The sequence below is a fragment of the Diceros bicornis genome, chromosome 15 (assembly GCF_020826845.1).
Source record: "Diceros bicornis minor isolate mBicDic1 chromosome 15, mDicBic1.mat.cur, whole genome shotgun sequence".
NCBI classification, from domain to species: Eukaryota; Metazoa; Chordata; class Mammalia; order Perissodactyla; family Rhinocerotidae; genus Diceros; species Diceros bicornis.
Window position 1 is genome coordinate 61,180,859 of NC_080754.1, and position 72,089 is coordinate 61,252,947.

The 72,089-nt window shown below is 41.8% G+C and overlaps 1 pseudogene; it reads right to left on the reverse strand.

The window, feature by feature from the left end:
- Window positions 1-30,033: 30,033 nt before the first annotated feature.
- On the reverse strand, window positions 30,034-31,668 carry LOC131414625 (peroxynitrite isomerase THAP4-like; annotated as a pseudogene).
- Between the last annotated feature and the right edge of the window lie 40,421 nt (window positions 31,669-72,089).

Below are 72,089 nucleotides of genomic sequence, written 5' to 3' on the forward strand. Positions count from 1 at the left end.
TTGTGCAGATCGCTCACTTGACTCAAGCTCACACAAGTCACAGACAAATCCAGGGGATCCAGCCCACGGCTGGTTTTGTGATTGGCTTCCATAAACCAGCTGCTTCAAGTCAATGCCCAAACTTGATACCTGACACAGAAAGTGAGAAACAGAAGAGCAGATGAGAATAGACACCAGGAGGTTACTGTGGCACCTTGAGTTCCCACTATGAAGACAAGCAAGTGGGACTGATCACTACACACAGGGCCAAAAAGATGAACCCTGCAATAAAAGAATTGAATTCCTACTGTTAGTACTTTTATTAAAAATGCTACAGCAATTTGACAATTAAATCATTACAATCTGTAACTCCTTAACAAGTGAGCAGCATCTGAGCAATCAGCCATTTAACATATGAACAAATAAAATTCGTGTTGTGTATCTAAAGCTATATCTTGCAAAACTCACTCTCAGAAAGGCAAAGCCTATACAATATAATTATGGTACTTTCTGTTGCACAGGAATACACAGAAGGGACAATTAGGATATAGCAAACCAGGATTCAGATGGACCGATCAGGAACTCTAGATGAAGAAAAGGGTCAAGAGAATTCTGAGATGAGTCTGCAATATAGTGATGATAACAGCTATGCTTTATTGAGGGTATGTATATTATTTGCCACACGTTGTTCTAAGTATTTTATATGGATCATCTTTTTACAAATTACAAGTCTAGGAGAGAGGAACTATTATTACCACACCATTTTACAGATGGAGAGGCTGAGGCTCAGAGAAATTAACTTATTCAAGGTTACACAACTATCAGGTCTTAGGGACAGAATTTGAACCCGAGCAGTTTGAGCTCATGGTCTGAACTACTACAGTAAACTGCCTAAGGTATTTACAGATAGGAAGTAATGCTTCTCTAAAAGGCAGGACCAGAATGACTGGAACACTCCATTCTAGAGAGCATGGTATAGTGGGAAGAGCATAAGTTTTAGAGTTAGGCAGAACTGGGTTCAAATCCTGACTCTGACAATACCTGTGTGACCTTAGAGAAGTCACTTAATCTTTCTGATCCTCAGTTTCTCTATTGAAAAACTGAGATGGTTATGCCTACCTTACAGGGTTGAAAAATGAGATCCCATGGAAAGCACTGGGCACTCTGTAGATGCTTTCATGGGAGCTATTACTTATTGTGATTAATCAGAACAGAGCATCTCTGAGAACCCTGGCAGAGTCACTGTCTGGGAGAACAAGAGAAGAGCAAGAAGCCACTTCATGAAGCTGACAAACTGATGAAGTGGCAGAGCTAATGGAGCATATAATATTAAGAGTTTGCAGTTTCATCCTGCAATCAATGGAAAGTTATTGAAGGATTTTAAACATTATAGTAATATAATATTTGTACTTTTGAATGATAAAAGCACTACATGCATGTTTTAAAACTTGCAAACAATACAGAGTTGCTTCAAATAAAGTCCTCCCCTCACCCTCCCATGTGCACTTAGAAACATCGCCTTAGCAGCGATACGGCAGTTGGATTAAGCAGACAACAGTCATTCAGGTACTTCACTAGTTCAGGCAGAAGACTGTGGAGGACTGAATTCAGATCATGGAAGTGGGGATGGACAGGAGGGGACACAGGAGGATGTGGGGGAGCTGGGAGAGAGAAGTCTGGAAGGAAGCCGAAAGGGAGTAAACCAGATGCTAGGAAAGGAGGCCGGGTGTAGAGTCACGTGCCAACGAGAGGACGCCTTTGGATTCAAAGGGCAGCACAAGTGACTAGGAAGAGAGGATAGTGACAGAACTGCTCATGTTGAACGGGCTACAGAGAGGAAGTGACACAAATGGCCAACCCAAGTCCAGAGCTCCAGGGCCTGGGTAACCCAGGGAACTGTTTATTGCCACCTTCCAATTTAAGGAACATAAGCACACCCCCACAGTCAGAAATACTTAAAAGATTACTCACACATGCAGCGTGTTACCGACTTTTAACTGAAAATTTAGAAACAAGCCACCAGAAAAAAGATAAAATATCATTTGACGTTGAACACTGTACTTTGATAGGGAAAGAAGGAAGGAGTAGAAAGACAAGAAGGAAAAAGAAGGAGGCCTGGGGAGTCAGGGACTCAGCAGCATGTGCTACACTGGGATTCAGACCTTTAGCCCACTCCTTCAGGCTCAGGCCCTTTGCTGCATGACATGACTGTGTCCTCCACCAGGGACATTCAAATTAAACATCTAATGCACTCATGATACAGCTAGAGGTACCTTGTCACCACCAAGGAGCCGTGATGACCACTGCCTGGTTCTTGTTCTAAGCAGCTATCCTTCACTACCACTATGTGCCAGGAGATACCCGCAGGGGGAAAGTGCTGATCCCCAGTTTTCAAGCACTTTCTTCTTTTTCCTACCCGCAGGCAGGTCCCGGGGCTGCTTTCTTTTCTTAAAGTTGCTCACATGTTGGGATTCTTCTTCCCATCCAATGAACTATTATTCTTAATTTACTCCATTCTCCCTATTCAAGACAAGCACGTGGGCCCTTAGCATGTTAAGGGTTCTGCTTTGAATCACTGTAGGGAAATAGACAGAAGACAACACAAAGAATAAATATGGGGAAATTGCAGAGGTTACGGAATTTTAAGGATATAAAGAGACAGTTCAAGGAGATGGAAATACAATTGGCTCTTGAACATGTTAAAAGGTGTTTCTATCGAAGAGAAATTTAAAACCCCACACTGCGATTAACACCCTAATCTCTCACCTATTAGACTGGCAAAGCAAAAGCCTGACCACATTCTATTGTGTGTGCATGTAAGGAAACAGGGACCCACTTCTATTCCTGGTGGGAGTGTAAACTGCTATCACCTCCATGGACAGCAGTTTAGCAATATCTATCAAACTGCAAATGTAAAAACCTTCCATTCCAGAAATCTGACTTCTAGGCATTCACCCTACAGATATACTCACCTGTGCAAAATGACATATAAACAAGGTTATTCACTGCAGCACTGTTTCTCATAGAAAGGGACTGGAAACAACTTAAGTGTCTCTCAATAAGATATTGGTTAAATAATGTGCCTATGAGATACTTACATTAAGCAGCTATAAAAAGAATGAGGTTCAACATAGTACTGGAGGTTTTGGCCAGAGCAATTAGGCAAGAAAAAGGAATAAAAGGAATCCAAATAGGTAACGAAGAAGTGAGACTCTCACTATTTGCAGATGACATGATTTTATATATAGAAAACCCAAAAGAATCTGTTGGAAAACTATTAGAAATAATCAACAACTATAGCAAAGTGGCAGGGTACAAAATCAATCTACAAAAATCAGTTGCATTTCTGTATGCTACTAACGAACTAACACAAAGAGAGCTCAAAAAGATAATACCATTTACAATTGCATCAAAAAGAATAAAATACCCAGGAATAAATCTTACCAAGGAGGTGAAAGACATATACAATGAGACCTACAAGACATTATTGAAAGAAATCCATGATGACACAAAGAAATGGAAAGATATCCCATGCACGTGGATTGGAAGAATAAACATAGTTAAAATGTCTATATTACCTAAAGCAATCTACAGATTCAATGCAATCCCAATCAGAATCCCAATGACATTCTTCACGGAAATAGAAAAGAGAATACTAAAATTCATGTGGGGCAACAAAAGACCCCGAATAGCTAAAGCAATCCTAAGAAAAAAGAACAAAACAGGAGGCATCACAATCCCTGACTTCAAAACATACTACAAAGCAATAGTAATCACAACAACATGGTACTGATACAAAAACAGACACACAGATCAATGGAACAGAATTGAAAGCCCAAAAATAAAACCACACATATACGGACAGCTAATTTTCGACAAAGGAGCTAAGAACATACAATGGAGAAAGGAAAGTCTCTTCAATAAATGGTGTTGGGAAAACTGGACAGCCACTTGCAAAAGAATGAAAGTGGACCATCTGCTATCGCCATTCACAAAAATCAACTCAAAATGGATCAAAGACCTGAAGGTGAGACCTGAAACTATAAAACTCATAGAAGAAAACATAGGCAACACACTATTTGACACTGGTCATAAAGGAATCTTTTCGGATGACATGCCTACCCAGACTAGGGAAACTAAAGAAAAAATAAACAAGTGGGACTTTATCAGATTAAAGAGCTTCTACAAGACAAACGAAACCAGAATCAAGATGAACAGACAACCCACCAGCTGGGAGAGAATATTTGCAAAACATACATCTGACAAGGGGTTGATTTCCCTAATATATAAAGAACTCACACAACTGAACAACAAAACAACAAACAACCTGATCAAAAAATGGGCAGAGGAAATGAACAGACACTTCTCCAAAGAAGATATACAGATGGCCAATAAGCACATGAAAAGATGTTCAACATCATTAATCATCAGGGAAATGCAAATCAAAACAACCCTAAGATATCACCTCACGCTCGTTACAATGGCTATAATCACCAAGACAAAAAACAACAAATGTTGGAGAGGATGTGGAGAAACAGGAACCCTCATACAGAGCTAGTGGGAATGCAAACTGGTGCAGCCTCTATGAAAAACAGTATGGAGATTCCTCACAGAATTAAAAATAGAGATGCCCTATGATCTAGCTATCCCACTACTGGGAATCTATCCAACGAACCTGATATCAACAATCCAAAGAGGTTTATGCACCCCTATGTTCATTGCAGCATTATTCACTATAGCCAAGAAGTGGAAGCAACCTAAGTGTCCCTCGACTGACGACTGGATCAAGAAAATGTGGTATATATATACAATGGAATACTACTCAGCCATAAAAAAGACAAAACTGTCCCATTTGTAACAACATGGATGGGCCTGGAGGCTATTCTGTTAAGCGAAATAAGCCAGAAAGAGAAATAAAAACACTGTATGATCACACTCATATGTGGAATATAAACCAACACATGGACAGAGAAAATAGTATTGTGGTTACCAAGGGCAATGGGAGGTGGGGGACAAGGGGTGAAGGGAGACATATATATATATATATATATATATATATATATGTATATATATATAGTGATGGACAAACAAAAACGTACAACCCAAAATTTCACAATGTTAAAAACTAATAAAACATCAATAAAAAAAAAAAGAATGAGGAACATCTTTATATACTGATATGGAATGAGCTCCAATACATATTGTTAAGTTATAACAGCAAGATTCAAGACAAATTACGATACCATTTGCGCAAAAAGCGGGGATTAAAATATGTGCACACATTTGCTTGAATAAGCATAAATTATCTCTTCAAGGATATTGTTAACAACTGTTGCCGCTGGGAAGAGGGACTGGGTGGTTAGAGGGTAGGGGCGGAAGGGAAAGTTTTTACTATACATCTTTTCTCGATGCCTTTTGAATTTTGAATCAGGTGAATGTATTACAGATTTTAAAAATATTTTTAAAATATTAAAATAACAAAAAATTCTCCCCACTTCAGAATTCTGAACGCTACTACAAAATGGAGAGGTGTGATGGAAACCACTTCCAGGAATAAAAGCCCTATATTTCAACTACAATACTTTCAGATACCCACTAGCCTCAAATGGATAATTTACGTAACTAAAGACCTCAAGCAGGGCTGGGGTCAGGGTGGGGTGAATAAGGTACTCGCCTCATGTGCCAAACTGATGGGGTTCAAAAGACTCCATAATCAAGATAAATTAATATTTCAATGCAATATTTTAAACATAAAAATTAACGCAAAAAATCCACGATGAACAAAATAACAAAATTTTAAAGACAGGATCAACAACAGTGCCATACAGAGCCATAAGGGAGCCGGAGGCAAAAAGAAAAATGTGAGCCTCCAATACACATTTTTATGTATTCTTGAATGGTTAATTTTTTCCAGAACATGAAAGCAGTTGATAAAATGATGAATAATTGAAAACTAAATATATTAAAACTCATAGCATTAAATTTAAATATTTTATTTACATCAAAACCAGAATTTATTAAATTTTACTTTCCTGGCTTTAATGGAAGCAAATTCATCAATAACACTCACATTAAAACCAGAAGCTTGTCGGGCCGGCCCGGTGGCTTAGCGCTTAAGTACGCACGCTCCGCTACCGGAGGCCCGGGTTGGGATCCCAGGCGCGCACCAACGCACCACTTCTCCGGCCATGCTGAGGCTGCGTCCCACATACAGCAACTAGAAAGATGTGCAACTATGATATACAACTATCTACTGTGGCTTTGGGGAAAAAAAAAGGGAGGATTGGCAATAGCTGTTAGCTCAGAGCTGGTCTTCCTCAGCAAAAAGAGCAGGATTAGCACGGATGTTAGCTCAGGGCTGATCTTCCTCACAAATAAAAAAAAAAAAAACAGAAGCTTGTCATAAGACTATGTAGACTTTGGAGGAAGTGCTAGTAATCTGGTGCAACTTCAACGCAAGGTAGATACTGGAGAATCTCTGGAGATGAGAGTCACAAGGTAGACATGGACTATCGAGTGATGCTGTGCTAGGGAGTCTGGATTTTATTTTGAAGGTCATGGGGACGCTCTAAAGAATTTGAAGTTATGTCCTTTAGGAAGACTGCACTCATGCCAGTGCTGAGGACTGAAAAGGACAAAACGCAAGTAGAGATCTGACTGATGTGTAACGCAGAATGTAATTCCAAGGTAGACAAGGCTAGCGTTTGATGACTAAAGAAGAGAAGAGGAAAACATGAGGACGACCAACCACCCAAGATTCACCCTTTTAGAACCTGTTCTGTGTCCGAATTATCTTATGCGATTGTTTCTGAAACGTATGAAAGGAAATAAATTATGATCTCCTTTCTAAGAAACATGCCAAGCAGCTTTTACTTTTCTAGCAGAGCTCACCAAAAGACTTGAGAATCATTAATCCGGTCAATTTCCTCTTACTAAAAATGACCCATTCATAGTATATATATAAGCACATATGTGAGATGTATCCTTCTCCTCACCCTCACTAGAGTCCTTTGCAAGAAACTGGCAAGAAATCTGGTATCCTGCCAAATGTGCCAAGATTAGGATAAAAAATAAAATAAAAGACGCAGCAGAGCTCAGGTAATGGAAGGCTGACAGTTCTGTTTTCTTTTTTAGCCAAGCCAAAAGAATTTAAAGATGAAGAAATAGGGCAGGAAAAAAATCCACCTCCATTCTTCTATGAAAGAAACAAGGATGGCCTTCCAGTAAGAAAATAATGTGTAAGCCAACATTGTCTGACACCTAAGATTATTTTCCTTTTAAAAATAATCTTTGAGGGGCCAGCCCGGTGGCATAGCAGTTAAGTTCATGCCCTCTGCTTCGGCAGCCTGGGATTCCCCCATGTTTGCATCTCAGGCGTGGACCAACGCACTGCTTGTCAAGCCATGCTGTGGCAGCGTCCCATATAAAGTAGAGGAAGGTGGGCATGGATCTTAGCTCAGGGCCAATCTTCCTCAGCAAAAAAACAAGAGGAGGATTGGCATTGGATGTCCGCTCTGGGCTGATCTTCCTCACACATAAAATAATAATAATAATATTCTTTGAGGGCCATTTCCAGTAATATGGCGGCCAAAATCACCTGAAAGTCCTCCCACAGTGCACGTTACTTAGAAATAAGGAATAACATATGACAGCCTTTTAAACGGACAGCTGAGTTCCCGAGGAAGGGAAAGAAATCACTAGGGGTCCAAACACAAAGCGGAAACTGACAACCAGAGCATTTAGCGGGAGGGGAATTTTAGCTGCTCTGAGAGTGGGATGCAGGTGGCTTGGTTATGTCACTGAGTGAAGGGCTTAGGTTTTGATGGCCATGTAGAGGCAGGAGACAGAGCCTTGGACCTAAGTAAGGCAGGGGGTTGGAATTGAGACACCCGTAGAAAGCTGGAACCTGCAAAGGACTACACCTTCAATAAGGGTGACCTGGACAAAAAGCCATTCACTAGCAAAGGGAGACAACTTGGGATCGGGGAAGGCAGAAAGAAAGGTCTCCCTATGAGGACTGGTAACCTCAAGCCTGCTTTCACATGGGTTTGGGATGCAAAATGTTTATCTCCGGCAAGGTCCAGGAATCTTCCAGGTCAAAACATTAGCATGAAGTGGTTCCTAGCTGTCGGTATCGCTCGAACTACCTGGCAGAAGCAACATAAAACAGCTCTAGAGGGACAAAGCCTCCACAGGACGCCCTCAGGTAAAGCCGCACTGAACACGACTAACAACGAAAAATCACAAAACACACAAAGAGACAACCACCATAGCCACTGTCAGAACACAACAGCAGGATTAAACCCCAAATCTTCAGATAACAGAATCATCTAATACATAGTCTAAAATACCTATGTTTAAAATGATTAAAGGCATAATTGGAAACAGGAGAAAAGAACAAGACACTATTTTTTAAATAAAAAAGACCAAGTAGTTTTGAAAGAGTATTCTAGAAATGAAAAAAAGAGAGTTTTAAAATTAAAAACTCAATGGACAGATTAAATCACAGATTGAGCACAGCTAAAGAGAAAAGTGGTACAATGGAATCTAGATATACAGAATACAGCACAGAGAGATAAGGAAATAAAAATGTGAAAGAGAGGTAGACATAGAGAACTAATGGGGAAAAAAGTAACACTCAAAGAAGTAATGGCTGAGAATGTTCCAGAGTGATGAATTAAAGGTGAGAATTCTCAGATTCAGAAATATGAGTCCTGGGCAGGATAAATACGACGACATTCACACTTAGACCATTTAGGTGAATCATCAGAACATCAAAACACATGATCATAATGATCATACTTCGCATTTTCTATGACCCAGGACTGATCTAAACACTTTACTCAAAAGACAATCATTTTAATATATGGGCCTAATTTCTTCCAGTCTTGTATCTATGCATGTTTATGTACATATATGAAAATTTCAAGGAAAAATCAGAATACAATACAGATAATTTTGTATTCTACTTCTTTTACTCACCTTTTTGCATAAGCATTGTCCCATGTCATTAAGCAGCAGCAGAAGTGCATAAATAACAGCTTACAATTGGGTACTGTGGTTATGAACATGGGATTTGAAGTCAAACATTCTGTGTTTGAAGCCCAGCTCACCACTTAAGATCGTGTGACCTTGGGTAAATGACTTGTCCTCTCTCTGCTCCCATTTTCTCATCTGTAAAAAGCTACGTCCTAGAGTAATTGTGAGTTGCTATTTACTAAGCTATCTGCCAGGCACTGTGCTCAAGACATGAATAATCTCATTTAATTCTCACAAAACCCCTATGGATTATGTCTGTTATTGCCCTTATTTTAGAGATGAGAGAGGTGGGGCTTAGAAAGACTGTAAAGTGATTTGCCCCAAATCACATAGCCAATGGTGGTGTTTCCACTTGAATTCAGATCTGTCTCCAAAATGAATGCTCTTGATGCTACACTCTTCTTCGATACATTTGAATGGCTTCAGAGTGTGTACAGATCATATAGCTGACCACAATAGTCCCCAGATGTTGCACATTTCCTCTTATTTCCTATTACACATAACCCAGCGAAGAACATCTTTGCCCATCAGACATTGTGTGTACTTCAGGTAATCCCTTCAGGGTAATTACACTGAAATGGACTTACTAAGTCAACAAGTATAAACAACTTAAGGCTGTTAATCTATGTTGGCAAACTGCTTTCCAGAATCATTAAAAGCATTTGCAAACATGCTGGCAGTTTATGAGAGTAAGGTTGATTTTTCTTTCCATGTATTAACCACCTATTTATATGCTTTGCCCATGTTTCTTTAGATATGTTCATTTTTCTAATTTGTTTCTATGTTATATAGCTATATATTATGTTGTTATACATATTATATATGTGCATATATGTTATATATAATATATATATTAACATAGTAATCTACTATATATAATATACAATACAATATATGTTATCTATTGTTTTATATATATAGTTATATAGTATAGATATTAGCCAGTTTTATCATGTATATTAATAAACTTTTAATTTTAGAATAGCTTTGGAGTTACAGAAAAGTTGTGAAGACAGTACAGAGAGCATTCATATACCCCACACCCAGTTTCCCCTACTGTTAACACCTTACATTAGGATGGTACATTTGCCAGTATTAATGAACCACTTTTTTTTTTTCTTTTTGCAGGGAAAGGTTCACCCTGAGCTAACATCTGTTGTCAATCTTCCTCTTTATTTTCCTCCCCCGAAGCCTAGTACACACTTGCATATTCTAGTTCTAAGTCATTCTAGTTCTTCTATGTGAGCCACTGCCAAAGCACGGCAACTGACAAATGGGTGGTGTGGTTCCACGACTGGGAGGCGACCCTGGGCTGCTGAAGCTGGGAGCGCCCAACTTGAACCACTAGGCCATGAGGGCTGGCGCATTAATGAATCAATATTGATAGGCTATGGTTAGCTAAAGTCCACGCTTTCTTCAGATTTCCTTATTTTTTTACCTAGTGTCCTTTATCTGTTCCAGGGTCCCATCCGGGATTCCACAGCACATTTAGTCGCCACGTCTCCTTGGGCTCCTTTGGCTGCGGCTGTTTTTGCCTATCGTATATTTTCGCAAGTCTTTTCCTCCAATTTATAATTTCCATTTCTCATTTATGTGTTGTTTTCTGATGTATATAAAACTTAAATTCTATATTTAAATATATCAGTATTTTCCTCAGTGATATCTTCTGCTGTATTTATACTTAGTTCTTCCCTACATCACAATGACTAAAATGTTTACCTATGTAACTTCTTACTGTTTCATGTTTTCACTTTTCATATTTATACCTAATTCACCAACCCATATGAAATTTATTTTGGACTATGGCATAAGGTGGGGGTCTCATTTACTCTTTTCTGAATAGTTGCCATTTCTCTGACACCATCTCTTACAAAATCATTCCTTTTCCCCTTGATTGGTGATTCTCTATTACCCATGAAGGTTTGTTTCTGGGCCACCTATTCTTTTCCGCTGCTGGGACAACCAGTCATCCCAGTTTGCTCAGGACTGTCTCAGTTTTAGCACTGAAAGCCCCGTGTCCTGGGCACCCTCAATCCCGGGTAAACTGGGACAGTTGGTCAGCCACCCATGGCCTGGCCTTGCGCCACTGCCATGCTGTCCTACTTACTGTTGCCCTACAGACATCTTAACACCGAGTAGAGCAAGTACCCCTCACTGCGCTCCCCCAAAATGCGCTGTTTCTTTTCCATGAAATTCAGAATATTTTACCAAATTCCAACATGAAAATCCTATTGGAATTGCAATACAATTACAAATAATCTGAGAACAGACATTTTTGCAATATTGAGCCTGCCCCTTGCAATATGGAACACCTCTTTCAAGTCTTCTTTTATGTTTCTCATTAAAGATTCAAAGTTCTCTTCATACATCCATTTAACTCCTAGGCAATCTAAAATTTTACACTGCCATATTAAATGGGATCTTTCCCCCACTGTATTTGCTAAATAATTTTAAAAATATTTTCATGTATATTCACACAATTTTATCTAAATGCATCAATGTGAATATATACGTGCTTTATTTATTAACCACAGCCTTTTTTTCCTTGGTCTTTTTTCTTGGCTACCCCAACCCTTCTCCAATCATACCCCCGTCACACCTATTAACAACCTAATATGTTTCTTTTTATTTTCTCCCTAGTTAGATAAGCCTAGATAGATAGATAGATAGAGATAGATAAGTAAACATGTTCTTTTTTTATAATTGATTGTTTTGAAAAATGGGATGATACTATATACATCTTTAACATTTTCAATAGATATTGCCGGATTGCATACCACGGCTATAATACTAAACATTTCTACCATCAATGTGGAAGAATACCTGTATGGGAAAACACACTCTTCCTCCTGTGTTTCTCCTTTCCTCTCACACTACTACCACACAGTACTTCTGACACCAGGTGTGTGGGTTTTCCACACATCCAGCAATTCTCCGACACCAGCTGGGTGTCCTACAATTCAACTCAGTTCTAACCTCACTACCGGAGTTAGAATCAGATATCACAAGCTAAGGGCTCAGTCCCACATGCCCGCCCCCACTTCAGACATCAGTTGACAGTCCCACTTCTGACTGACCAGCTATACATCAGGGTACCCATGCCCTGCTCCTTGGGCTTGACAATTTGCTAGAATGGCTCACAGAACTCAGGGAACACTTTATATGTACTGGTTTATTATAAAGGACATAATAAAGGATATGAACGAACAGCCAGATGAAGAGATATACAAGGTGAGGTCAGGAAGGGTCCTGAGCACAGGAGCTTGTGCCCCGTGGAGCTGGGCTGCACCACCCCCCGATATGTGAATGTGTTCACCAACCCAGAAGCTCTCTCCAAACCCTGTACTACTGGGAATTTTTTTTTTTCCCTGAGGAAGATTCGCCCTGAGCTAACATCTCTTGCCAATCTTCTTCTATTTTATAGGTGGGTCACTGCCACAGCATGGCTGATGAGTGGTGTAGGTCTGCACTGGGATCTGAACCCACAAACCCAGGCTGCTGAAGCGGAGTATGTAGAACTTAACTACTACGCCACGAGGCCAACTCCCTGTTGGGATTTTTACGGAGGCTTCATCACGTAGGCATGATGGATTATTAATTCCACTTCCAGCCCCTTTCCCCTTCCTGGAGGTTGGGGGCAGGGCTGAAAGTTCCAAACTTCTAATCACGGCTTGGTATTTCTGGAGATGAGCTCCTACCCTGAAGTTATTCAGGAGCCCATTAAGAGTCACCTTGTTAGAACAAATGATACTCCTATCATCCAGCAATTTACAAGGGATTTAGGAGCTCTGTGTCAGGAACCAGGGTCAAAGGCCAAATACTAGAACAAAGATGCTACTGGTACTTTTATCGTTTATGAAACTACAAGGGTTTTAGGAGCTCTGTGCCACGAACTGGCAGCAGAGACCAAAATATATATTTTCTATCATTTTTCATTACTTTTTTCACACACACCCACCAGCAATAAACTTTTGCCAGTCTTTAACTACCCAAATGTCCATCATAGGAGATTCCCTGGATAAAATATGGTACATTGGAACAATGGAATACCATGCAGCTGTCAAAAGAACTGAGAAAGGTTTCTATATATTGCTGTGGAGTGATCGCCAGTATACACCACTACATGAAAAGACAAGGTACAGAACGGTATTATAGTATGTCCTTTTTTAAAGAAAAGGGGAAATAAGGCCAGATATAACCTTTTGTTTAGGTATTCAAAAATAAACAATGGAAGTAGAAAATAAGAGCTAATAAAAATGGCTACCTCTAAGAAGAAGGAACAGGCTGCTGGGGGTCAGGATGGAAAGCTAGACTTCTCCGAAGGTGTCTTTTATCATTTTCACTTGGGAATCACGTACCTTTTTTTCATAATTATAAAAATTACACCCAAAAGTCCCTAAAACTTGAAAACAAAATAAATGCAACAAATGACTCAAATATATAGCAGTTTTTGGCAGAGCGACACAGAGAACTATTCTTTAAAGCACAGTAATTTCACTAAACGGGCAGGATATACCCCAAAGACAAGAAGAAACACAAAGAAATTTTAAATTACATTCAATAATCATATTTGTTAGTAATAATACTGGAATTGTTATTTTAAAACTATAAGATATTCATGGTAGAATAAAGTAAATAATTATGTTAACGTTATTAGCAACTGAGATTTCAGCAAAAGTCAAAAGAGACAAACACAAAACTAAAGTTGAGTACAAATTCTATAATCTTAATGTTGAATTGGAAATATCAGAATAAACTGATTTCTTCTTCTCTATCCAAAAATATACTTTTAATGTTTATATAGTTGAGTAAGTCTCTCTCTTCCTTTATAGAGCTTCTGGGTATGCAGTCTTTATTAGAAAGATTTCCTCTACCCCTGCACTGTACCCACCGTCCACCAGACTTTCCATGTTTACCCTTTTATTTTTATTTTAGTGTTAAGCCAGCTGGAATTTAGTTTTCAAAATTGTGTAAGAATCCATTTTTATTTTCTTCCAAATGGATAGTCCATTGTGCCAGGATCAATGATTAAATAGTGTACCCTCTTCCCACTGAACTGAACTACTGCCTTGGTCATACATGAACTTTTCACACATCCTAGGATCTCAGTCTGGATTTGCTACTCCGTTACACTGATCTAGCTGTCTAAACTTAGATTACTATTATGTCAATTTGATCATACTGGCTCAATAGCATTTCCTCATACCTAGGCAAGGCAATGTATTCATCAGTGTTCTTATTTTTCAGACTTTTCTTGGCTACTCATTTTATCCAATTCCCCCTAAAAAATCTCACTGGGATTCTAACGGGAATTGCATTACATTTATATATTAATTCTGGGAGAACTGATATTTTTATGATATTAAGTCTCCCCATTCTAGAACACTGCAGGTTCCTTTTCTTGAGCTCATGAAGTTGTTACTTACAAAATATTTATAATGAGGTTTTATAGTTTTCTTCATATAGGTCTTGTGTCTTTCTGGTTAGATTTATTCAAAGTATTCTATAAATTATTTTTAAAAAAATGTTGTTGTTCCAGCTTTACTGAGGTATACTTGACAAAAAATATTGTGTGTATATATATACACACAATATACACGTGTACAATGTGATGTTTTGATATACATACACATTGTGAAGTTATTACCACAATGAAGCTAATTAACATATCCATCACCTCACATAGTTATGATTTTTTTGTGGTGAGAACACTTAAGATTAACTCTCTTAGCAAATTTCAAGTACACAATTCAGTATTACAAACTGTGTCACCATGCTGGGCATTAGATCTCCAGAACGAGTTCATCCTACATCAATGAACCTTTGTACCCTTTGACCAACATCTCTGCATTTCCCTCCCACCCCCCCTAGACCCAGGGAACCACCATTCTACTCTGCTTTAATGAGTTTGACTTTTTCTGATTCCACAAACAAACGAAATCATGCAGTATGTATATTTCCTTGTCTGGTTTATGAGTTCTCTTTTCTGCTATTGCAAATATAAAGTTTATCTCATTTCCCTTTCTAGGTGTATACAGCTATAATAAATAAAATTATTTATTGTTGTGTATTTATCTTGAATCCAAATTCTCTTATTAATTATAGTTGTTACTAAAGTCTCTTGGGTCTTCTACATAGATAAACATACATTAGCAAAAAGAGATAGATCATTTAATCTCATCTTTCATACTGTATATACAGACTTTCTTCTCTTACTTCATTTCCTAGAACAGCATTGCCCCACAGAATTTTCTGTGATGATGGAAATGTGCTAATTTCCACCACAGTAGCTAAGGCTACTGTGCTAATACAGTAGCCACTAGACACACACGGCTATTGAGCACTTTAAATGTGCCTAGTGAAGACAGTAATTACACTTTTCAAAAAAAAGGTAAGAAGATAAGATGGAAGGAGGGGAAACCAGATGAAAGGTACATAAACCTAGAGTTCCTTCTCTAGACCTAGGCTAGGACAGTCTTGTAAAAATGGTTAGAATGACCAAGTTCATTACAATTTCCACACGCCACAGACATTTTTTTCTAGTGTTTCAATAGGAATAAAAATTGCCAATTAGTTTAATTCTACTGGGTAACTCCTAGGAACAAAGTAAGAAGCAGCAAAGGGCATGTAGGACCTATAAATGAAACTAAAGAAAAATTATGGCAGAAGTAACAATTTAAGCAATGGTAGCTGGTGGACTTTATATATGGGCAAATATTTATTGAAATATATAGTATCTTCCAAATACTCTAAAAACTAAAATTTCTCCTAAAGAAAGAGGTAAGGGAAATAAAAGATCACCCTCGGTAGAAGTAAAATACAATCAGCCAGAACTAATTTGGGAGTATCAGAACTAAAAATAAGAGTGAGAAAGACAGAATAAAAATTATGACGATACTGGGCCGACCCCGTGGCTTGGTGGTTAAGTGCGCGCGCTGTGATGCTGACGGCCCGGGTTCGGATCCCGGGTGCGCATCGAGGCACCGCTTCTCCATCCATCCTGAGGCCGCGTCCCACATACAGCAACTAGAAGGGTGTGCAGCTATGACATACAACTATCTACTGGGGCTTTGGGGGGGAAAAATAAATAAATAAAATCTTTAAAAAAAAAAAATTATGACGATACTAACAGGAGTCCCAGGTAAGGCATCTTTATTCTGCATACCTGGCTCACACACTCAGTGCACCCAGGGGTTGCGAAGACAAAGGCACAGGCTCCAAAACTGGCAGCTTCTCCACTTCCTGCTGCAAAGAGATGCAAACTCCATGGTTAAGTGAGGGATGTGACTATAGACAAAACTTGGTGTGTCTGTACTACTCTTCACATAGAGTACACTTCTGAAAGCTAAGTCCAGCCCATGTGACGAAACAGAGCTCTTCCATATACACTTGTGCTATATAAACTCTGAACCTCTACCTAACTCCAGTTTTAGTGCTACCTGTTTTCCTGAAGGAATAAATCTCACAGCAGCCATAAAACAGGATAGTTCTTACTGATGCCCTGGTAGTTTTTACCACTATTCCAGTGAGCCAAGAGTGAGGTTGTTTTTTCAGATTGATAGTTTCTAATATGTTATGATCCACTAATCAAAGCAGAAAAGCCCAAAGGTACAGGCCCTATAAAAACATTTCATAGGGAAACCCAAAGACAAAAGAAGAGACAAAAAATAAGGACATTAGAGAAATTTGAAGCCCCTGGCATCTACAGCTACAGCTACAGTAGAGGTTAGACACAGTCAAAATGCTAGGTGGCCAGGTTAACACGATACCTCAAGCTAAAGGCATATTTACGTCAGCTTCTACTATCTGATACATCATGTCCACCTTTAAAAAAAGTTACAAGGCATGCACAAAGGCAAGAAAGAACACAGTCTGAAGAGACAGAGCAAGCATGAGAACCCTGCTCAGATATGGCAGAGATTTTGGAATTATCAGTCTTAGAGTTTAAAGTTACTGTGATTAATATGCTAAGGAGTATAACGGAAAAAATGGACAACGTGCAAGAACCGATGAGCAATGTAAGAAGAGAGGTAACAGTAAGAAAGAATCGAAAGTAAACCCCACAAATCAGAAACACTGTAAGGAGGGCCGGCCCAGTGGCTTAGCGGTTAAGTGCGCACGCTCTGCTCCTGGCGGCCCGGGTTCTGATCCTGGGCGCGCACCGACACACTGCTTCTCCGGCCATGCTGAGGCCGCGTCCCATCTACAGCAACAAGAAGGATGTGCAACTATGACACACAACTATCTACTGGGGCTTTGCGGGGCGGGGAAGAAACTGTAAGAGAAATGAAGAATGCTTTTGATGGACAAGGCTGAGGAAAGAAGCAGTGAATTTGAAGATACAACAGTAGAAACTTCCCAAACTGAAATGCAGAAACAAAGAATGGGTTGGGGGGAGAACAGAGTATCAGAGAATTGTTGGCAATTACAAAACTGATACATATGCATAATGGAAATAACAGATGGAAAAGAAAGAGAGAAAGGAGAAGAAAAGATATGTGAAGTAATAATAGCTGACATTTTTCCAAATTAAGGATAGATGCCAAATCACAGATCCAGGAAGCTCAGAGAACACCAAATACAATCAATACAAAAAAATCTGCATTTAGGCATATCGTACTCAAACTGCAGAAAACCAAAGACAAAGAAAATCTTGAAAGAACCCAGAGGAAAAGAAGCCTTACCTTCAGCATAAGAAGGAAAATTACAGTGCCCTTCTCATTAGAAGACATGCAAGAAAAGAGGAGAATTCCATCTCCAGTGCAACTATCCTTCAAAGGTAAAGAACAAATGAAGACTTTTTCATACATAACCTGAGAGAATTCATTGCCAGTAGACATTCTCTATGTGAAATACTAGAAGTTCTTCAGAGAGAAGAAAAATGATATAGGTCAGAAACCCGAAGTGAGATAAAGAAGAGCATCACAAAAGCAATAATTGAAGGTAAATAAAATATTTTCTTTTTCTTATTCTTAATTGACCTAACAGATAAATATTTGTTCAAATTTACAACAATAATGATGAGATCACAGCATATGTATAAGTGAAATGAATGACAGCAATTTTATAAGGAAGGCAGGGGAGGAATTGGGAATACTCTCTTATATAGGACTTGCACTATCTGTGAAGCAGTGTAGTGTTATTTGAAAGTGGACTTAGATTAGTTGTGACGGTATAGTGCAAACTCGAGGAGAGCCACTAAAAAGTTTTAGAAAGAACTATAAATGATATTCTAAGAAAGGAGACAAAGTGAAATAAAATTAAACACTCAGTTTAAATCAGAGAAGGAGAAAAGAAGAGGAACCAAAAAAGCAAATAGAAAGCAGTTACAACCATGATAGATATTAATTCAACTGTAGCAATAATCAGTTTAAACATGAATCCTCTAAGTACACCAATTAAAAGATGGAGACTATCAGAGTACGGAAAAGAAAACTATATGTGGTCTATAAGAAAGCCACGTGCAATATAAAGACACAAATTAAAAGTAAAGGGATAGAGAAAGATATATCCTGCTAACACAAATTGAAAGAAACCTGGAATAGCTATATTATTTCAGACAAAGCAGACATTAGGACAAGAAAAATCATCAGGGATAAAGAGGGGTATTACATACTACCAAAGGTGTCAATTATCCAGGACATAATAATCCTTAATATCTATGTACCTACCAACAGAGCACCAAAATACATGAGATAAAAACTGATAGAACTGCAAGGAGGAATAGCCAAATCCACTATCATAGCTGGAGACTTCAGCATCACTCTATTAGTAATGAACAGATCTAGCAGGCAGAAAACCAGTAAGGGCATCGTTGAACTCAGCACCATCAATCAACTGATATAACTTATATCTATAGACTACTCTGATGGTCAATATTCTGCGTCAACTTGACTGGGCTACGAGGATGCCCAGATTCCTGGAAAAACATCATTTCTGGGTGTGTCTGTGAGGGTGTTTCCAGAAGAGATCAGCATTGGAATTGCTGAACTGAGTAAAGCAGATGCCCTCCCCTAAGTGGGTGGGCATTGAAGGACTGAATGGAACAAAAAGATGAAGGAAGGGCAAATTTGCTCTCCGTTTGAGTTGGAACATCTGTCTTCTGTTCTGGCACATCAATGTTCCTGGTCCTTGGGCCTTCAGATACAGACGGGAACTTACACCATCGCCCCTATCCCCTGACCCCACCACCCCCTGCCAAGTCTCAGGCCTTTGGACAGTGACTGAATTACTCCACCAGCTTTCCTCATTCTCCAGCTTGCAATCCATAATTCTGGGGGGCCATATCTATAATAGTATCCTCTTATATATGTATATGTATACATCCTATTGGTTCTGTTTCTCTGAAGAAGCTCGACTAACAACTACTTCATCCAACAACAGCAGAACACACATTCTTCTCAAGCTCACATGGAACATTCACCAAGATAGATCACATGCTGAGCCATAAAACATATCTTAACAAATTTAACAAAATAGAGACCGTACAAAATATGCTCTTAGAACACAATGGAATTAAACTAGAAATCAGTAACAGCAAGACAACTGGAAAATCCTCAAATACTTGTAGATTAAAGACACGTCTAAATATCAAGTGGGAAGAGGAGGAAGCATCAAGAGAAATAAAGAAAATATTTGAAGTAAATGGAAATGAAAAATACAACTCGTCAAAACTTGTGGGATGCAGGAAAGGCAAGGTTTAGAGGGAAATTTACAGCACTGAATGCATATACCAGAAAAGAAGAAATATCTAAAATTAAAATTCTAAGTTTTCACCTTAGGAAAGTAGAAAAAGAAGAGTGATTAAGTTGAAGGCAAGCAGAAGAAAAGAAAAAAAAAGCAGTGCAGAAACCAATGAAATTGAAAATAGGAAAACAATAAAGAAAATCAACAAAACCAAACGTTGCTTTTTTGGAAAAGTTCAATAACACTGATAAATCCTAGCCAGTTAACTAAGAAAAAATAAAGAGACAAGACACAAATTACCAATACCATATGTAAAAAAGAGTCGTCACTACTAATCCCATCAGCATTAAAATGTTAATAAAGGGATACTATGAAGAACTCTATTCCCACAAATCGGATAACTTAGGTGAAATGGACAAATTCATTAAAAGACACAGACTATCAAAATTCACACAAGAAGAAACAGATAATATGAATAGGCTTATATCTATTAAAGAAATTGAATCAATAATTAATAACCTTCCAAAACAGAAAGTACCATGACTAGGTGTGTTTATTGGTGAATTCTACCAAACATTTAAGGAAGAGAGTTTACCTATTCTCTACAGTCTCTTCTACAAGGTAGAAGCAGGGGGAATACTTCCTAATTAATGCTATGAGGCCATCATTACCCTAAGACCAAAGCCAGACAAAGACATTACAAGAAAGGAAGACTACAGACAAATATCTCTCATGAACATAGATGCAAAAATCCTCAACAAGCATTAGCAAATTGAATCCAACAATGTAAAAAAAGAATTATATACCATGACCAAGTGGGTTTATCACAGGTATGCAAGGCTGATTCAGTACTCTAAAATCAATTAATGTAATCCATCGCACCAACAGACTAAAGAAGAAACATCACATGATCATATCAATAGATGCAGAAAACATATTTGACAAAATCTAACACCCATTCATGATAACAACTTTCAAAAACTAGGAATAAAGGGGAACATCCTCAACTTGATAAAGAACATCTATTTAAAAAACCCTACAGCTAACATCATACTTAATGGTGAGAAACTCAAAGTTTTCCTCCTGAGAGCAGGAACTAGGATGCAAGGATGCCCCTCTCACCACTCATATCAAACACTGTACTGGAAGTCCTAGTTGATGCAAGAAGAGGAAAAAAAGGGAAAAAATTATAAGATTGAAAGAGGAAGAAAAACTGTCTTGGTTTGCAGATGATGTGACTTTCTATGCAGAAAATCCCAGAGAATCCACAAACAACCTCATGGAATTAATAAGCAATTACAGCAAAGTTGCAGGATACAAGGTTAACATACAAATATCAATTGTTTTCCTATATACCAGAAATAAACAATTGGAATTTGAAATTAAAGACACAATAACATTCAAACTTGCACCAAAAAAAGAGAGAAATATTTAAATAATATTTATTTACTGTAAAATATTAAATATATTAATAACTATAACAAAATATATAAACGATTTTGATGAAAAAAACGATAAAACTCTGATGAAAGAAATAAAAGGTCTAAATAAATGGATGGAAATACTCCATGTTCATGGACTGTAAGACTTAATATTGTTAAGATGTCAATTCTTCCCAACTTGATCTATAGGTTCAACACAATACCAACCACAATCACAGTAAGTCATTTTGCGCATGTCCACAAACTGATTCTAAAGTTTGTATGGAGAGGAAAAAGACCCAGAACAGTCACCATAATATTCATGGAAAAGAACAAAGATGGAGAACCCACAGTATCCTAGTTAGACTTACTAAAAAGCTACAATAATCAATACAGCTTGGTATTGACAAAAGAATAAATACATAGATCAATGGAAAACAACAGAGAGTCCAGAAATAGACCCACACAAATAAGGAAACTAATTTTTGACAAAGGAGCAAAGGCAATACAATAGAGAAAGAATAGTCCATTCAACAAACGGTGCTGGAACAACTGGATGACTATACAACAACAACAACAAAAAGGAATCTAGACACAGACCTTACATCTTTCACAAAAACTGACTCAAAATCAACCACAGACCTAATATAAAGTGCAGAAGTACAAAACACCTTAGAAAAACATAGGGTAAAATCTCTATGACCCTGGATTTGGCAATGAGATTTTAGATACAACACCAAAAGTCAATCCATGTAGGAAACAATTGGTAAGTTGGACTTAATTAAACTTTAAAATTTCTGTTCTGCTAAAGACACTCTTAAGAGAATAAAAAGACAGGCCAGGAAGAAAGACTCAGAGAAAATTTTTACAAAAAAAAAAAAGGCTGTACCCGTCATCCTCCCCAGCTCCTCCTTGGGCCCAGCAGGCAACACATCTTCTTTGGTCCCTAGTTTTGGAAAAATCCATGTTGCTGACCCCTGTTTAATTTTTTCCTACCATTTCTATTTCATACATTATCATACATTTAACAGGTAAAATGGACTGTGATGTTATTATAGGTAGTGAATTAATGCAAGAAAGGACTTATACCCAAAAAACACAAAGAACTCATAACACTCAACAAGAAAATCAACAACCCAATTAAAAAATAGGCCAAACATCTTTGAAAAGATGAAACCACTGACAAACATTAAGCTAGATGGACTAAGAAAAGAAGAATCAAATGACTAAAAACAGAAATAAAAGTGGAGACATTACTACCAATTCTACAGAACCAAAAAAGATTATAAAAGAGTACTATGAACAATCGTACACCCAAAAATTGGATAACCTAGATGAAATGGACAAGTTCCTAGAAACACAAATCTACCAAGACTAAATCACAAAGGAATAGAAAATCTGAATAAACCTATAACTAGTAAGGAGACTGAATCAGTAATCAAAAATCTCCTGGCAAAGAAAAGGCCAGGACCTGATGGCTTCACTGGTGAATTCTACCAAACATACCTAATATCAGTTATTCTCCAACCTTTCCAAAAACATGAAGAGGAGGAAACACTTCCTAACTCATTCTATGAGGCCAACATAACCCTGAGACCAAAGCCAGAAAAAAAACACCGCAAGAAAAGAAAACTACAGGCCAATATTCCTTATGAACATTGATGCAAAAATCCTCAACAAAATACTAGCAAACTTAATTCAGCAGAGTATTAAAAGGATTACACACCTTGACCAAGTGGGTTTCATTCCTGTAATGCAAGGATTGTTCAACATACAAAAATCAATCAATGTGATATGCCACTTCAACAAAAGGAAGCAAAAAAAACCGCTTGACAAAATTATACATCCTCTCGTGATAACACACTCGATTAAGGAGGAATAGGAGTAAACTACCTCACCATGAAAAAAAGTCACATGAAACACCCACAACAAATATAATACTTGATACTGGAAGACTGAAAGCCCTTCCTCTAAGACCACAAACTAGGAAAGATGCCCGCTTTCACCACTTCTGTTCCACACAGTACTGGAAGTTCCAGCCAGAGCCATTAGGCAAGCAAAGGAAAGAAAAGGCTTCCAAACTGGAGAGGAAGAAGCAAAATTATCTCTGTTTGCAGATGATATGATTTCATATGTAGAAAATCCTAAACACTCCACAAAAAAGGTTAGAGCTAATACATGAATTCAGCAAAGTAGCAAGATACAAAGTCAACACTCAAAATAAGTTGCATTTCTATACACAACACAATCTCTATGAACTATCTGAAAAGGAAATTACAAAAACAACTCTTTACGATAGCATAAAAAAATACTTATGAATTAACTTAACCAAGAAGGTGAAAGATTTGCACAATAAAAGCCCCAAAATATTTCAGAAAGAAATTAAAGATTTACACAAATGGAAATACATTGTGTGCTCGTGGATTGGAAAGATTGTTAAAGTGGCAATATTACCCAGAGCAATCTGCAGATTCAATTTAAGCCCTATCAAAATCCCAATGATTTTTCTGCAGAAATAGAAAAACCCATCCTAAAATTCATATGGAACCACAAGGGACCTGGAATAGCCAAAACAATCCTGAAAACGAACAAAACTGAAAGACTCGCACTTCCTCATTTCAAAACTTACTGCAAAGCTACAGTAATCAAAACCGTGTGGTCTTGGCATAAAGACAGATATATACACCAATAGAGAGCCCAGAAATAAACCCCCACATACATGGTCAAATGATTTTTGACAAGGGTACCAAGACCATTCAATGGAGAAAGGACAGTCTTTTCAACAAATGGTGCTGGGAAGACTGGATATAAATCTGCAAAAGAGTGAAGTTGGACCCTCAGCCAACACCATATACAAAAATTAACTCAAAATGGATCAATGACCTAAATGTAAGGCCTAAAACAATAAAACGCTTAGAAGCAAACACTGGACAAAACTGTTACGACACTGGACTTGGCAATGATTTCTTGGATATGACAATAAAAGCACAGGTAGCAAAAGAAAAAACACAAAAATGGGACTTTATGAACATTTTTAAAATTTGTACATCGAAAGGCACTATCCACAGAGTAAAAAGGCATCCCAAAGAATGGCGAAAAGTATTTGAAAATCAAATTTTTGATAAGAGATTGATATCCAGAATATAAAGAGAACTCCTAAACCTAAACAACAACAACAAAAAAGCCGATTCAAAAATCAGCAAAGGACTTGAATAGACGTTTCTCCAAAATAGATGTACACATGGCCAATAAGCACATGAAAACATGCTCAATATCACTAATCATTAGGGAAATGCAAATCAAAATTACAATAAGATAACACCTCCCAGCCATTAAGATAGCCGTTATGCAAACAAAAAAGAAAACAACAAGTGCTGGGAGGAGGCAGAGAAATCGGAACCCTTGTACATCATTAATGTAAAATGTAAAATGGTGCAGGCACTATGGAAAACAGAATGAAAGTTCCTCAAAAAATTAAACATTGAATGACCATATGACCCAGCAATTCCACTTCTGAGTACATATCCAAAAGAAAAGCAGGGTCTCAAAGAGATATCTGGACACCCATGTTCAAAGCAGCATTATTTACCACAGCTAAAACATGGAAGCAACCCAAGTGTCCATCAACGGATGAAGGGATAAACAAAATGTGGTATATATATATACAAAGGAATACTATTCAGCCTTAAAAAGGAATCAAATTCTGCAATATGCTACAACATGGATCAAACTCGAGGACATTGTGCTAAGTGAAATAAGCAAGTCACAAAAAGACAAATACTGTATGATTCCACTTATATGAGGTTCTTAGAGGAGTCAGAATCATAAAGTAAGAAAGCAGAATGGTGGCTGCCAAGGTCTGGGAGCAGGGGTGAAGGGAGAGTTATTGTTTAATAGGTAGAGAGTTTCAGATCTACAAGGGTGATGGGGATGGATGGTGGTGATGGCTGCACAACAATGTGAATGTATTGAATACCACTGAAGTTTATACTTAAAAACTGATTACAAGGTACATTTTTTGCTATGTGTATTTTAAGTCAATATTAAAAAAAAAGAAAAGAAATGAGTTATCAAGCCACAAAAAGACATAGAGGAAGCTTAAATAGATATTGCTACGTGAAAGAAGCCAACCTGAAAAGGCTACATACTCTATTCTATAGTATCCACATATTCCAAATATATGCCATTCTAGACAAGGCAAAACTATAGAAACAATATAACGATGAGTGGTTGCCTGGGGTTGGGAAGGAAGAAAAGAACAGACAGAGCACAGGGATTTTTAGGGCCATCCAACTATTCCGTAGGATACTGTAATGGTGAATCCAGGAGATCATGCATTTGTCAAAATCCAAGTACAGACAGTGAACCGTACTGTAAACTATGGACTTCGATAATAGCAACGTATCGATGTTGGTTCACCGCTTGTGATGCATGAACCATGCTAACACAAGTGGTAATGCAAGATGTTAATAACAGGGGCGACTGTGTGGGGAGGAGGAAGAAATTCTCTGTACTATCTGCTGCATTTTTCTGTCAATGTAAACCTTTCCTTAAAAATCACTCTATTAATTAACAAATAATCAATGGAAGGTAGGGATTGGGTAGAAATATAGAAGAAACAAGAATCTCAGAATACTGATAAATGTTGAAGCGGGAGGATAGGGACATGCGCTTATTATACTTTTCTACTCAATTGAGTATGTTCAAGATTTTCCACAATAAAACGTTTTTAAAACTCCAGATTAACTCAAGAATCGTATGTACAATGAAGAAACGAGAAGAAAACAGATGCTTGAAGCAAGTATTCGCTGAGTCCACTGAGAGAATATGGATTCACACTGGATAGAGTGAACGTCCTGGTTACATCAGGAAGGTTCAGAGCTCGGGAAGCAAGGTGGGGGGCGGCGTGGTGGGGAAGCGACAAGGAGATACTGAACCCGGAAAAATGTTCATCCTCACTGGTCCACAGGAATGCCAACAATGGACCCTGCTAGAAATGGCCCGTGTTTAAAACAACATGACACCTGGAGTCACAGCGGGCTCAGGGAGAGAACACCGTGTCCTGTGAGAATGCCCATCAGCACCGGCTTTCCGGAGGGCAAACCTCCCAAACCCTAGAACCCGCAGGCGCACTGGCCCCGCAGCTCTGTGGTAGGGAATCTGTCCAAAAGTAAAGCGATTGATTAAAGGTAACGGACTGAAGAAATATGTGTATAGCCTGTTCAACATAAAATCCCTAAAAATGTCCAGAAGATTCCTTGACTGATGAATGAATTCATAACAGCACTGGGAACCATCAAGAGAGCAGACACCTTGAGGAAGACATCAAAGAGAGCCAACAGGTGGAGACCACAGAGCCCAGTGGGGGCTCTGGGTGAGCCTTGTAGACCAAGCCAGGGTGTCCTCTCTCCCTCCTACTGCTCCCACTGCTGCTCTCCTAACACCTGCTGCATCGCCCCTCCACTCCCAGCCAGTGACCAGCCTCACACTCCGGGGAACACAGGAGCAGAGGCACAGGTACGCCTTTCCACCAGCTCAGCATCTGTCCCTTTGCTCTCTGCCCGCTCCCTAGGGGGGAAAACCCAGCCCTGCACCTCCCCAGGGCTCAGCACCCTCCTCCCTGGCCCTCACAGCTCCTCCTCTCCATCCTGGCCCACCCACAGCTCAGACACCTGCTCCCTTGTCTCCACCATTCACATGAAACTCTCCCTTGAAGCCATGTTCCCTTTTGGCTACTGTCCAATTTTCCAACTCCCTTTCAGGGCTAAATCTCCTAAACAAAGTGCCTTATCTCCAGCACCACCCCCTAAAGCCCCCGTTCACCCACTCTAGACCCAGCACCACTGCCACCACTCCAAGGGGACTGCAGTCACCAGTGACTCCATGTGGCCAAGTCCAGCCATCTTTTCTCCATTCTGATCAGAGATGTATCCAGCTCAGCTGAGGATCTCCTTTCTGCAATACCCTTTTCCCCTCCTGGCTCCCATGACCCCATGCTCTGTCTTTTCAGTCTCCTTTCCTGGACCCTCTTCAGCTGCACCTCTACGAACACTGCCTGCCCCTAGGCTAGGCCCCAGCACTTCTCCAGACACACAGTTTCTCCAGGAAACCTCATTCAGTTCCATGGCTGTAAACACCACTCAGCATCCCGCACTCTGTAGACACACAGAGGCAACTTGAAGAGCTTGGGAGCTGGCTCTCTGGCATCAGCACCTAAGGAGTATCTCAAACTCGATTCCTCTCAAAATTTTACTGTCATTCGAGTTCCAAAAAGGTCATTAAGTATTTATGAAAAAGAGGAAACACTGGATACAATAAATAGAGGGTATTATGCAAAGTGAAATAAGTCAGAGGGAGAAGGTCAAATACCGTATGATTTCCTTCATTAAGTAGTAGATAATAACAACAATAAACAAACACATAGAGACAGAGATTGGATTGGTGGTTACCAGAGGGGAAGCGGGGAGGGAGGAGGGTGAAAGGGATAATTCAGTACATGTGTGTGGTGATGGGTTGTAATTAGTATTTGGGTGGTGAACATGATGTAATCTATGCAGATTTAGAATTATAATGATGTACACCTGAAATTTTTACAATGTTATAAACCAATGTTAACTGCAATAAACAAAAAATTTAAAAAAAAATAGTGGTGAATAAAGTAACCAATAGAATGCATATTTACATCTAATTGTGGCTGATTGAGGGGGAAAAGAAGAATATAGAACTAAGATCACAGACAGTCTCCACCTGGGGAGTGAGGGTGAGGGGCTGGCAGTGTACAACACAGGAACTGATCAACACTAAGCATTTACAGAAAGACAGGCTTAAATGGTTATTTTTAAAAGCTGAAAGACATCCACTAGGAGAACAGAAAAAGAAACAATGAGAAAGCCTAACAAATTAAAAATAAAATAAACTGGAAGGCCAAAATACCAACGTATCAACAATCATAATTGCAAACGGATTAAATTACTCTATAAAAAGACAGAAGCTCTCAGATCGAGTTCAAATATAGCTATAAGATAAAGGGATTTTGTTGAAAATAAGGAGATAAAGAAAAGAGTGTCAATGGGACAAAAAGGGGTTTTCTGTGTTGATAATAGTCAGGAACACTTATGCATCCAACAACATGGTCTTGAAACATAAAGCAAAACTAGACACACAAACAGGAAGACACAGGCACCTCCAGAATCACAGGGAGACCTACCTTTCCTCTCTTAGAAATCAACAGAGGGAGTGATACAGTGAGTTAGGAGACAGATCTGCTCACTCACACAAATAAGCCAGATCCAGCCTCAGCCTGAGGGAGAGCAGTGTAAGGAACTGCTGGAGAGGATACATTCTTCTCAACCACAATGAAACAGTCACCAGAATGGATGGTGTATTAAGCCACAACGAAATATCAAAAGATTCTAAAAAGCAGATATCTTTAAGTGACCATGTTATAGGAGCTTAAAGCAATAAAATTAAAGAACAATTACAAAACAATTAGCTCCCCTCCCCCAATCTATCAAACTTGAAAATTTCTCCACATTCTTCTAAATAACTCAGGTGAAAGAGGGAGTCGACTGAAATTACAAACTATTTAGAAATGAACAGAAATGAGGGCAGCACACGGCACATCCATGGTGTGAGGCGAAAGGGACAGGAGAAGGGACACAGCCTTGACTGCAGGGATCAGGAAATAGAAACTGCACACGAAGAAGCTAAGCACTTCCCTCCAGGAGAAAAAAGCAGAAAGAAGTGAGGATTCATGAGGTAGAAACAACAGTGAAGACCTGATCAATGGAGTAAAGGGCTGGCTGTCGGGAAGGACCTGTAATAGTGACAAACGTTGGGAAGTCTGACCAATAGGAACAGAGGAAGGTACCCAGAAGTAACGTCAGGTATGAGAAACCGCAAAAAAGCTGTAACACGATGGGGGAATATAGTGGACAATTGACCAGGACATCAGTGGTCCTCACCTGGAGCTGTTCTTCCCTCAGGGTGCATTTGGAAACACACAGGATGGGTTTTGGTTTTTGTTTCTATTTTGGGCTGTGCTAATGGTTGACCTGGAGGCCCAGAAGGTCCTGAGCAGCCTGTCACACAAGAGCCTTTTCCACCTGAAGTGTTACTTACATCCTACAAGACAAACATTGACCCAGATCCAATGAACAACGTGGTAGGGAAATGTTTTCCATGTATAGATAACAGGCAAAAGATACTATCCTCAATATGTAAAGAAGATCTAGAAACCAATTTTTGCAAGCACTAAACAGTAAAATATGAAGAAAAGCAGAAACATAGCCATAAAAAAATATGTAAGCGCATAGAAAATGATCTAAGAGATAACACGCCAAATTTTACTAGCAACAAGGAATAAAAGTTGGAATAAAAGTGCGGGGATTTTCCCCACTTCTGTAATGGGGAAATATATTTCTGCAGCGTTTTAATTTTTACAAAAGAGAATGTATTCTACTTGAACACATTTAAAATTTGAAAGAAATTATTATTAATGTTCAAAAAGACTTAACTTTGAGGATGTTCATTAAAACACGAATGGAAAGAACCTCCTCATGACTTTAAGACTCTCCTGAAACTTTTCTAATAGTTTACTGTGTCTATTTTATTTGACATTTAGATCCTAACTCATTTGGAGTTTATGTTGTGTGCGGTATGCGATAGAGCTGACTTTCCCCCGATCAAGTGGAAAACCAACTGTCCAGGCACCACTCACTGGGTAGTTCTGGCTTTCCCAGCTGACCTGAAATGCCTCCTTTCCCACCAGCTAGACCGCGACAGCTACAGATGCCTCTCGAGTGCCCTGGAACGAGGGAGGTAAGCTCTCCAGCCTGGGCTCCCTGTCTACAAGGCACGGCTACTATCAGAGCCTTCTCCCAAGAGAGCAGGGAGGATGTGACACACAGAAGTGCTCAGGGGCCCTCAGCCACATAGCAAGAAACCCCTCATAGTGACCGGGCGGGGCGAGCCGCCAGGCTCTGGTACTGACCCTGGCAGGGGGACAGCAGGCTGCTCAGGGAGGGGAAGCTCACTGTCTTCAGCTCGTCCAGCTTCTCCTGTAGTTTGGACGCCTGCTGTCTGAGCACTGACCCTCTGCCGCAGGGTCTTCGGCTCTCCATTCTTTGCCACCTGCCCCTGCAGGCAGCACCCCTGGCTCTTGTTCTGCCCAGAGCAGAAGCAGTAGGAGTGCGGCGAGTCAGGAGTCTGCAGGTCCCCGACGCTGACAGGATGACCGTGGTGATGGACATGGGGCTGCATCACTGGGCTCACTCTGCAGATTCCACAGCTGGCGTCGGGCTGACGTGTCAGAGGGACAGAGGGGCTCTAGGGGGCTTCTGAGGCATCAGTCTGAGTGATAAAGTCTGGCGGCTCTGGGCCAAGCCCTTGTCTGGCCCCAGGCTGGTCCCCCTGCAACCAGGCTCCACGTATCTCTCCAACCTCTTTCTTTCGACAGGCTCTTGGGGATGCACCTCTCCGGATTGTGTTTGGAGAAGAAAATTCTATTAGGAAGGAAGCAAGCCGATAAATTTGCATGCCCCAGATCCTGGGGGTGGGAGAGAAAGTCATCTGAGGAAACCCCACTCTTATCTAGCTGGCCCCATAGGGGGAGGTGGTGAGCTCATCGCCAAGATCCACAGTAGAGGTGTTTGCTTCTCCCTGGCTGCCTGAGGCTGTGATGGCCACACCATCTCCTGAGTTCCTTCCAGAGAGTGCTGTGCCCTCTCCTGACCGGCGCCTCCTGGGTGGCCCTCGGTGCAGTTTCACCCTGCAGAGCGGCTCGCTTCAACTTGTAGCACTCTGGCTTGTCCATCAGGTTTTCACCTGAGGACGACGATGAACCTGCAGCTCCCTTCTCTTCTGCTTCACTCGAATGTCCCCTCAGGCCCCCCAAGGCCCCCCAAGGCCTTTCTGGTGTCCTTTCTCCTGGTGTGGCATCAGGTAAAAGATGGAGGGCACGGCCATGGACTTGAGCAGGCAGTGCTGATCCTCCAGCCTTTTGGAGAAGCTGTCTTTGGCAAAATGTTCACTACAGAGGAAAGAATACTTAGTGGGGGTCCAGTTATCCCTCTGAACAGCTTTTACCCACTGGATGAGCCGTTTTGAGGTCTTTGGGGGGAACCTGCAGGACAAATGACACAGTAATTAGAAAGACATAATTAAACGTCTTTTCCTAAAATGATCTACTATAAAAGCAAAACAAGTGTTTTTGCAAATATCCAGACCTGTATTGACTTCCACATTTAAAACCCGAGTAACGATTGAAGGAACACCTTCTAATTGCAAGTTATTACTGGAATGGAAAGATGCAGGACCCATTGCCTACCCTTAAGGAGCTTACAGTCTGCAGGGCAGATAAGGAAGGTGAGGAACTCCTCCTACATATGCTCAAGGCATACAGATGCTCAGACACATGGCACAGGATGGCATCAAGACCACAGGACAGGCTTCAGAAAGCCCCAGAAACAGCTCCTAGAAGCTCACAGCTGACCAACCGTCCTGCTGTGCTGGGGATGCAGGATTTTGGTGCTAAAAATGGCATGGTTGGTCCCCCATTTACAAGCCAGGCCAGGTGTCAGCCAGCAGAGCTTCCCAGACACTCAGCATGGCGTCTGGCGCCAGCTGTGGCTCAAGCAGCTGAGGATGGGCGACCAGCTCTAAGAGGGGGTCAGACTCAAAAGCTGTAGGTCTGTGTTCCTACTGTACTTCCACTATCAGGGGTAAAACGGCTCCCTTTAAGACACAACCAGCCCCTGGAAGATACTGAGCAACATACTGAATATTCCTTTCTTCTCATTAAGGTAAGATTTCTATTGAGATGGAACTGAGCACATGGGGGTGGGGGTGGTCACTCCACAGGGCTCTCTGCTCCATCTGCGGTCATCTAACCCACCTGAGGCTGCTGTGGACCAGGACCTGGGTGAATACTAGCTCCTCAGGAACTTCTAAGTAACATGACCTTCTAAACTTTCTCCATGCTTTCTGAGCCCATCTCCCAAACACCTCCCCCCCAATTCCCACCTCCTTGGCCCCCTACCACGTTAGACCATTATGAATGCCAAGAGCAGCCTGCCTCATTTTCAGACACAGTAACCAAATTTTGGGGACACAAGCTCTAAAAGAAACTGTCCAGAAAGCTCAGTGGCTGACCTCTGGAAATACTCCAATATTACCAGTTCTTTTGATAGACGGGAACAACATGAGACTCAGAACAAACCACTGTAAACTTCCAATAAGACTATAAATGACAAGCGTCATTCAGGTCTTTAAAACTTAACACCCTGCAACATCAAACAGAAGTATCTGCGAGGGGGTCTTTCACGTCAAGTCCCTTCAGTTCACTGTCCTGGCACCTTCAGTGTAGAAGTCCACAGAAAGGGACTCGCTGAAATAGCTGAATTCCAGAAGCCCTCAGGAAGGCGCCAGGCCAGAGGGAAGCCAAACCCCTTGCCCTGTCCGGGGCCAACTTCCTCGGGGGCCCAGGAGGAAGTGGGAAAGGCGCCCCTCCCGCGAGTCCGCAGGGTCAGCCTCTCCAGGAGGCGTGGGCCGTGCCCTGCTCCCCGCAGGATGCTGTCAGGATCCGCTCCAGGCCTCACCTCTATGGGCAGAGCTACCTTTCCCCGGAACCGCCAGATCCTTCTAGTCACAGAGCATCTGGGAGCCCGTGGTAACCCAGGTACAAGTTGCATTTGCTCAGCCACAGTCCTGATGGCAGAGATCAAGGCGGGCTCCCAGGATCAAAGGAGCGGAGAAGTCAGAGCAAACGCAGGAGGACAGCTGACCAAAAGAGGAGCGTTTCCGGAACACACTGTTTCTGGAAATTGTCAGCACCAACTTGAGTGAGGGGAGCTTAAGGTGGCCGCGGGGTGGTGGTGAGAGGGTGGTGGAGGCCCTAAGGTGGAAGCCGGGCGGCCTCCAGGTGGGCTCAGGGTGCGCGCGGGAGTGACCGCCGGTGGCCACGGCGACGCGAGGAGCCCGGGCCAGAGACGCCAGCCAGGGCCAAGGTCACACAGCGCCCGGGCGCTGGCTCATTCGCGGGACCGGCCCCGAGGCCCGGCGCCCCAAGTGAGGCCGCCTCGGGCCGGCCGCGCGGCGTCAGTTTCCCCGCGGGGCCCAGCGGGCAGGGCCGTGGCCGGCGGGCAGCCCGGCGCCCGGCGGAGGGAGGGGCGGCTTGTCCCCCTGCCCTGCCGGTCGGCTCAGTTCGCGGCCCGCAGCCCGTCACCACCTCGGGGTTTGGGCCCCTAGCGGGACCCCCCAGGGGTGCGGCGGCGGCGACTGGGCGGCGGGACGTGGGGGCCGCCGTCCGGCAAGATGGCGGCGCCCAGCCGCGTCGGCGCGGGAAGACGGGGCGCGGAGGGAGCCGGGAGGGGCGGCCGCGGGGGGCGCTCGCCCGGCGCCGCGGCCCGGGACGTCCCGGGGGCTTGGGCGCAGGGCGGCGGCCGGGGCGGGGCCCTCGGGCGGGGCGAGGCCGGCGCGGGGCTCACGGTCGGGATCGGCGGGTCCCGGCGCTTTTCCAGGCCGCCCGCAGCGCCCGGCGACCCCCGCCAGGCCCAGGCCGCGGCGACGAGAAGGGACAGCGCGGCGGCGGGACGCGCTCGGGCGGAGCGCGTCTTGAAAGGGCTTCTGCCTCCCCCGCCGGGAGGGAAGACGGGCAAGCTCTCTTGGTTCTGTTGGGGGCTGAGGGGAGACGCTCCAACACTCACAGCACACGCAGTTGTGTTGTTTCATTCACTGACCAACAGATCATCCAGGCGCTTTTCGGGGGGCGGGGGTGGGGTGTTGGCCCATCCTCTTATGCTGCTCCTCCAGAGGGGACAGTTCCGGAATTTTTGATGCAAGATGTTGTGGCTCTTGGTCCAGTAGCCTTGAAAGCGTTGTTACACGCGCTCTCTTTTTCATCCCACAACAGTTTTGGTTCTTTCATTCCTTGTAGGGAGTGATTTCCTTCAAGAACCCCTCCTCCGTCCAGGAAGTCTTTCCCCTGATTTAATTCCACCTGTCATCCTGGGTGGCAGTGTTCTTCCTTCGGTTTTCTCTTCCTGGCAGCTGCAACATCAATTGACTGAAATCCCAGTTTGTAAACTGTAACGTAGGCATGTTCGCCCAAGATTTCAACGGTCTGTGGCATCTCTTCACTTAAATGTGTTAGGTGGCTGGAGGAAACAGTAGCCCTGACTCCCAAAGGAGCGTGTTAACCAGACGGATTTTCTGTGAAGTTTGTTTTAAAACAAGAAAGTATCAGGGGCTGTTGTACTGTTCGCAGGGGCATAGGGTGGGAGAAGGAACACAATTATTTACTTATCCACTTTCTTTGAAGTTCTTACTGCTTGCATACCTATGACCATTCTTCGGAGAGACTTGGTTAAGGTGAAAAGCACAGTTTAATGTTGGTCATACTACCTTCAGTGTGAAAATCTCATGTTCAAGTTAGGATGATCCCCTATGGGACACGGAAGGCTGCTTCAAAGTAGAAAAGGTGGAAGACCTCTGTTGATGCTGATAAGAATACATATGATATCTGTAGGGTGTGCTGGGGAATTTCTTTTCTGATGTGATGCTGTACATATGTCCTTTTAGGGACGATTAATGGACCAGCCTCCACTGATCCCTGGAGTCCTTACAGATTCAGCCTTCCTTGACCAAGTGTTAGGCAGTTCCTGGTTGTTTTTATACTCATCTGTTCAAGGAACTGCATGTATTTTGGAGTGCAAAGTTTGCCTCAGGCATTGTTCTAGACCCTGGGGCTAGAGAAGTGAAGAGACAACAGCTGTGCCCCGGCTGACATGACATGACACCGTGTGGAAGATTGGGATGTGGGAGAGTGATGTGGGCCGAGCAAGAGGAGGCTGGAGTTGTGGCCAGGATGGCCAGGAAAGGTCTCACTGCGGAGGAGCGTTTTATGTAAGACACGAAAGCAGTGCAGGAGGAAGGGCGAGTGGCATGCTCTGGGAGCAGCAATAGGCCAGTGTGACCAGGGTACAGCAGGTGGGGTGAGGGAACCAGGAGCTGAAGACAGAGGGGTGAGTTGGGCCCAGTCCTGGGGCCTCGTTGGGTCATAGTGCGGAGTGGGTGTCTGTTCTCAATGGGATGGTGACCCTTTGGAAGGTTTTGAGAGCAGGAGTAACGTGACTGAACGTATGTTTAGCAGACTCGCTCTGGCTGCTCTTGAGAACATACCACAGAGCATGGCAGAAGCAAGGAGACCAATTAGGAGGCTGTTGCAATAAGCCAGGCAAGAGGCCTTGAGGCTCAGGTCAGGGTGGGGAGGGTGAATTCCGGGTGTGTTTGAAGGTCCGGACCTTAGGACTGTGTACAGGTTGGAAGTGTGAGGGCGGGGTTGCAGAGGGAGGAGTTGAAGCTGGAGGGAGGTTTAGGGCCTGAGCTCAGAAACTCAGGTGGGGAAGACTTGGGGAGATCCTGCTTAGTGGGAGCTGATGGAGTTTGGTTTTGTAGGCGCTGACTGTGAGGTGCCTGTTAGACACCTGTGTTGTGATGTCCAGGGAGCCTTTGGGTCTCCGGGCCTGGAGCTCAGGGAGTAGGCCTGGACTAGAGGTAGGAGTGTGCGGGAGGCCACTTTGGATGAGGGTCTGAGTGTGGGAGGAAAGAGAAGGACCAGGGAGGGGGGCCCAGGGCTGCCGGCATGTGGAGGTCTGGAAGGTGGCAGTCAGACCACGGGCTGGTTGTCTTCTTCACGGGGCCACGAGCGCTGTGTCAAAACACACTCTCAGTTCAAGGAACTGGCTGGTGCCAGCACTTAAATAGCCACACTGTCCATTCCTTGAGGACAGAGCCAGTATCTTATGCCTGCATCTCCAGTGCTTCACATCATGTCTGGCACTTGGTAATCAGAAGAGCAGAAACTGAATTAATAGTCACTTGCATATCCCTGTACTGTAGGAACTTCAGTTTGTAGAGCTTGTGCATAATGCAAATCCAGTGTGTGAGTGTGAGCGTGAGTGGATGAGAGGGCTGCTCACTACAGGGCGGTGGGTTTAATGTGGACCTTCTGTCCAGTGTGTTCACTAAAGTAGGTTTCCAGTTTTCTGATGTAGCTCAAGTTCTGGGTTCTTTTCTTCTCCTTCTATCTTTCTTTTCTTTCTTCCATTCAGAACTGAACCACCAGCATCTTTATATAAACTATTAGGGATTTTAAAACATAACTACTTGCAAACCTGTTATCTTAAATATAAGTGTTTTCTAAAGAAAGGGAGAGAGCCCTTCCTTTGATTTTATTTATAAAGTATAGGATCTCAGAAAATATAAGAAGTGCTTTGGGGAAGTGTCTTGAAACGTGATGCAGTACGGTAAGCTCTAAAAGAATCTAATGGTTCACGTTTCTGTGGTTCCCCCTGGTTGAATTACAGTGTGATTGGTACCAAGTGGAGAGAAGTTGGTTACATTCATTGAGCACAATCCCCTACTTTTCCAGGTATCAGATCAATAATGTTAAGTCCAACCATTGTCTTCTAATGGAATTACGTACTATTTCCACTTCCTCTTCAGGTGTGCTCAGGGACATCCCAGGGAAGAAGATGTGGGAAATCAAGCGACTGGGACCCAGGTGACCAAAGGGGGAAAACGCTTCTAAAAGGGCCTCTTTCTTCAGGTGGACGGTGCCTGTCCATCTTGCTTCTCCTGCGTGTCGTCATATTTCCAATTTAACTCATTGCCTGGAGACTGGCGTTCTTTCCAAGGTTTGAGTCCTTTTAACTCAGGAGGTATGTGAACTGCTTCATAAGTGATAAGATATCGCGTGTAGAGATGCTGAAACTACAATGAGGGCAGTCCACAGAGGGGTGCCCTCTCTGGGAGATATACGCAGGCTCTGGCATCAAGCCGCAGTGGAGCTGGTCAGTCTGAGAGCAGAGAGTCGATACAGGGACCTTGGAGAGTGGACTCGCGTGCTGGTCAATCTGTGCACATGTTAGTGACTGAGAACTTTCGTTTCAAAGCAGACACGTATTGGTTTTTCTCTTTAATATTTTCTGAACTGTTGTTCCGTAATGTTTTCTGTTCTGCAGAGGTATTAGTACATATTTTGGAGAAATTGATTCTGATGATAAAACAAAAGTGGTTTTTTGTTTGGGGGAGGGTGATTCAGTTTCATCTTATAAGTCTCGAGGCCTGAACGCATATGACAGAGAGGAGGAGGAGGTGCTCAAAACCAGGGTCGGGTGCTGCACACGTTGCTGGAGCCTGGCCCCTGTCCCGTCTTCCCACTCCACCGGGCAGAGCCGGCAGCTTTGCCCATTTCATGGGTGAGGAGACTGAGGCTTAGAGAAGTTAAGTCACGTGTCCTACAGCTAGCAAGTGGGCCCTCTGTCTCCAAAAACAAATCTTAATAGAAATTAGGAAGTTGAACGTTAGAAGTGAGTGTATTTAGAAGCATGTCTCCTTCCTCCTTTAGAAGGTAAGATCCGGACGGTCAGGGAGCCTGGCGGTCTGGTCCAGGCACCTCAGCCTGCGTTGAGTGTGCAGTGCCTCCGTCCGAGGGAGCTGTGAGGGGGCCTCGGCCTGTGGCATTTCAGGCTCCGGGAAGGACAGGTCGGTCCTGTCCTGCAGTGCAGGTGGGACGGTGCAGAGCCACCGACGGCCAGTCAAGACTGTGATGGCGGCACAGGGGTGAGGGGTCCTGCGCTTGCGCTTCTGGTCGGAATTGCTGCTGGTCCGTGGGACTCTTCGTGCTCAGTTTCCAGGGTAAGAGTTTAAGGACACTGATCCGGCCTGTGACGTGGCGCGGATGGCTGGCTCCTGCTCTCTAAACGCAGTCCTGTCTCTTGTGAGGAATGGCCTTGGATTCAGTTTTAGTGAAGTAACTCACATGTTGTGTCAGTTTCCTGTTCATGTTGCACGAGGTGCTGCACCTCAGTGTGGTGACAGAATGTGGAGACTGTATCTCCTTCGACACTGCGCCATCATCGTGTCACTCATTTCAGTGACTCCCAGAGGGAAGACGCGGAAACGTGTTGCCTTCAAGAACACCCTGGTGAGGAGCATCACTGTGTCGATGAGGGTCAAGTGACAGATGGTCAGTTCAGTGAGCTCATTCGGCCTGTGATCCAGAAGGGCTGTGAAGATGTGGAAGAGAAGGAGGAATATGTTGGCAGTGAGTCCGATGGCAGCTTGGGAGAAAATGGCATTTCTTAATGGTAACATAAATGGAAAGTGATGGTCTTAATGGAAAAGAAGAAACATGTTTTATAGTCAGAAAAAATAAACAAAAGATCTCCCCTCTTCCGTGTTATTCATTCCATAATCAAAATAATCACTTCCCCCATCATTTTAATTTCACCAATTTATTCTTGATTGACCCTATCTCATTTAAATTCTTAAAAATACAGTCTCAATATTAGTTTATACACTAAATAATTAACATATCACATACCAACACATCCACAATCATATATGTATAGGGTGCACATTATCTATACTACTAGGGTATTGGGACTCACTGTTCTGAGTGTGAATATTAAATGAAAGAATGCAGAAAGTAAACAAATGCTTTCTAAACAGTGATGTTCATATAAAATGAAATCAGTAGCTCGAAGAGACATCTGTGCTTCCAAATTCATGGCAATATTATTCACAATACCTAAGATATGGAAACAACCTAAACATCTGTTGACAGATGAATGGATAAAGAAATTGTAGTGTGTCTATATACATTGGAATATTATTCAACCTTTAAAAAGAAAATCCTGCGATTTCCAACGACATGCATAAACCTGGAGGATATTATGCTAAGTGAAATAAGCCAGACACAGAAGACAAATACTGCATGATCCCACTTCTATGTGGAATCTAAAAAAGTTGAATACATGAGAGCAGAGAGTAGAGTGGTGGTTACCTGGGGGGTGGGGGGGGGGAGGCGTGGAAAATGGGGAGATGTTGGTTAAGGGGAACAAGGTTGCAGTTATGTATGATAAATAAGTCTAAAATAATACTGTGTTATACACTGGAAATTTGCTAAGAGTGTAGATTTCAGGTGTTCTCACCATACAAAAAAAGTGGTAACAATGTAAGGAGAAATGTTAATATATGTTAATTAGCTTGATTGTAGTAGTCATTTCACTATGTGTATGTATGTCAAAACATCATGCTGTAAACCTTAAATATACACAATTTTTATTAAAAAACAAATCATGAGTGTTTGTACAAATGAACATTTTATGCTAATGGGGAAAAAATTACCAAAAAACTTTGGAAAAAAAATATTCCTTTGAGCCTATCCCACATCAAATCACTCTGATGCTTTTTCTTTTCGGTCCTTCTTCCACATTTGAGTACTCTGTGATTACATGGGGTGGGGCCTGCCCTATCCTAAAGTCAGCTGATTATCGACCTTCACTGCATCTGCACCTTAACTCCTTTGTGTCATATTACCTAAGACTGTATTCCCACAGTGTGGGATTGAGATGCGGACATCTTTATAAGAAGTGTATCTCCTCGAAATGATCCTAGCTCTCTCCCAGTAGAGTTTCCATACAGAGACCCCTTATGGAAACTCTCTTCATCTCAGCAGAGGATCGCTAAAATCTTGATCTCAATTTTCAAGAGAACAAACAAAAAAATGTTTCTGGACTTTATGACATTCAGGAGGTTGCATCACAGTGTTCACATGGCACTTCATGTCTTGAGACTTCACTTAATACAGGGATACCCTGCCAGGCCTTGTAAAGATACTTAGGTCTCCATTACTAAAGATGCCTCCGCTCATGCCTTAATCACGAAATCTCTGTAACAGAATCCTTTGTGAAATATCACTGAATGGTTTTGAAATTACTTTCTCATGTTATTTGCCCTGGATGCAGGCATCATAATTTGATCAAATTAATTCAATCCAGGGCTTAGAAAAATTCAGCTGTATCATGCTGTGCAAAGGAAATCCCCACAATTCCTCTCTTCCTCTTCTGAGATGAAAGAGTATTCAGTTATGTTTTTAAGATCATTTATAAACACAGTGACCCATAAATATAAATGTGAAAAACAATGCAGATAATTTAATAGTATTATTGGCTCAAACTCAGAAAATCACAGCTGAGGCAGAACATTGATCTAAGACCACCTGATAGAAACGAATTTATAAAGGAGACATTTCATAGTTGAGTAAATGCTTTTTACTCTTTCTCCCAAAGCTTAATCTAGTAAAGGGACATATTTGCGTCATTGCCATAACCAAACAACCAGCGGTTCTCACAGGCAAACGTCTGCGCCCACACACACTTTGGTTCTGCTGCCGCGTCACACTCAGGAGAAGCACCAGGGTAATACTGACTCGGAGGCACAATGGTCTCTACATCTAAGGATCACGTTAATCCCAGGACAAGTAATCAAATATTTGGGAATCACCAACAATATATGGGGAATTATTTAATAACTGTGTCTGAAACATTTTATTAATATTCTACATACAGTTTAAGCCATTACCTAAACATATAGGGAAAATATTGGGTAAAGTAACATGGATAATTTTAATATTTTCTTCTCTCACCCCATGGAATGTCTGTCTCACTGCTTCTAATTCATGCCTGCACTCTGAAATTGACTGTCGCACTGAGAAGGAGTGTATCTGCTGGATCACCATGGGCATCCTTCTCCATGAGGCTCTTGAGGGCCCTAGTGCTGAGCCTGACGTGAGAGGACTATGGTTCTCAAGGACTGGGGTTAACAGATCAAGTACAGTCAGTTAAATATGAATTTCAGGCAAACAGTTACTATACATAGTAATATACTACAAATAATATCTTTAATACCCCCAGGTAGTGCATACAAATATTACAGGCAAACGTTACACAGTTATACTAAAATGTTATTTGTTGTCTTTCCAAATTTTAAACTTAACTGTGTGCGCTGTATTTTCATTTGGTTTATCTGGCAACCTCAACATGAAATATTCATGGGATCTGAAAACGTGGTGCAGACCTTGGAGAAGTGGAATAGAAGAAAAATTCATAGAGGCCATGTAGTTTGGTCTGAGTGTAAAGGAGACTTGGGTCCTAACTGATACCTTAGAAACTTAGCAGTTTGAATGCACATCTCAGCGTTCACTGTGAGAAGTGATGACCAGCTTGTCCTGGGGCTGAGAGTGAAGCCCCTGAGCACTCTCAGAAGACAGAAAATGCAGCTCAAGTTCACCCTCATCAGACTGCCTTCACTTTTGGCTATTCGCACTATTATTGGCCCCAAAGTATAAGCCTAATCATGGACAATGGTGGGGGAAATAACACCATTAAAGGCACAGGGAACAGAAGACTGGTCATGAAGTCTAAGAGCTTAGACCAGATGTCTGAAGAAGAGAAGGACTGTAATCAAAGGAAGAAGCCATTAATAAAACCCAAGTGCTATTTTGCATTAGACAATATACTATTTTTGAGAAAAAAAGTTTGATGAAGCCTATTTCTTCATCTATATAATAATATCTAATGTTTAGTGTTGTGTTATTTTATGATGGATATCTTTTTAATGTAGTTCTTTGCCTAGCATATAGTTAAGTGAAATCTAGATCACAAAATAATATCCTGTGGGTTTTTTATTATTGTATGAATAAAAAGTTATTTTCCTTATAGGTTTTACCATATTCTATGAAAAGCATGGTAAAACCCATGACTGGTCAATGACAGCATACAGCTCTTGTGAGAATTGCAGGTGACCTGGTTGGGGAACCGGGGGTTGGTTGGGTCAGAGGCAATAGTTCGCAACTTTAGAAACACACCTGGCAATATCAGAAAGGAAATTACCTTTCCCAGCTAGATCAGTGCCATGAAAAGCCTTTGTGAAATGTACAAATGTAAACAGAATCATGATGGTAAGTTCCAGATACCATTGAAAACCTGAAATGCACCCACTGTTCTTTGGCAATTGAACTTCATGTAGGGTGCAGCTGGAAGCAAAGTGCTTGCTACTGAGGGTATTCATAATCCCAGGACATTTAATTCTTGGCTTAAACGGGGAAAACATGGGCAGGGGACATGTTGCTGCAGAAGTAGGAGTCAGGAAAACACTGGACGGGCTCAAACACAAATCCTGTGTTATCTATTTCTGGAAACTTTAAAATCCTGTCTGCAGTGTGTTTTTCTGACCACGGAAACCAAAAAGATCTGAGCAAAAATGTGACACTTTTTCTCATAAAGGATTGCAAGATCTTTTACCACCGTGACCCTGTGCATCACAGTCATGAGGAGATCACAACTTGTTGTTTCAAATGTTGTTTCAGGAAGGAAATGGAAAGCATGTTTTCTGTGCTCCAAGAACTCTCTTCAGGTTAGTCAAGGCCCATTGTCTCTGACATCTTCCCTCCTTTACATGAGATGCAGGGGCTTAACATGAGTTATTTTAAGAAAAACTTAAAATTCTCCAGTGTTCAGGAACATACAAGTTTTCTACTGATCAAGTTTCTTGAGGTTTTGATGCAGTTGAGAGCCACAGACAGACAATCCCTGTCATCATCATTTTGTTCATTTCTGTTTTCAACAGCATCTTGGTTCCATCCTCGCTGTCTTCCATTTTAAAGACACACAGACACTAGAAGACTCGATGCAGACAATGTTAACTTGTTAATTTAAATGACTAAATTGAAATTTACTTATCAGTTTTGTGAATATGTGTCTTATTGAGCTAATAACAATTTAAAACTTTCAGAGGAAACAGCAGAGATAGTAAATTTTGAGCATAGTTTTTTATATTATAAGTTTTTTTATACTTAGAAATTATATTTAGAAATTTTTATAATTATAAGTGAATGCTATGTCATTCAAGTTTGCAAATTATGATTCTCTCATCACTAAGCAATCTCACTCAAGCTAATATACAGAGCATTTTATAAGTTGTAGTCCATTTAAATAACACAAAATATTAAACAACTTATTTTAAGGAAATATTTGATATCATGCTGAGTGCTACCATGCTTCCATTTCTGTAAGTTAGTCATTAACCGTACAGAGATTAGACATGCAACAGAAAGTGACGTTTCCAGATAGTTTTGTAGTAACAACAACAACAAAAGGAATCCCTCTGTTAACAATTACTATAATGGAATAAACATACTATTCTTTATCGTCATCTGCTAAACTCTCACTATTGTGAAACGTAGAAAATCTCGTGTTTAATTACATTATTGTAAACAACCAAAGTTTTAGAAATATGCTAAAGTGTCGTCCAAGTTTAAAAAAAGGAAGTAAGACTAAATCATCCTGGATTACCTCAGACTCGCTGTGTCTTAAAAGGTTAAATTTTCCATAAATGCATAAAATAATTTGTTTCTGAACTAATTTATTAAAATGATAAATATTCAAATAAAATTGCAATTCAAAATAACATCATAAAATTACAAACTTCCTTCCACAAATTATAAATTATTGTGATCTTAATATTAATGAAATTTATGTTTTATCTGGAAATACTTACTGATTAGTTATGATTCAGTGAGATGTAAAACCAAAATTATGAGAAGAGAATTATCCTAACACATCACTGAGAAAATCCTACCTCGCCCCACCACCCGCCTAGGGTCTTGAGCACTCGCTGTTCATGAAGCTGAGACATAGACACTCACCCAGCTGAGCCTTTGGAATTATCCTGGGCGTGAACTGTGGACCCAAGACATAGTCATAAGAACGGGATGCTGTCAGCTCATCTCTCTCCAGGCCCATGATTGTCGTGTCACCTGTAGGATCAGGTGATCTGGCCTTGAGATTGATGGAAAGGAGAGCCACCAAAGAGAAAACTGAACCAAACTAATTCCTTGAAAACAGCAGACAAGGAACAGCTGGCTTTCAAACTTTTCCACATGTGAGCTCATTTTCCTAGGTCATCTTGGCCTGGTGGGTTGTATGGTCTCAGTCCTTGTCTACATAACAGAAGTCAAACAATAATCCTACCTTCAAAAGGACTATTTTCATATTTATTTCCATGTCAGATTATCCAATGTATCTTCACTGATACAAAAGATTCCTGGTGGCCTTCACATATGTCCCTGGATTTCAGGGCCACATCTGCACTATCCACCACTTTTGTGGGAATGAGGAAAGTGCCCCTCCCCCAGACCTATGCAGGTGAAGGGCTTTTTCTCCAGAGGACACAGCCTGAGTGAGGGCACCTGGCGTGGAAGCAGATGCAGGCTCCTTTGCACCCCTACACCTCCACCTGTTGGGCAGGTGCATTTTGGGAGGACAGAAAGGACACCTTCCTTCAAGCAGCACTGAGGGTTGGCATATGCACTATCCTTCTCCGGGTGACTTATTTCTACATGGACATCCAGGCTCCCAGGTTATATGTTCTCCCACACCCATCCCCCAATCTCCTCTGCTGTTTCTACTCATAGGGCTGTTTTATTTCACACTCAGAATTAGAGAACCCAATCCTCAGCAACTGCCAGATTTTATTAGTTTTTGTGACACCCATCCACCTGTCATCTGTTATAATGAACTGTAACTTTAACCTTAACCTTAATCATGACTACCATGTCTGTGGCACTATCTTAATCAAATACCACCTGATGTCAAAGTAGTGACTTTTCTCCCCACTCAACCTATGGATCTAGCCCAAGGCACCAGATTTAATCATGTTTGGATTCAGCCTGGTGTACCGCTCATGTCCCATCTTTGATTGTCTAACAAATAAATTGTCCATTTGGCTGCAGTCAGGGTCACCTACTCCCCAGGCTTCTACTGCATTCTGTTAGAATTCTCCCTGCTATCTCCAGCCCAGTCCAATATACCATCACCTGCCATCACTACAAAATCGTGGCTCAGTTCAGTCACTTTCCTAGGTCTTGATTTGTGTGTCTTCTTGGAAGCTTTTCAGCTCCTTGTTTATCATCTTTTTGTCCAATGCTCAAAGAAAAAAACTGTTGACCAAGGATTCTATAACTAGAAAAGCTATCTATTAAAAATAAAGGTGAGATGAAGACATTCCAGATAAATAAAAACTGAGATAATTTTTTGCTAGCACATCCACCATACAAGAAATAGTAAAAGTTATTCAGACTGAAGGAGACTGGGCTCAGATAATAATATGAACGCACATAAAAAGACAAACGGCACTAATAAATGTAATTATAAGACACTATCAATGAATATTTGTTTTCTTAACTGATTTGAAAAGCAATTTGAGGGGCCGGCCAATGGCGCAAGCAGTTAAGTGCGCGCGCTCCACTTCAGCGGCCTGGGGTTCACTGGTTCGGATCCCGGGTGTGCACCAATGCACTGCTTGTTAAGCCATGCTGTGGCGGCATCCCATATAAAAAAATAGTAGAGGAAGATGGGCATGGATGTTAGCCCAGGGCCAATCTTCCTCAAGGAAAAAAGGGGAGGATTGGCATCAGATGTTACCTCAGGGCTAGTCCTCCTCACAAAAAAAAGAAAAGCAATTTTATCAAAACATGTCAGTAAGTGTACACTGGGGGGCACAGGCATTTAAGAAATCTGTGCAAATCACTAGTTGACCACTAAGCTCATGGAATGTAGACTTCAATGGACATACATGACAAAGCATACAGTGTTTACAAAAAGAAGTTAGAAAACAAACAAACAACTTCAACCCACAATAAGTAGCAAGAAAACCCCAAGGAAGGGAGATAATCTGATTTCCAAAGTTACTACATTATAATATTCAAAATGTCCAATTTCCAAAATATCTACAAACTATGCAAATAAGTAAGAAAGTATGGTCCATTTATAAAAGAAATAAAGGTAACAGTTGCTTGTGAAGTCCAAACATTCAGCTTTAAAATTTTTATATGAATTGCCATCAATATTCTCAAACAGCTAAAGGAAATCGTGGACAACAAATCAGGAGAATGTATTCTCATCAAATAGAGAATACCCATAGAGATAGAAATTATAAAAAAGGAACCAAAAAAATGCTGAAGCTGAAAAATACATTAACTGAAATGAAAACTTCACCAAAGGGTTCAACAGCAGATTTGAGCAGACAGAAGAAAGAATCAGCAAACTTGAAGGTAGGTCAACTTTAAATATCCCATCTGACTAGTAGAGAGGAAAACGACTGAAGAAAAAGGAGCATGGCCTAACATACCTCTGGCTGCCCATCAGGTGTACCAACACAGGCATTATGGGAGTCTCAGACGAAGAGGAAAGAGGGAAAATTTCAGAAGGACAATTTGAACAAGTAACGGCTGAAAGCTTCTCATGTTTGAAAGTCATGAATCTGCACATCCAAGAATCTCAACAAGCTGCAAGTAGCATAAACCAAAGAGATCCACACTGAGACACATTATAATCAAACTGTCAAGAGCCAAGACAAACAGAAAATTTTGAAAAAAGTAAGAGGGAAGCAATTCATCATGTGCAAGGCATCCACAGAAGATTATATCAGCCAATTTCTCATCAGAAACCATGTAGTCCAACACATAGAGACAGAGATTGGATTGATGGTTACCAGAGGGGAAGGGGGGAGGGAGGAGGGCGAAAGGGATAATTCGGCACATGTGTGTGGTGATGGGTTGTAACTAGTATTTGGGTGGTGAACATGACGTAATCTATGCAGAAATAGACATATAATGATGTACACCTGAAATTTATACAATGTTATAAACCACTGTCACTGCAATAAACAAAAAGTTAAAAAAAAAGAAACCATGTAGTCCAGGAGACAGCAGGGTGACAATCTGTTGAAAGGAAACATTATCAACCAGGAGTTCTATGAGGGAAAACCGTCCTTCAAAAATAAGGAGAAATTAAGATATTTCCAGATAAAATCTTCAAGAGTTTTTCACTAACAGACCTGTGCTACCAGAAGTGCTAAAGGGTTTCCTTTGGGTTGAAATGAAGGGACACTAGACAGTTACTCAAAGTCATGTTTAAAAAATAACATCAGTAAAGGTAACCACATAGGAAATATCAAAAACAGTAGTAAAGGCTTTCTGCTTTGGAACTCCCATTTTTTTCCATTTTCGTATATGACAAAGTCCTAATGCATAAACAATCATTATAAATCCATGTTAATGAATACACAATGTATAGAGAAGGAATAAGTGACAAAAGCAACATAAAGGGCGAGTAAGAGCTCCATATAGGAGCAGTTTTTGTACAAAAATGCATCTGTTTGTATTAAATCAAACTAACTGTCATAAATTGATGAGATTAATTGAAATTCTCAGGGTGACCACTAAGACAATAACTAAAAAATATACAGAAAGGGAAATTAGAAGAAAACTGTACACTAGAAAAAATCAATAAAACTCAAAATGGAAATGAATTAAAATCTACAATTAAAAAGCAAAGATTGGGGAAGCTCTGTACTCTTTTCCAATTTACATGTCCAGCAGAAAAAGTGTGATGGATTAAAAAACAACATGATTCAACCTTATGCTGTCCACAAGACACTCTCTAGTTCCAAAGTCACAAATTGTTGGAAAGTTAAGTGATGGATAAAGATATTTCATGCAAATGATAACCAAAACAAAGCTGTGGTGGCTATACTAATATCAGTTAAGAGATTTTAAGTCACAAATACTAAAGTTACAAAGAAGGACATTGTGTATTGATAAATGGGAAAATTCATCAAGAATATATGACAATTATAAATATGTGTGTGTGTAACAATGCAGTCCAAAATATATGAGGAAAAATGATAGAATTAATAGACAGCTCCATAATAATATTTAGAAACTTTAATATCCTACTTTCAGTAATGGATGGAAAAACTAGAACAAAGATCAGTGAGGAAATATAGGACTCCCTAATAAAGTGGGAATTCACACTTTCACACTGGTATATATAATACAGTATGTTATTATAAGTTTTGAGCTTGAGAATACATAACTAGACTCCCCTTATTATCAATTTAAATAAATCACAGACTCATCACAAAGCAAGCAATATCCATGGTCTGCGACATATAACTGATTATGGGTAAACATTTCCCCTATATGAACCTTACATTTCTCCTCTGCAAAATGGTTTAAAAATCCGTGATGGATGTTGACAGATCCAGTGAGCTAATTTGCAAAGTACCGCCTTTATAACAAACACTCAATAACCATACGTAATAAGTATATTAGTACTAAAAGGGTGGAGAATGGTGAAGCGATGCCCACCATTATGCAGAACTGATCAGGCTGAATAGAGCAGATTGGTCAGCAGGTGCAGCCTCTTTCTCCTGCCTCTACACATCTCCTATATTCATTTTCAAGTCTAAGCTAAGGACAGCTCGTCCAGAAACACAACCCGGGGACCCTGATGCTTCTGTGCAGAAGGATGGCCCTAGCCTGACCCATCCTAGAGTGAGGTTTCCACCGTGTTTTCTCTGGGACCTCCAAGCATCAGTTTCCATGGTCTCTCTTCTATCTTAATCCCATCTACCTGCCAAAGGGAAACAGAAGCCTCTCAATTGTATGTGATCACTGCAGTCTCCCCCAAAGTGCTGTAGAATCCAAAATTTTATCCTATCTACTATATTCCTTCTCCTCAACACACTGCCAAAATCAAAAAAATACTTGCTATGTATTGTGTTCAGTTTTCAAATTTGATCAAAAGCTAATTACAGACACACTGGGTTTTGGGAAAGGGAGTAAGGAGAATTTTAGTTATCTTCTTTTACTCATCAAAATGTTCAATTACATTTTACAAAACTTTAATAAATTGAAAGTTGGTGAAAATGAATAGATGAACTCTCATTGTTGTCTCTGGCCCACTCCTCCATTCACCCCACCACCTCAGTGCTGCACAGCATCGCCTCCAGCCCCTGTGACAGAGGGTTGAGTGAGCTCCCTTGAAATATCTCTTCCCCCACTGGAATACCACCTTCTGCTCTTACTCATCTCTACACCTGTGTTAACCACATGCCTAAAGCCACTGTAGCCACTGACATGGGTCTGAGTGAGTTACTTCTCCACCAAGGCTGTGGTCTGGTAGAGAAAAAGTAAATGAAACAACCATTCACATCTCTTCACTGCAAGGACATCCTTAATGGAGAATTGACTAAATTAGTGTAAATGTAGGATGGAGATCATTTATTTTTCACTCCTAGACCTGCCATAAGCCTCCCAGAATCCTAGTGAAACTTCTCTCCCACTAATATTTCCTGGGTGCCCTTAGAAGATCCAGGCCAAGAGGAGGGACCTGCCCGTCTATCTGCTGTAACAGAAGAGTCCATGCAGGCGAGAGAGCAAGTCTCGACTCACCCAGGCATGCATTGACAACACTCAGCTGCCCCTCTCTTCCTCAGTATTCTCCCTGTGGGACAGTCTGATAACTAAGAAGACAGATCTGAGGGAAGAAAAAGAATCCAGGAGACTCCAGTCTTTTCCACCATTTGTACATACACCAGTCATCAATTCCTAAACCTTCACATGGCAGGGAATCCCCTGGCTCAAACTGAAACTGAACACAAACTCAAGTTCATTTCCCTGATAAGCAGCAAACCAAATCACCAAAATATCCAGATTGTAGCAATGGAGGAGGTTTATTATGGAAAGGCAGCCAGATGAGGAGATGGGAGTAAAATAGCTCAACTCCATCTCCTTGAAAGGAAAAAGGTAGAGGTCTTTATCAGGAGTTTTAGGTAGGGGAGGGGGAGCATGTGGCCTTGCTGGTTGGCACCTTCACCCTGCGTTTAGTCTTGTGAGACTGAATCTCTTTTTTCCTTGACCATCTGGACTTTTCTGGTTAGTTTTCACCTTCACCCTGCATTTGGCCTTGTGAGACTGAATCTCCTTTCTTCTTGACCATCTAGACCTTGACTTCCTGAGAAACACAACTCATCATATACTAAAAAGGGACAGAAACATCTGAATAGTTTTAAAAAACAGTTGATTACGTGTAGTTGAGTATTCACAGCTGCAGTTAACAAAGCTTATCTCAATTTTTTCTCTCTCTCTCTTCTAACCTATGGAAAATTTTACGCATTCGTTCTTGGTCTCAAAACACACTTGCAGGGGCCGGCCCCATGGCTTATTGGTTAAGTGCACGCGCTCCGCTACTGGTGGCCTGAGTTTGGATCCCGAGCGTGCACCGACGCACCGCTTCTCCGGCCATGCTGAGGCCGTGACCCATATACAGCAACTAGAAGGATGAGCAACTATGACATACAACTATCTACTGGGGCTTTGGGGAAGAAAAAAAAAAAGAAAGGAGGAGGATTGGCAGTAGATGTTAGCTCAGAGCCGGTCTTCCTCAGCAAAAAGAGGAGGATTAGCACCGATGTTAGCTCAGGGCTGATCTCCCTCACCAAAAAAAAAAAAAAAAAAGCTGAAAAAAAAAAAAACGCACTTGCAGGCAGCACGGTGGCGTAGCAGTTAAGTGCACGCACTCCGCTTCACCGGCCCAGCGGTTTGCAGGTTCCAATCCTGGGCACGCACGGACGCACCACTTGTCAAGCCATGCTGTGGTGGCGTCCCATACAAAGTAGAGGAAGAGGGGCACAGATGTTATCCCAGGGCCAATCTTCCTCAGCAAAAAGAGGAGGATTGGCATCGGATGTTAGCTCAGGGCTGGTCTTCCTCCCAAAAATGAAAGCACACTTGCATGAAGAGTGATCTAAGACAAACAGGGGGAGCAGTCTCTTTCCTAGGGTCACAGGGAGAAGGCTTTAGCTACCGATGAACATAAGGAAGATGTTAATATCCTCATTTTACAGCTAACAAAATGAAAGCCATAGGGTTTTATACTTTAATTAGACCTGGTGCTCAGAGATATTATTTAATTCCTTCCTGATTCTAAATCCTAGGAAAACATCATTTCTGTTACATGGAGACTACTGTATCCACAACCAAGGGCACCATTATAGGATTTCTGATTTAATAATTCTTGGTTAGGTGCATCCCCATGTGTCCTTCAATACCTACATAAGCCCCCAGTGGCCCACAGCCTCCACGGTACTCTGTCCTCCCCACCCTCTGCATGTACTGGCCCTCAATCATCGTGGCTCCTCCACATGGGGATTCAGGCAATATCAGTGCGACATCCGCTCTATCCCCCACATCCTTGATTAGGTGACTGGGCTCGTTTGGAGTCTATTTAATGGTAATGTGCAACAATTCAGAGCTTCATCTCCTGTTGGAGGGATCAATGACTCTCATCATGTAAAGATAGCACAAAAAGTCCCTTGTACAGGCATGAAGCAAGAGTGCATACATGATAATGCTACTGTTGTGTCCCACATTCCCCACAGGACAGGAAGGCTCAGATATTATAGCGTGAAGGAAATCTAGTTGAGTCTTTCAGATGTTGTAGTGAAACGGTAGCTGGAGTTCTGTCCTAGTAATTACCGTCAACAAGAACATCCCTTCATGTCATAATTTATATAGAGAGAAACAACTTTCAACTGTAAATACCACCAAAAACATTACTAATGAAATGTACTGCATGGACAAATAATGATAATGTGTCATGAACAAGGTTAGGATTACAACCCTTTGAGCCTGAGGTCTGGAGAAGAGAAAAAATTATCTGATAAATAGATTGAGAGCCTGCACCTGGAATTACATATATTTGCTTATTTCATCCCCAAATAACACTACTGTTTATGAGTTAGTTACCCATTTAACAAATGACATAAACTGGTTCAGAAAGCCTTATGAATATGACAAAATCACATGGCTACAAAATGACAGAGCTAGAATTTAAACTCAGCTCTGCCTGTCTCTGGATCTCAGATAACTAGACATGCCCCCCTTGAGGGCTTTCACCTAGACCCAGACCCAGGTTTTCCGTGGATATGTCACCTCTCAGCTCAATGACCAGAGACCTCTCCCTCTTCCCACAACTCTTCTCCTTTCACCCTGTTCACAACATTACTCCCCTTGCCCAGGTCCTCTTACTGTGGGAACCTCCAGTACACTGACCTCCTTCCCAAACATCAACTTCCACTTTTCCTCAGTTTCACTGACCCCATTTAACCCCTACCTACTCAATCCAACATATATGTACCAAAACACATAGATCTCATGACCCTCGACCTTTCACCACATCTTTGGATCAAGACCCCAATCCCAGGTGACTCCACAATCTCCCTTTCCCATGGCTGCATCTGTCTCAGCACAGGATTAGGATACTGACCTGGTCTAATTACAGGGCCACAAATCTCCCAGTGGCATTTTATAAATACCTCCTATCCTACTATAACTTGATTTTTAAGTCATTCTTCCATGATGCATAAATGTTCAGACCTCTCCCGTGCCTTATGAGTCTCACAAATGCTCACCTTTCTCTTCAGCTTCTACAAATGGGACCACCTCTTACTACACAGATGAATAGATAATTTGAAGTCATGTTTCAGCTTGCTGCTGTGAAATCCACAAATATCCCTGAATTTCTATCCACCAGTGACCCCTCACCTCGTAAAATTGGAAGTTCATCTCTATCCCGGGCTAAGCTGATTTCTGCAAATGTATCCCTTCCTCTCCTGCTCTCTCAAAGACTTTTTATTACTAATTATAAACTGGATCTCTTTTACCAGCAACCTCTCCATCACTTCCCCATCCATCCCCTTAAACTCATTCAATCTCTTAATTCGTGAAACAAAAGCCTCCTCTGAACCAATTTATCTCTAGTTTATGCCAGGGTCTTTCTTCTCCTTGATAATGAAACTGAAAGAGAAGTATACACTTTCTTACAGTCTCCTCACACCCGGCTCACCCCTTGAGTTACTATGAATGAGCTGCACTTTAATGATGATATTCCAATGAATAGATCTTTTTTCAGCTTTGTTGAAGTATAATTGACAATAAATGCATATATTTAAGGTGTATAACATGATAGTTTGATATACATATACATTGTGAAATGATTACCATAATCAAGCCAAGTAACATTTTTTATCTCACAAAGTTACCTTTTTTTTTTCTGGTGAGAACACTTAAAATCTACTCTCTTAGCAAATTTAAAGTATACAATACAGTTTGATTAACTGCAGTCATCACGCTTTAAATTAGATTCCCCAGAACTTATTCATCTTATAACTCAAAGTTTGTACCCAATGACCAACTTCTCCCCCATTCACCCAACCCCCAGCTCCTGGCAACCTCCATTCTCTTCTCAGCTTTTCTGAATTCTAATTTTTATGATTCCACATATAAGTAAGATCATACAATATTTGTCTTTCTATGTCTGGCTTATTTCACTTAGAATAATGTCCTCCAGATTCATCCATGTTGCCAAAATGGCAGGAAATCCTTCTTTTTTATGGCTGAATACTATACTATTATAGACAGATAGAGAAATAGGGAGAGAGATAGATCACACTTTCTTTATGCATTCATTCATTGACAGACAGGTAGGTTGTTACCATATCTTGGCTACTGTGCATAATGCTGCAATGAACATGTGCATGCAGATGTCTCTTAGATACTGATTTCATTTCCTTTGGATATATACCCAGAAGTAGGATTGCGGGAGCATATGGGAGATCTATTTTTAATTTTTTGAGGAAACTCCATACTCTTTTTTTTTTCTTTTAGAGTAAGAGTTTATTTTTTTGTTGTTGAGGTAACATTGGTTTATAACACTATACAAATTTCAGGTGTACATCATTGTATTTTGATTTTGTGAAGACTACCTTATGTTCACCACCCAAAGATAATTAGCATCCATCACTATATAAATGTGCCCTTTCACTCCTTTCATCCTCCCCTTCCCTTCCCCTCTGGAAATCACCAGTCTAATCTCCCTATCTCTGTGTTTGGTTTGTTGTTGTTGTTGTTTTTATCTTCCACATATGAGTGAAATCATACGGTATTTGGCTTTCTCTGTCTGACTTAATTCACTTAGCCTAATACCCTCAAGGGCATTATGCCCATGATCTATTTTATAATGGCTGTACCAATTTACATTCCCACCAACAGTGCAGAAGGTTTCTCTTTTCTCCGTATCCTTGCCAACACTTGTTATCTCTTGTCTTTTCAATTGTAACCGTTCTAACAGGTGTGAATTGATAGCTCATTGTGGTTTTCATTTGCATTTCCCTGATGATTAATGATGTTGTGCACCTTTTCATACACCTGTTGGCCATTTGTATGTCTTTGGGAAAATGTCTGTTCAGGTCCTTTGTCCATGTTTTAAATCGGTTGTTTGTTTTCTGGTTGTGTTGTGTGAAATCCTTATATATTTTGGATACTAATCCCTTATCTGATATACAGTTTGCAATACTTTCTCCCATTCTGTAGGTTGTCTTTACAATTTTTTGCTAGTTTCCGTTGATGTGCACCAGCTTATTGGCTTGATGTAGTCCCATTTGTTTATTTTTGCTTTTGTGCCTGTTCTATTGAGGTCATATCCAGAATATCATTGTCAAGACCGATATCAAGTGGCTTTTGGTGTCGTATCCAAAAAATCTTTGCCAAGACCAATGTCAAGGAGTTTTTTCCTATGTTTTCGCTAGGAGTTTTATGGTTCCAGGGCTTATATTTAAGTTTTTAATCCAATCTGAGTTAATTTTTGTGTATGGTCTAAGATACAGGTCCAATTTCATTCTTTTGCACGTGGATATCCAGTTTTCCCAACACCATTTATTGAAGAGACTGTCCTTTCACCATTGTGTATTCTTGGCACTATTATGAAACATTAGTTGACCGTGTACGTGTGGCCTTAGTTATGGGCTCTCTATTTTGTTCAACTTGTCTAAATGTCTGTTTTTATGCCAGTGCCATACTGTTTTTATTACTGTAGCTTTATAGTATAGTTTGAAATCAGGAATTGTGGTGTCTTCAGCTTTGTTTTTCTTCCTCAAGATTGCTTTGGCTATTTGGGGTGTTTTATAGTTCCATACGAATTTTAGGATTTTGATTACTAGTTGAACCTCTTACTCATTATTAGTCTGTTTAGATTTTCTATTTCTTCATGATTCACTCTTAGTAGGTTGTGTGTCTCTAGGGACTTCTCCATTTCTTCTAGGTTATCCAGTTTGTTGGCATACAATTATTCATAGTAGTCTTATTCGTTTGCATGTTTCAGCTTTGGGGGCTTTCCTCCCCTACCCCTAGAATGGTTGACAGAGTCTACAGAATAAGCAGGAAGGGAACCTACATTAGGCGAGCACCTACTGTGTGCAGGCACTTATATGTGCAGCTGACCCAACGTCACACAGTTCATAAACCAGAAGAGCTGAGATTTGAAGTCTGGAGTGGTTAACTCCAAAGCCCATTCTCTTTCCACTACACATGAAGTAATACCCTTCAAAACGGAGGAAATAGAAAAGGCAGGTGAACAAGGTCCTTAACACAGCCATGGTCTTTGGGGGGCGGTGGAAGTCAAGATAAAGGAGTGAGAACACGAAAGTTATGTTTATGAGAAGTCAAAGTCAAAAGCCACGCTGGGGAGGAACCAGGAGAACCTGGGCTCTCTTCCCTAAAAATCCCCAGCAATGCTTAAAGGAGGATGTTTTCAATAAGGATACTTAGTAAGTGCCTTGAAAGAAGAATAGACCAAGTGCTGCGGGAATTTGGAGAAAGGAGGGCTGCTTCAAGTTGGGGGTCGGGGGGTGATGGAGGGACGTGTCAGGGGGAGGTGGCAGAACACAGCAAGTTCCCCGTAATTCAAAGCCTGAGCTGGTTCCTGGGGCCATTTATCAATTTAAGTGTACTCTTCTCTCCTCAAATTCTGACCCGGGAACAACAATCTCCTAAGTCCTATTTCTTACTAGCGTGTGATCCACTGGCACATACGCTTCCCAAGAGCCCACCTCCGTGAGCGGGACTGGGCGTCCTCGAGGTCGCAGAGCCTTGCACTCCGAGGCATATTGCACTCTCAATCCGTGGAGAGTATGGGATCTGCAGGGGCGCCTCGGAAACCAGGCTGGGGAGTGACTGCCCTCCTCAAGCAGGTGGGCTCGGGGCTCCCAACTTCACCTGGGACATCTTTGTTTTCACCTGTTTGAAGAAAGTATTTCTCTGCATCATAACTGTTTGAGGAATGCTGTCCTAGAACAGATCTTTGTCTGAACACGGGCACACAACCCAAGATGTGTAATGATATTGAAACCAGGGCTTTTGAGAGGAAGAGGCAGCCCTCTGAAGGTTTACACGAGAGGCATGGTAATATCTCTCATCCTGTGACAAAGATGCGAAGACAGATTATTTTTTAAACAATGAACAGCCCAGCCTCACCTGATCTGTATCCCCCATTGCCACCAGTGAGGGTCAAGAAGAGCATGGAGAAGAGAATGAGAGAGCATGCAGAGGCAGAGGAAGGCGGCTCCTTCGTAGGAAGACAGATCCAGGAGAGGTGGGTGAGGAAGCGCATCTCCTCCTCCATCCCGGCGTAAGGAGGCCGGGTTCTCTTGGAAAGGCAGTTAGACTCTTCTTAGGCTGCACTTCTAAAGCACGACGGGGGAGCTGCCCCAGGTTTACATGCCCTATAAACCTAGAGGAGCTCATTCCTCTTACGCATGAGCCCTTTATTGCAAAGAGTCTGTGGGAAATATTTTTTTCTCCAGAGAGGAGCCATCTCATTGCAAATTGTTTTATTAATCGAATTAGCTGATAAACCGGAGCAGTAGCTACTACGCTAACACAGACCTTTAGGTTATAGGAAAATGAAATCGTTGGGGACACCTTGTCCCTGCAAAAGCAATCAGGTTCTGTGAAGTGGAAGCTTTGACTTGAACTAAGACAACTGCTCTTCACCAACGCTAAGTTGTTCTGTCAGTTTTCAGCGCCCCTGTCCTTCTCAACGGCTTTTGATCAGCTTTCCAGATGTTTAAGACCCAGGCGTGTGTCAGGGAAGCACGTGTGGGGGTACTGCGGGTGATTCAGCCACGCACAGGCACATCTTACAGACGTTTGAATGGTGACTGCTCTGGAGAAGAACGATACTTCCCATCTCAGAGCAATTTATAAAGATTACATATCCAACCCTATGGCAGGAGAAAATTTCTCCCTTCCCTTAATCTTTCACTGAATAATGATGGTGTTGGAAGGTTAAAGAACAACCAGTAATTTATCTAGGGCTACACTGATAAAAAGTGCTGTCATTTTGAGAAGAACTTGCTGAGTTTCATGAACTACTTTATTAGCCATTAGCACAGACCACATGATTCAGGCTTAGAAGAAAATACCAGGCTTGAAGCCCAGGCAGCACTTTAAAAGTCCTTCTCTTAATTTATGAACTCCCATAAGAAGAATAGAGGCCCCATTCTTCACTATAACCCACAAAATCACCGCCCCACTCAGAATCAAAGATATTTCTACTGGCAGCACACGGTTAGGAGCCTCCACAGGTGAGCTTGACTATCTTTTACGTAACCTGTTGAGCAAAGAGAAAGCAGATAATTTAAGGCTTGAAAAAATAAGGCAGCCCAAGAAGAGGGCTACTGAATTCATTTTTCTTTTCCTTTTCCTATATACTGTTTCTTTTGCTATTTCAATTCTTATTCCTCTAATAACAACAAGCTTTGACTTCAGAGCAGTGCCCTGGCTGGAAAACATTGCAACCAGCAAGTACCTGTAAGGCATGCCCGTCTCTGCCCTCGTGGTTTCCTGCAATGAATTTCCATGGACACGTAAAAACTTCTCCAGGTGTTTCCGTTCCGCTGCTCCACTGGGCCTAACGGGCCAGCAGGCTGCCTGAGGCGGAGGCTTGCTCACCACTGCGTGCCGTCTGCATTTCAGAGCCGACTCACTGGACCTGGGCAGCCCCAGCTTGGGGCTAGGGATGTCTGCACAGGCAGGTTTATAAAGATGCATGTTTCAGAAACTCAAAGAAGCAAAGCTAATTTCCCAGTACTCAGCTCTAAGACTGGCTGTGTCTTGCTATGATTAACTTGGGTTATCTGGCTTTGGTGTGTTCCCGAAAGGGATCATCTTGTTTTCCTTAGATGTCCCTTATCATTTTTGAATGCGAGCAGGCTCCTGAATCCCTGGCAGAGCTGCTGGTTACACGTCTCTGCCTAAGCTAGTGTAAAAAGAAGCCTGACAAAGGCCAGTCACTTTTCTCGTCCCTGTAAACTTAGCAAAGTCAGGCTTAAGAAACTATGTATTGGTCCTGGGAAAAAAATATGGGCACTCTTTCCCATGTCTGTCTATTTAGGTAAAAGGAAGTATTTTGGTGGGATATGGGCCAAATGTTCTGTTCTCATAAGGACCGTAAGGCCTTGGGGATGATTCATGAGTGTGTAATGAGACCTTTATAAGTTATCAAATATATTACAATCAAATAATTTATACACATGATTCATTTGGGTGAAAGGTCCATTAACCTTTTTCTTCAGATGTTGCTGTCAAATGACAGGAAATATCAATCAGGTGGTTGTAAAAAGCAAAGAACCCACACAAATATGCCCGACTGTTTTCTGACAAAAGCGCAAGAGCCATTCAGTGGAAGAAGGACAGGCTCTTCAACAAATGATGCTGCAGCAGCTGGACGTCTGTAAGCAAAAGCAAACAAAAACAGACGGACCCTGAACTTAAACCTCCTATTTCTACAAAAATTCACTCAAAATGGATCACAGACTTAAATGTAAAATGTAAAATTATAAAACTTCTAGGTAAAACTTAGGAGAAAATCTTCAGGACCTAGGACTAAGTGAAGAGTTCTTAGACTTGACACCAAAAACACAATCCACAAAAGGAAAAATTAATAAATTGGATCTCATCAACATTTAAAACTTTCGCTCTGTGAAAGACTTGGTAAAGAGGATGAAAAAACAAATTACAGACTGAGAGAAAATATTTGCAAACCACATATCTAACTAATAACTTAAATCTAGAATAAGTTCTTTATAATATACAAAGAACTCTTAGAACTCAACAATAAAAACGTAGACAATCCAATTAGCAAATGGACAAAAGATATGAACAGACATTTCACTGAAGAGGATTTACAGATGGCAAATAAGTGCATGAAAAGATGTTCAACATCGTTAGCCATGAGGAAAAATGCAAACTAAATATACACGAGATATCACTGCATACGTTTCGGAACAGCTAAAATAAAAATGGCAATAACAGCAAATGCTGGCAAGGATTCAGAGAAACTAGATCCCTCATAAATTGCTGGAAGGAATCTAAAATGGTACCACCCCTCCCAAAAAGAGTACGACAGTTTCTTATAAAACTAAACATAACAACCTTACCATGTGACACAGCAATTGTACTCTTGAGTATTTATCCCAGAGAAATGAAATCTACGTTCACACAAAAACCTGTACACAAATGTTCATAGCAGGTTTATTTGTAACAGCCAAAAACTGGAAACAACCCAAATTTTCTACAGTGGGTGAATGGTTCAACTGTGGAACATCCGTACCGTGGAATATTACTCAGCAATAAAAAGGAATGAACTATTGATACAAGCAACAAGTTGGATGGATCTTAAGGGAATTATGCTGAGTGAAAAAAAGCCAATACCAAAAGGTTACATGCTGTATGTCTGCATTTATATCACATTCTTGGGTTGACAGAATTATGGAGATGGATAACTGATTAGTGGTTGCTGGGGGTTAGGGAGGAGGAAAGGGAGGGAGAGGCTGTGTCTATAAAAGGATAGACAAGGGATTCTTGTTTTGGAGCTGTCATGTGTCTTGACTATTGTGACGGTCACACCAATCTACACTTTTGATAAAATTATGTAACACACACACACACACACACACACACACACACACGAGTGCATGTAAAGCCAATGAACCCTGAGGAAGCTCAGCGACTTGTATCATCGTAAATTTCCTGATCGAGTTATTGAACTATCGTTATGCAAAATGTCATCACGAGGGGAAGCTGAGTGAAGGGTATATGGGATCTCTCTGTATTGTTTCTTACAACTGCACGTGAATCAATAATTATGAGAAAAAAGGAAAAAGTTAAAACAAAAAGGTAAAAAATTAAATAAAAGTAAAAAGTTTAAAAAAAAAGCAAAGAGACTCCTCATGTAAAGGTCCTTCCACCTTGTGATTCCAGCTGTGGCTCTCCTCCGTCCTTGACTCCCGGACATGAATGATTCATCCAGTCCAACCAGCTTCCCACTCCCACCCCACCTGTCACCACATCTTCGCTCTCATGGCTTCTCCCGCACCCCCTCAGATATGCCCTCACAGCTCACCTCCTCCGGGAATTCTTCCCTGATCACCCAGCCCTGGTCTACAATCATTCCTTGACATGCCTCTTGCAATTCACTTCTAAAGCACTCACTTGACACTTGTAAAGTGTTTCCCAGACATTTGCACCCCCTGATGATTTCTGCCATATTTTTGTACCATTTGTACCATTATTTATTTACTATTTGGAATTAACTTGCTTTTTTCCTAGCTAAATGAATTTATTTAGTGTTATGAACTGCATGTTTTTTGTCCCCTCTGAAATTCATATGTTGAAATCTAGTTTCCAATGCTTTGGTATTTGGAGGTGGAGCCTTTGGGAGGTGATAGGTCATAAGGGTGGAGCACTTATAAGAGGCCAGAGAGCTAGGTCGCTCTCTTTCCACCATGTGAGGACACAGCAAGAAGATGATCGTATGTAACCCAGGAAGAAGGCTGTCACCAGAACACAACCATGCAGACACCCTGACCTTGAAATTCTCAGCCTGCAGAACCAGGAGAATAAATGTTTGTTGCTTAAATCACACAGTCTATAGTGATTTGTTATAGCAGACTGAACTAAGACATTTAGTGAGGAAACATTATATTACTAGCACAAGTAGAAAAATGTTATCACTTGTAGTAAAATAGAGTGTAACCTGTAAAAAATAAATACAATGCAAATGAAGACTATTATTAGATTGCACTGGACACTACTGGTGTCCAAAGGCTCTAAACCAGAGTCCTACCACTTTTTGGTGTTTATTGAGGAGGGTAAAAGGTATTAGATAGGTGTTTGACATATTTTAGTACAAATCTGAGACTTTCTTTTTTTCTTTTTTTAGGTAATCAGAAGAATTGAAAGGAAGTTGAAACAGGACTATGCCACCTTTACAATGTGAATCAAAGTTATTTAATGCCCCATCCGTGTACCCACTAAAATCATCGTGTCCACCAGGGGTACTGTACCTACTTTGGGAAACACAGACTGATAACACATTGTCCCACGGTATTAAATACCTCCGCCTCCTGCAGGCGCACGTCTAACTCCCCGTCTAGACTCTACGCTCTTTGAGGGGAGGGATGAACTGTATCTGGTGTAAGCTTGTAACCTCCATAATAATCGGCATGGTGTTTTGTGCACAATCAATACTTCAAAGATATTAATGGTTTGCTTGCTTGAATTTTAAACTCCCAAAACCTACCTTTCCTCTTGTCAATCTATGTCCATTTTCACCCCAGCAGCCAAAGCTCTGAGCCTCAAGGGAGGAATAAGAGCTTGTAGAGACAAGGCCAGAAAAGCTAGAAGAAGAAGCGAGCAGCGGATGGAGTTGTGGAGAACCCCGCATTCCCGAGTCAAGCTGTACCTACCGCTCCGTCACGTACACCAGCCACTAGTGGAATCTGACTGTGTGAGCCATGGAAGCGGTTCCTCCAGTGGGAGTTCCCGCCAAGAGAACAGAGGTGAAGTGGAAAAGCAGTCGTGAAATCTGAGACACGAGCCCTCTTCGACCCATCACTCGCTTTTTCTGCCCTCTGGACGTGGAGCCAAGCCCAGGAAGGGAGAGAGGGATGAGAAAGCCAATATTCGGCTAAACTGAAGTTTCTTTTCATAAAGTTTTAAAAGTTGATCACTGTCATAAAAGGTCCCAACTTGAAGCTGGGGAGTAGAAACTATATTTATAAGGGACGTATTAGCCCCTTTGGCTGTCAATGCAAATTAGGATCAGTTTTAAACTAAATGTAAAGAGTATAAGAAATGCCTCTGAGTAGCTGACGGGCAGTTAATGTCTGTCTTGCTGCCTTTCTGTGTCTCGGGAATGATAATTATCGTATACTGTTCAGAATCTTTGAGTATTATGCAATCCCAGGGTCAGCAGAGCATGGGAAAAAGTGACAAGGCCATCCAATGAGAGAGGTGCTTCCAGCCGCGTTCTGCTGATGGGGCACCAGAGGCCATGGGACCCAGAAGTCACAAATAGAAGTTCCCATGGCTCTGGGCGGTGGCCAGGCTTCACCACACCTGTTCAGCTTTCATAAATAATTGTGGGACCTTGGGCAGGTCTTCACCTCTCCGTCCCTGGGTTTCTTTATTGGCTCAGACTTAAGTAATGTTTAAGATTCTTCTAAGTCTGATGTTCTGTGAGTCTTGAAAACTACTTGGGTAGACAGTCTATAGAGTGAGGGCCCTTCCTGTGTTGACGGGTGAGGCGTGGATTCAATAACTTACCAGCCAGTTCTCTAAGATACCAAGCCCATGAGATGGCTACTATCATTCTTGGAATATACCAATCACATTTATAGCCTGGTTTTAAATTTTTCTTGGCTAAAGAAGTGACTGTTATACACCACATCCTGGATTTATGGACATATCACAGTCATCTAAGACTTGTCTTGGCCTCCAATTGAAAACTGAGGTGGGAGCTGGTGGGGCTAGGAGGATGGGGCTGTGTTTCCACGGCTGGGGGAAGGAGTGCTGCTTCTGCCCAAATGCGTTTGGACAAGAGACACCAGTCCACGGGTCAGAGCCTGTCTTTCTATTCCAATTATTTATGGGAACTTCGTCCTCTTGCTCCCGCTCAGGTGTCTGCTCACCAGCATTCTGCAGGTGACACAGTGACAGGCAAGTCCCCTGACTGAGACGTCTGCCTCCGTCCCCCTGGGGACCAACAAAGGGGTTTCTCCCCTTGTCATTGCCATCTTCTCTCACCTTTGCCAGAGCTACCTCAGGATCTAGTTGTGTGTGGCGAGACCACAGTTAAATATGTGTGTGTTGTGTCAACACAACGCAATGAAGAAAACGTCACCTTTGTCCTTGAGGAGCTCACAGAAGAAGGGAGGGGAGAGAGAGTAAAGGTTACGTGGCAGGGCACTCTGAGCTTCGTTGGAGGCGAGCAGGGAGAAGACACACAGTCCAGTCCTGGGGTGGAGTGGAGGAAGTGACATCAGCAGTAAAAGAAAGGGGTGGGAGGTGGGGGGAGTTCTTTCAGAAGTTTGCAATCAAGCAAGAAGCCCAGTCTTGAAAGTCTCTCTGTTTATTATTTATTGGCCCTTTTCTAGACAATTACCTCCTTTTAGGCCAAATTTCTCTAGGAATAGACTAAAACAGTCCCAGGGGAATAAGGGAGGGGACCCATGTTACAGTGCGTGGGTATAGCCTGGGACTAACGGAGAGCCCCCGTCAAGCCAGCCTCAGCTCCCGAAGGCAGCGCCTCCACCTCGGTCTGTCTCATTTACCTCTTTTCCTCTCCCTGCTGCTTGAATATTAAATATTCTCGCACTGCAACATAAAAACAACCCCTCCACAGTGTATAATTGTTATATTTCTAATATACGCATAGATATATACATTACAGTCTTGCTTTAGAAAAAACAAAGCATACTTAAGGGTGGCCAGGTCTGTGGGTCTCTTCCTTGGCCTGTAAAGGGCTTGTGGGGAGGGCTGGCCCTTGGGATTTCACTGGCAACTGCATTTACCCCCACACTGACCCACATCCACCAGCAGAAAGCATCTTGAGTAGAGTTTTGGCATTTGCAGCAAAGGCTCCCCTCACTACTTTGGGTGTGACTCTCTTGCTCTTTCTGCAAAAGGCCCCAAAAGATGCCAAGATGTGTGCTTTAGCCTAAGGCTAATGCAAAGGAAATGGCCCATGGGACCTCGATGTGCAGAAGTGCATTCTGTGGCCAGAAATGCCTTGAAAGATGGTTGTTGGGGGCACAGAGTGCCTTGGTGAAGAGGTTGGTGAGGAGCAAGGAAGGTGGGAGATGGGGCCGTGGTCCTATTATCTAGGCATTGCACTCTTTTTTTAAACAATATTGAGCATGGATGTTTCGAGATCAGGATAGGATTGTAGTCACATGCTGTCGAGTCATCACTGAAGTAATGCTTCCAGGATGCTGAGAACATGTGCCCACCTTATTCCAGTCTGTATTGGCCTGGCTTAGAAGAGTTTCCATGGAGAGGGGGTGGAGTGTGGTGGAAAGAGCATGGCTGTGAATCAGGAAGACTTGGGTTTGAATCCTACCCCTACAGCACACTAGAAGATTGACAGTGGGCGCTTGCTGAGTCTCAATTTCTTCCTCTGGAAAATACACCTCACCACATTACCTCATAGAGTTGTTGTGAAGATTAAAGAAAATAGGGTGTTTGATGTACCTGGCACAGAAGAAATGGCTCAATAAACGGTGGTTATTGTTATAGCATCTGCTGCATCGCCCAACTCCAAGGACTGCCGCTGACACTGCAGTCTGTGTGGCTGGCGCCCCCTAGTGTTGCAGTGCACGGCAGGCACAGCTGTCTGTGGCCAACCTGGACAGATGTAGCAAGCCACAATTTTCAGGGGACTTCAGTGCTGTGAGTGCATTGACTGCAAAATGGATGGGATGGCTTTAAAAATGACTTTCTCGTTCTAAAGAGAACTGACAGGTTCTTTGGATAAAGTTGATTTGTTTTTCATCCGGCAAGAAATCCCTCTCTCACTCCTTAAACGTCAGCTCAGAAAGCAGATTTGAAAGCTGTAGAGAATCCCACACCCCACAGTCACCACTCCATGCTCTGCCAGGGGGCTCATCCGTCTTCTTCCACACATTATTCCTTTGGGGTCTGGAACCTGTCAGAGACAAGGCTGGGAGGCTGGGACGCAAAGTGGCATCATCAGAAGTAAATCTCAGCTACAAAAACAAGGCCTGAAAATTTATAGTTTCGGTTTTGTGATACAATGCCCTGCTGAGGGGTCTCATTGGGACCATTCCATCTGAACCAATTTACCTCGTTTTCTTCTTCTAGGCACTGAAGATCAATCTGAAAAATCTAGGATTCTAACCAGAGCTGTGAGAAATCTGAGAAGTCAACTGGTTCATTTCTCTGATTTTACAAACAAGGAGAGAAACAGGCAGGTAAATTGGTGACATTAGGAGTCAGCTATTGTAAGGTCCGGAATAAAGTGCACGTTTCCAGGAGCCTGGGCTTGGAGGTCAGATGGACAGGGGTTGAATCTTTATCCGTCAACATCCTACTGTGTGGTTTCTTCCTCAGAAAAATGGAGAAAACAAAATAAGCTAAATCAGTTGATATACTTTAAATCCCCAGATATACCACCCTGCCTCTTGAAATGTCATTTCACTGTGTAGTCTTGTAAATGTTTAATTAGTGACCAAAGCTCCAAAGTTCCAAGGCAAAACTGTTGAAAAAGTGACCCCCTGAAAAGGCCTCAGTGTGCTTCTGCTGAAAGGCAAATGAAGAGCTCACTTTGCTGACTGTGTTTGTGATGTAATGTTCTTTTTGACTGGGACATTTATAAAATCCTGAGTCCAAGTGTCCCGTCAACATTTTGAAAAGTTGTGTTCTGCATGGTTTGCTTTTCTAAAATCTCTAAGGATTATTCCAAGATCAACTTCAACTTGAAGCAATTGCAGCCTTTGGCATTTTCCCAAACAGACTCAAATGTTAGTTCAAATAAAGTGAACTGAATATTTTAGAGGTCGCCTTTTCAGCAACCTTGCTAGGCAGAGCACAACAGAGAATCACAAATGAACAAGTAAAGTCCATCACCGAGCCCGTGCTTCAGACCTCAAGTCAGAATGATTTGTTCTTTCTTGGTCATAATTCAAGCAGGACAGATTTTCTTACTTCCCATTCCTTGCAGAGTAAAGAGAACAAATTAGACGAAAAGAGCCATTAGAGGCAGGCATACTGACAGCAGCAAGAAAAATGTACAGCAAGGCGAGGATACAGAAAAAAATAACAGAGGAGGGAAAAATACAGAAGCCAAAATTTAAAAATAAAACAGCAAACTGAGGCCTCTAATTTTTAAGGCAAGTAGTTCTGTACGCCTCAATAGTCCCTGAGGACACCTTACCGTAGCACAATCCTTGACGTTTATTAAGATAAACTAGAGTTGTCAAGTTGTTTCTTTGGGTTTAAAAGGTTAAAATAAAGCCTTGACACTTAAATGAGAAAGCTGCAGGTATTGGGGAAAACTGCTTGAATGAAAATTTTTGTTCTCTGACAATGTCAGACAAATAAGGCCTAATTGTGAATATTTTCTGCATTTAGAAATCTTCTCCTGCCCGTCCTCATGACTGTTTTTCCCATTACTAGAACGTGGTGGTTTAGCTGGTTCCTAGCCTGAGGAAAAGGCAACTCTGTTCTTAACCTACCGCACACTACACATTTCTTCTCCTGCCCGCTGCCTCCCCACCTCCCCACTGGTTCACTTTCCCACAAACGCCTGCATGTCCCTGGACAACTCCAGTTGAAATGGGGCATTTTCTGTGTATCTTTTCCTGGTACTTCTCTTCTCTGTCTCCCCGCCTCCTGGCAGAAGAATTACTCTTTATCTATATTTCCACAGCACTTGATTCACACTTCTGATATCACACCAATAAATCTATATTATAGTCTTGTCTTCCCTGGAAAGACTCCCAAGTTATTCAGGGCAGAAAGCCTGTCTTAACCTCATCCCCATAACCTCAGAACCGGAACATAACAGATGATCAAACCTCTTGAATGAATTTCTGTTTTATTTTCTGGTTTGATTGTTAGAAATTCTTCTAATATTACATATATAGTAATAAAAGAGTGTCCTTGAATTCTGAATATTGACTTCATTGGAAATTCATTTAACTGAAAATACTTTAAAAATGCATTTAAACTAAATGCTTCTTTGCCATTTCTTTTGGATGAATGACCATCTGGAACCTAAAATATTATAAACAGATTTAAGCATTTAATATTTTGTTCAACAAGCAACTGGTGTTTTAGATAGTCACATCATTCAAATTACTAAGCTTGGAAACAGAAAGAGCTGATCTTTCTAACGCATTCATCCGCTTGTGCAACTGTTTGTGCTCTCCCCTCCTTAGTCCCAGAGGTAATCAAATAATTCAACAGCCCTTTTGGACAGCTTGTTTTATACTTAATGTTCATTGCTGTAATCAAATTAAATATGAAGATTCAGCTACAAAATGCACTCTGGGTTCTGATTATTTTTAAGTGAACGATGTCAAATGGGAGATATTTATAATAAAAAAGGTCTCTTGAATATAAACCCAAATTTTCTTAACCAGTTTTTCCCCAAATTCCTCACCATTCCACATAAAAACCTGCATGTATCTTGTGTGAGGATAATGAGCCAGAGAAGGAATGCCAGAACATCATTGATGATATGCAGTTTTATTTAATGATGTTACATTCAAAACCATGCTGTATCCTGCGGCTGGGAACAGAGTGACTGGCTTATCTGTTTTCAAGAATCCTGTAGGCACAGCATAGAAAAACATAATTACATTGTTTGAATGAACATACTGTCATAGAAACTCTTTAAAAACACACACCTGGGGGCTGGCCCGGTGGCATAGTTGTTAAGTGCACGCACTCCACTTTGGCAGCCCAGGGTTCACAGGTTCTACTTGCACTTGTCAAGCCATGCTGTGGCAGCATCCTATATAATGTAGAGGAAGAGGAGCAGGGATGTTAGCCCAGCGCCAGTCTTCCTCAGCAAAAAAGAGGAGGATTGGCAACAGATGTTAGCTCAGGCCTGATCGTCCTCAAAAAAAAAAAAAAAAAACCACACAGCACACCTGGCCGGTTCTGAAATAACAGAGTGAATTAGCAAGCTCTCTTGGCTCTCAACAAGGGCTCTCTGACCTTTGTTTCCACGTGTCTGATCCTGCCTCATGCGATGTCAGCCCGTGTCTGTGGTGCCAGAGCCTGTGGCTGCTCCCCTGGGAAGGGCTGACCTGCTGCACTGCGGCAGCTCCATCTCACACTTGGACGAAGGAGGAGTGAAACACGAGCTGCAGAGAGGTTCAGGCTCATCCATCCATAGTGATCCTTAGGGCAACAGGAAAACTCCGCGAGGTTCAAAATGAGAGCTGAGCACTCATGGGTTGACATAAGGAAGGCTGTGTTCCAAGTCCCTGCCAAGCTGATATCAGATCACCATCTACAGGTTTCTGAAGGGCCACAGCCTTCTCAGAGAAACAGGGAAGTGAGTTCCAAGTAGAGAAGCCAAAAGAGACGTACCCACCATGTGGCTAAGGCTGGGCTTTGAATGAGGAGAATAACGTTGATGGTTAAGTGGTGCCTTGGCCTCTCCCTGTTATAGGAAACAGCCAAACTCTACCTCAGCACCTCCTTCACTCTGCTCTGACCAAGGCTCTGCGGCAGAGACTGGCCAGCTCTTTCCCATACCTATTTCTCTCTCTTCCTAGGCACACATTTGGACTGCAGTTCCCAGCCTCCCTTGCAGTTCAGTATGGTCATGTGACTGTGTTCCAGCCAAAGTCACTTCTGCCCATTGGTGCCACTTACATGCCTGGCCTATGAAGTACCCTCCACTTGATCCTCCATGCTCTCTTCTGCTGTCTGCTCGATCGATGTCAATACTCAGCCACCGGACAGCGTAGAAAACAAAAGTTGAAGGTGACCAAACTTTCATCAGCCTGGCTCCCACCTGATTGCACCTCCTCCCCCTGCTTGGACTTACATGATTAAGAAATAAACTGTTTTATGTCAAGTCACCGAGGTTGCAGGATTTAGCAGCTAGGGTTACCTTTAATAAAATTGATGGACTTTATTTTGTAGAGGATATTTACCTACAGCCTGACCATAATAAGCATTCAGAAGCCCTTCCCGGACTGGGAACCAGAGCCAGATATCTAGTCTGGAGCCCAGGTTAATTTCCTGGTGACTGAAGAAATATTTGGCAAGTTTTTGTTTGCCACTAGGTTGCAATATGTGTACCAATGCACACAAAACTCCCAATTTCTCTTGCCTTGGAATGGAGATTTTTCTCCAAAACTGTAAAATTGACACCGATGACATTTCATATAGCTAGAAAGGCTGCCGGGAAAAGGAGCATTGTTTCAACTGTCATCTCCAGAGAAACGTGAGCAAGTGCTCCTCAAAGCTATGCTGTTTCCTCCTCCCACAGAGCAAAAGCACAGAATACAACAGTGAAAATTTCTGGCAGGACATTAGCACATGCCATCTAGTGACAACCACAAGCTAAAATTGGAAAGGCCGGGGCAGCTGTTGTTGTCTAACGTTTGTATCCTCTGAGAGCTCGTATGAGAGGGAGATGGCCAAAGACTCTGATTTAAACCTAAGAGCTGAAATTGAGTTAAATTCATCTAACAGAGGGTGCCACTTGGGGGCCTCCAGGGCCTCTGTTCTTACACAGCTTTTTTGATGGAAATAACCTCCTTGGGAGAGAAGCCTGAAGAAATATTGAAATTCACAGTCCACTCTATTACACAGCCCTTCACTCTCCATCTGCGTGACTTCATCCCCATCAGAGCTGCTCCCCAAACACCCCCAGCCCTTGGCTACACATGAGCAGGACAAAAGTCAAGGACCGCAGACAGGGAGGGGAAGCCGTGACTCCCACATCCCACTGAAGGAACCTTACACTGTGAGGGAAAGTGAAAGGTGAAATTACCTAAGTGACATTTCAGTAGCAATCAATAATCAATCCAAACTAGGGGAGGGAGGGTTCTTTGGGATTAAGAGGTGACAGTTGCATCCCGACTACCCAAGGTCAAGTACTGCTTCTGTCGCTTACTTGAGTCTAAGCTTGGGCAGCATCTTCTCTAAGCCTCAGCTTCCTCCGGTAAAGTGGAGGTAATAAAAATGGCCACCTCATGGCTTATTGGAAAGGATTAAATTGAATAATCTAGGGAAAGTGCTGGTGTATAATAAATATTCAATAAGCAGTTGTTGATTTTCAGGAAAGAAGACAAATGTCACAGTCTTTGTCAACACACCCAGGAAACCCCGTGCAGGGTCTGGGAAAGCAGTGTGACTGCATTTACCCCTATGTTTACCAGAAAAGCAGATTGGAGGTCACCGTGCTCTCAAGCCACGTTCTAGACTGAACTAGAGCCAACGTCTCGGGATAGAAGGTAATAAAAATAATATCATAGCAAATATGTAGATGGTGGTTTATAACATACTGAGTGTTTTCACATATACGCTTGTATCTAATCTTTAAAAACCTAGAAGATAGATAACATAGATGTTTTATTTCCACCATTTAGACAGAGAAATTGAAGTTCGGAGAGGGGACATGATTGGCTAAAATTCACACAGCTAGCCAGCTATTTCAAACCCAGGCCCCTCTAGTCCAGAGACAAGGACCAGCCCAGACCACTGCACACGGAGGGAGGATGCGTCAGACAGATGTGTGACGCAGAAAGGATTTTAAATGAGGGTGTAAATGAAAATCTTAGAAGAATGAGGTTCTAGGTGAAGCGAGGAGGAAGCAGCATGTCAAGACCATTCTGGAGGGTTGGGGGCTTTCCCAGGCTAGGGAGCTTGTGGAAGGAATCCAGCGACAGGAGAGTGGAGGCAAAACAACAGATGAAGGCTGATGGCTCTCCACAGGGGACGGTAACGGTGGCATTTGCTGAAGGGCCCTTTCTGTGCACTCACCGCCGTGCTAAAACTTCTAGATATGATCCCGTTTAATCCTCCCAACTCTGTGAATGTATAATGCTGTCACTCCCATTTTATAAGTGAGGAGACTGAGGTCAAGGTCACATAGATAGTGTATGGCGGAATCAGGATGCAGACCTAGGCTGGCCTGACATCAGTGCTCATGTTAGTCTGCCCCAGGTTTATGTAGCCCCTGAGGCTTACAGAAAAGGCAAGATGCACACTGTCTCTCATTGGCTAAGACCAGAAGCACACGATAAGCTGCAGGGCAAATATAAAAAATTAATAAACTAAGCTGTATGCAATACAATTAAGCTGTATAAAATGAAACAAAGGTGTATAACTATGGCTAAATTTTAAAATCACAGCACAATGTTACCTCCCCAAAGGAGAAGCAGAATATTCAGTATCTAGAGACAGAACAGAAAGGCTGCCCTGGACAGGGAGTAAAACAGCAATGGCTCAAATAAGTCAGCTGGAATATACTTGAGCATATACAGCAGAGAGGCAGCCTAGGGAATATTTTATCCTCTTAATGGGAAAAGGAGAAAGAAATAATCAACAATAGAAAGTGAATCAGCAGAGCCATACTCTTCATCACTGGAGGATGTGTGTTGTAACAAGTCCGTGGGCTGTTCTATGTGTTGGGAAGAAAGAACTATTCCTCTACCCTTCTACGTTCTCCTGGCTGGTCTAAGAATTAAATTGACATGAAACAGAATAACAAGAGAAAATCAAACAAAGTTTAATAACATGTAGACAGGGGGTAAACCCAGGAAAACTGAGTAACTCACCAAAATGGCTGATACCACCACCTTAAATATCATCTTCAGCTAAAGGCAAAGGAAGATGTTGGGGGTAGTGTTTGGGACTTCAAAGGGGAGGAAGGCAATTCACTGGGAGATGGAACAGCAAGTGTTTGGTAAACAAGTGTTTGCTGTGACTTACAAAGACAATGGGACATGGAGAGGACTTTGATCAAATGGGCCTTTCTAGGTTCCTCCCTGTCCACCACGCCTAGTTCGTATCATACGATAGTTATCATAGCAATAGCTTCTTCCTGGAACAGGCCTTCTGTCTTAAATTATATTAGGCAGTTAGGGGGAAGGTCAAAGTTTCTTCCTGAGTCTTTTGCTCTTAAAAATAATCAAGCCAAAGAGACACATTTTGGGGTGGCAAATTCTGATTCCCCACATACAGATTAAATGAAATGAATACAGAAAGCCCTGGGCAGAGGGCCTGATGCTTTATAGGGGCTTGACAAATGTGCAGGAGATGAAATAAACAGTCCTTTGTGTACCACCTTCAGGATTTTTGTTAGGTCTGAGTTCCACCTCTACTCATATTTAGTGAATGTTTTCCTTTAAATTGACTCACTTATTTTTAAACTTAGCCTTGTCCTCTGTCATAATAGCCATGAATTCATAGATTTGAGGTGTAAGTTATACATTTCTTCCTAATATTCATGAAAATAAATTTAAAACCATTGAGAGATTTAATGTCCACACGCCCCCCAAAGCCATCTCAGGCACAGCTAGTGTGCCACAGTTTGGGAAACA